Here is a 64,409-nt window from a genome sequence, read left to right as displayed (position 1 = left end):
GATTCATCTTAAGCCCGAACCTTCTAGTTCATTCTAGAACTTGCCGTACGTCTCCTAAGTGTCCCTTGACTGATGCAGATTTAACCATGATGTCGTCAATGTATATTTCAACCAACTTGCCGATCAGATCGTGAAAGATGTAGTTCATGGCACGTTGATACGTGGCGCCGCCATTCTTCAACCCGAAGGTCATGACCACATACTCGAACAATCCTACCGCCCCAGGTACTCTAAACGCGATCTTGTGTATATCCTCTGAGCCATGAAAATCTGGTTATAGCCGGTGTTGCCATCCATGAAACTCAAAATCTTGTGACCAGCAGCCACGTTGATCAATGTCTTCGCGACAGGCATCGGGTATTCGTCCTTCGGTGTAGCTCAGTTAAGGTCTCTGAAGTCCCGCGGACTCGCCATCAGCTATCCTTCTTTTGCACGGGTACAACACTTGAAATCCACTCGGCATACCTGCACGGCCTGATGAATCCTTCTTCTAGCATTTTCTCCACCTCTTTCTTGACTTCTTCTAGAACTTCAACCTTCATTTGTCGCGCTCGCTGCTGAAACAGCCGAAATCCCTTCTCGAGAGGGAGCCGATGCTCGACAATGCTCCTGTCTAACCCAGGCATCTCCATGTAATCCTAGGCGAAACAATCTGCGTATTCTTTCAGCAAAGCTATCATCAGCTCTCGTAGACACGGGCTTAACTTGTTGCTGATAAATGTTGGTCGTGGCTTATACCCAGGACCAATGTCGACCTCTTCGAGCTCGTCAGCCGATGTAAACCCGTATCCTAGCTTTTCATCATCTGTCGAGTCGACGCTGCAAATGGACAAAGAATGTGATGAAAAAAGTTCCGGCCAATCATTAAGATCGGCCGCCTTATAATTTTCATTAATCCTTGAATTTTTATAATTGATGTATGGCCGGCTGCTTCATGCTTCCAAGATCTGCACTCCGGGCAATCCTTGACAGTAGGCAATTGGCTCATACTAGAGTCCCAGCAATACTTGAAGAACGGGCAATGCCAATGATCACGTGTGCCAGAATGTGTCTTCAAGTTCTTCCTAGTACGGCGCTCATATTCTTCATCCTCCGATTCATGTTGGAGACATTGCTGGTACTGGTATTCGTACTTCTTGAGGAGATGGAAGGAAGCCGGCCGCTGATACCTAACATGCCTTACTTGCTCTTCCGTGATGTATTCCTTTTCTCCTTTTTGGGGCCGATCGCAGGGATCGGCCTCCTCCTTCCTTGCATAGCGACATGGCGCAGGCCCTGCCATATTGATGCCAAATGCGAAATCCAATAATCGTCGAGCAGATCGGTCACAACCCTCTACTATGTTCACGCTTGGGAAAGGCTGGGTGTCAACCTTCATGGCATACTATCCTAAGATCAATCGGCCCTACTCAATAGCCGATTGGATCTGTCGACGGAGTTCTTTGCAGTCGCTGGTGCTGTGGGTGAAAGAATGATGCCATTTGCAGTATGACCTTGTGCTGTAGGAAACTTACATTTTTCCGATAACTTCAACTGTTTTTCCTTTAGTAACAGATCAAATATGTGCTCAACCTTGCTTACGTCGAAGTTAAAACCCTTTGCAGGTCCTTGCTACTTCACCCACTTACAGGACACGGGATTTGCCCCCCGAGTCCACTCTGCAACCGTGTGACGCCCTAAAAATCCACCAAATTAAATTACGCGCTAAGATGTTTTGTTCAAAACGTGGAACCCTAACCCTTGACCCAGCCCCTTTCCCGATGGCCGTACCCTCTTTTTCCTCGCCGCCGTCCCATCCCGCGCCGCTCGGTGGCCTGCCGCCCACGCGCGATCACCCGCCGCGATTAGTGCCGGCGCGATTCCTATCTCCTCGCGCAGCGCGCAAATGCCGCGCGCGCGTGGCCGACCGGCCGCGGTCGCCGCCGCGATCGGCGCCGACGCGCCCCCCCCTCGCTTTCTCTCCTTCTCCCTTTTTCTCTCTCTCATTTCTTTTTTTTCCAATCTCTCTTTTTCTCTCTTCCTTTCTTTTCCTCTCTTCCCTTTTTCCTTTTTCTTTCCTTCTTTCTTCCCCTCCTCCCTTCTCTCTTTCCTTCCTTTCCCTGCCGCGTGCCCGAGCGCTGCCTTGGCCGTGTGTTGGCCCTGCCTCGGCCGTGCCGCGACGTGCGCGCACGCGCACCGCGTGGCCGCGCGCCGCGCCGTGCCGGCCGCCGCTCGCGCTCTGCCCCTGGGCCGCGCCACTCCGCGCCGCGCGCGCACGCGCGCGCTCTGTCCCCGCGCGTGCCGCACCGCCCGCCGCTGCCGCCCCCGCCCCGCCGCGCGCGCGCCGTCGCCCTGTGCCGCACAGCACCGGCCCCGTGTCCGCCAGCGCACCGGCCCGCGTGCGCGCCCCGTTTCCACCGCCGGCCGCCCCTGTGCGCGCCCACGCGCGGCTGGCCGCCCCCTCCGCCGTTCGGCCACACCAAGCCGCCGCGCCGCTCGCCCCAATTACCACTTGGTGATTACTAATGATGACATGATCGAGTACCATCGCTACAGCAGCTTGTAACAGTTAATCGGTTATTAGTCAGGCAGTACGTAGGTGCGTGTGCATGTAGCGTTCTAGTGCTAGCTTGCTTTGCCGCCGCACACCGGCCTCTGGTCTTATTTTTTCCTAGCCTAGATTTCCTTTGGTCCATATCGAGAATAGAAGTTGCTTCTATTGCCATATTGGTCATGGTACGTAGAGTTGTAGTCTAATACTTCTGTAGGGTAGGCTCACCATGTAATTTCTTTTTAAATTTCAAATCCTAATAATTAAATTCTAATACTTATTTTTATATTGCCATATTGGTCATGGTTTAAATTAATATTGCTTTGTGTTATATCATCATAAATTCTAATACTTATTTTCCTTTTCTGATTAACATGACAATTTCTTACTTTTTCTGTCGAATGTGGACTCTCTAGGTTAGCCTAGACTGTTAGATCTTCATAAAATCTAACGGTGCAAAAATCTAACGGTGCAAATGCTTGTCTTTTTTTAGATTGATGTGGAAATTTCTAGACTCTCTCGGTGAATGCCCCCTTATTAACGTTTCCTTATTAATATTATAGATTGAGGAAATGGTGCTTCTTGACGCTAGATTTCTCACCTGCACGCGAAGCCGTGATTGCAAATAAACCCAGCAAAATCTGTGATGCTGTAAAAAGTTACATTGAATTTTGTTTGCTATCTGGTACCTATTCTCTTCAACTTGGCCTTGAGCTGCTGGAGGTGGTCGCTCTTGGTGACACGGCAGTACCAATCGGGGTACTCATCGTGTGGCACGAGATGTTCGCCGGGTTTGCTGTGCCTATGGCTAGCATGGCCGCCGTCTGGATCTCAAGGACAGTTGACACCATGGTTGCTGGTCGGCGAGAAGCAGTTGCCTCGTGAGGAATTGATGTGGTTATGTGCATAAGATCGGGAATTTCTTGCATACATAAAGGCACTCCAAATTCAGTGTGATTGATTTCTATATCGTGAGTTGGTAGTTGAGCAGCAAACTGCCAACAAACACGAAACCTAGACGCTGCGAGATTATGCTAATTTTATTAATCATACTTCAACAAACATGAAGTATACGTGAACTGAGCAGAGCCAATTAGTTCACATAATGTGAGGCTGAGACATCACGTTAAATTATATTGCTTGCATATGTCTGTGTCTTGGCATGAAATGTATGGATTCGGAAGCCGCTTTACAATGTTATGGATGGTTCATATTGTAAGATTGAAGGAAACGTGGTTGCCTATCCTGGCTAGCCATGAGTGCATGTTTATATATGGCAATTGCCAAGAGTTTTACAATGATACGGTAGCAGTTACAGAGTCGGTTTGGCTCGTACAAAATCAATCTATATCTATATCTAAGAGCTTAACAAACCGAGTATGATACAATCTACCACATCTAGTTTCGAACATATATGTTACAAAGACCAGATTATTCTAACATCCTCCCTCAATCTAAACTTCGCTTCCTCTTGAGATTTAGATTGTTCTTGAACTCCTCGAGTTTGCTGACCGGTAATGCTTTGGTGAAGCCGTCAGCAACCTGATCCTTGGAAGGAATTAATCTTACTTGCAGCTGCTTCTTGACCACACGTTCTCTGACAAAATGAAAATTGATTTCTATGTGCTTTGCTCGCGCATGAAAGACTGGATTAGCTGAAAGATACGTAGCTCCCAAGTTATCACACCATAGAATTGGCGGTTGCACTAACTGAACTCCAAGCTCAACTAACAAAGACTCAAGCCAAATCAACTCAGCTGTCGCATTTGCCATTGCCTTATACTCTACTTCTGTACTTGATCTTGAGACAGTAGCTTGCTTCCTAGCACTCCAAGAAATAAGATTTGACCCAAAGAATATCGCAAAACCACCTGTTGACTTTCTATCATCAACACTTCCAGCCCAATCAGCATCAGAGAAAGCACTTAGTAACATTGAGCTGGACTTTTCAATTTTCAAACCAACATTCAAAGTATTTTGCAAATAGCAAAGAATTCTCTTCACAGCGGACCAATGTTCAGTGGTGGGTGCATGTAAAAACTGACACACCTTAATAACTGAATAAGCCAAGTCTGGTCTGGTGAGAGTAAGATATTGCAATGCACCCACTATACTCCTATATCTTGTACTATCTTCTGGTCCCAACAATTCTCCCTCATGACTAGAGAGTTTTTCCGAAGTTGACAAGGGTGTTGGAGCAGTTTTGCATTTGATCATGCCAACACGAGACAATATTTCTTGAGCATAGTCTTCTTGAGACAGCAGCAGCTCTTGTTTGTCTCTTTGAACTTTGATGCCCAAGAAATAATGTAGATTGCCAAGATCCTTTAGTGCAAAATCCTTGCTTAGATCATGCAATAGAGCTGTCACGGCTTCACTAGATGAACTTGTGACAATAATATCATCAACATATATGAGCATATAAATGACAATTCCTGATCTTTGATATATAAACAGAGAAGTATCTGACTTAGAAGCCTTAAAACCAAGATCAATAAGTTTAGAACTTAATCTTGCATACGAAGCCCTTGAAGCCTGCTTTAGCCCGTAGATAGCTTTATCAAGTCTGCAAACAAGATGTCAAGAACTGTCATCTTCAAAACCAGGTGGTTGTTTCATATAAACCTCCTTTTCCAGAACACCATGTAAGAACGCGTTCTGAACTTCCAACTGTCTAAGGCACCATCCTCTAAAAATAGCAAGAGACAGAACTAGTCTAACTGTAGCAATTTTGACAACTGGACTAAAAGTATCCTCATAATCAATGCCATAATGTTGTCTGAATCCCTTAGCTACTAGACAAGCTTTGTACCTGTCAACCGAGCCATCTGCCTTCTTCTTAATCTTATAGACCCATTTGCAGTCAATCAAATTGTTACCCTGTTTTGCTTCCACATAGGAAAAGCTGGATGACCAAGTCTACTATGCCATCTAGAGCTGGACGGCTCGTTGACTCCAAAAGCTTGTTTGCTGGGTACTCCTTTAGAAGGGTGTGGTCCTAGAGGATATAGGCCACCTCGAGATCTACCTTGATACAGGATTTTCTTCGTTCCCTGATCCTTAATAAGAAAGAAGTTGGGATGAAATTCTAGAAAGGCATCATTATCGCGTGCTAGCTTATGAACAGAAACAAGATTTTTGCTAGCACTAGGAACATGAAGAACATTATTTAGAAGCAGATCTTTGCTAGGGGTATGTAAAGTTGTAGAGCCAATGTTATTAATTTTCATACGTGATCCATTGGTGGCATGGACTTGATCTCGTCCGGTATACTTGTCGCGGATGGTTAATTTCTCCAACTCCGAAGTGACATGATCTGAAGCTCCACTATCAACGTACCAATTTGAGTCATAGCCGTATCCAGTTGTAGCTGCCCCTGCTGTCTTCTGGTTTTGTTGATCATCATCATCATCATCATACCTATACCAGCATCTTGGGGCTTCATGTCCTTCCTTCTTGCATATCTGACACACCGGCTTGGTGTTGCGCCCTCCCTGTCTGGGAGCATTGTTGGAGCTGGAGGTGTTGTTTCCACGGTTCTGGTTGTTGCAACCAGAATTGCCACGGCCACGACCACGATTGTTACCATGGCCGCGACCTCTGTTACCACGCCCTCGACCAGCCATGTTAGCCGAGGATTGGTACTGACCACTCTCTTGGTACATCTCCAACCTCTGATCGTAGGAAAGTAGCTCGGAGTACAAATCACTCAAGGAGATTGATCCAACACGACCAAGAACTGAAGATACAAAGGGGTTATAATCAAAATCTAACCCGGTAAGAATGAAGTGTACCATCTCATCATCATCGATGGGCTTGCCGATGGTAGCAAGCTCGTCCTTGAAGGCACACATCTTGGTGAAGTATGTTGTAGTTGACATGCCACCCTTCTTGAGCGTGGCAAGCTGCACGCGCAGGTTCGTGACCCGAGCCTTGGAGTGTGCTGAAAACATTGTTGACAGCGCCTTCCATGCTTCTGCAGATGTAGTCACCGTAGCCACCGGTGCTAGTGCATCTTTGGTGAGAGAATTCAGCAGGTAGCTTAGTAGCTGCCGATCCTTGGCAATCCATGAGTCGTACTCAGGATTGCGGATGACTACCTGCTTGCCGTCCTTGTCGACCTGCTCGATGGTCTTTGGCGGCTCATGGTCCTGAACCATCTAGGATTCCCATGAGCTGAGCACCCCGTACTGCAGGAAGAAATTGCGCCTTCCATAGTAGATAGTTGTCCCGATTTAACTTCTCTGAGATAGAGCCGAGTTGCACCGGTGTTGGCAAAGCTGAAGATGACGACGCCATGGAGCACTTCGACAAGGTTATGGATGTTTTGTGGAAGAGGTTGCTCTGATTACCATGTAAGATTGAAGGAAACGTGGTTGCCTATCCTGGCTAGCCACGAGTGCATGTTTATATATGGCAATTGCCAAGAGTTTTACAATGATACGGTAGCAGTTACAGACTCGGTTTGGCTCGTACAAATCAATCTATGTCTATATCTAAGAGCTTAACAAACCGAGTATGATACAATCTACCACATCTAGTTCCGAATATATCTGTTACAAAGATCAGATTATTCTAACACATATTGCGTGCACAGATGTCGCCATGGACGATGTTGGCAACGGTTTACAATGCGATAGTACACCTATGGACCCTGTGGGTGCCAACTATATCATCTATCCCGTATATCCTAAAATATATATAGCTAGTTTTAGCCTTCAAAACTTGCTTCAGAATAAGAATATAGCTATTTTTGAGTTCACAAATATGTTTTGTCAAAACTCAAAACAAACCATCACGTCATACTTTGTGAAAACTCAAGTAACGGGCGTTAATGTTTTGTAGTATGAGACGTTTTAAACAGACACACACATTGGAAGGATATAATAACCCAATTCTATGGTTTTACGCTGCTAGACGATACTGGAAGCTCATCAAGTTACATCTATGATGCAAAAAAATGACATAAAATTCTCTTGTTGGTTTGCAATATATTTCAGAGGCTCTTGTGTTTTGGAATCAGAAGTGTACGTGGTGTTGAATGTCAGCTCCTTCAATGAAACGCTTGTACGGATCTGGGTAAACAACATCAGCGAGGGCGAGCTCTAGCCCAAATAGGATGAAACCATCCCATCTCGTATCATCCCCAAACCAAACACATGCATACACAACTGTCTGATACCAGGTGCCTAGATTGAAAAATGTTATTGCGTGTAGGATAACAATTTTTAGAAGCTATATAAGTTTATAATAGCTCCATTTGATTTGATCCAAATCCAATATAAGGCACAAAAACTGCAAACTGAACCTGAATGACAATGTGTACAGAACGCAAAAAAAAGAGGGACAATTAAATGGGTAAAACTTGGTGATGGCAATGCTCAGTTCTTTCATGCAAATGCTACAAAAAAATTCAGCTAAAATACTATTACAAGCAACAACAGATGCACATGGCAACCAACATTTTGATCAGCATCGGGAGATAGATTCATCATGTACATGGCTATGGAATAGTACATGTCAACACAAGCATAGTTTTTTTTTCTGGCTGCTGTCAAAAGATAGACTTAACATATATAAGGGGAATGCTCAGAAGATAAAACATGACCCTAGATGATTACAGCTGCATCTTTTGTACTTCCACTGAAGATGAGACAACTGAACATCTCTTCTCCACTGTACCTAGCGTCGCAATGTTGGCAGAAAATCTCTCTGCAAGTGCACCGCCCTAATTTATCTCTAATACAAATACATGAGAGCTTCAAATCACAAGTTGGCAAGTCCTTCTTCATAGAGATCACGGTTCTCATGTCCTGAGCTATCTGGAACACAAGAAATGATTTTATCTTTCAGCAAAAAGTCCCTTCATTGTCTTGAGCTGCTGCCTCTTTCAAGTATGAATTTGCTATGGTTATCCACAGAGCAAAGAACAAATACCTACCTTCTATTGTAGAATGGCTAAACAGTATGTTGCAATTTTTTCCTTTTATTGTTGTTGGTCTTTTTGTAAACTCTTTTTTTACCTATTTTTAATATATAATCAGTAGGGGATAAAACCCCTCCTGTTTCCCTAAAAAAATATTATTTAACTTTCAGTAAAAAGTCTGTGATAAACTTACATACACACTCCTTCAAGCCTATAGTAACATTATTAGTATGTTTTTCCACTTTCCAAGTTATCGACTATCAAACCCTAGCTGTTCTGTCTCGCATTCTTCTTGCTTCAGGAAGCTGCGAAACCTAGTACTTTTCATCCTTCTGGCTGCCGGTGGCATGCAACACTACAGTCTCCGTTGTGAGTCCCGGCCCGAGCCCCGACATGATTCCCCACGCGCAGTCCTTCCCTTCCTTGTCAAAGTCATCTTGCCGGCGGCGGCGTATCTCGTCGAGAACAAAGATGACCGTCGCACCGCTCATGTTGCCGTACTCGCTCAGCACGTGCCGGCTTGCCGCAAGCTTCTCAGGCTCCAGACCGAGGGCGCCCTCGTAGCGGTCCAAGATGGCGCGGCCGCCGGGGTGCACCGCCCAGAAGAGCCCGTTCCAGCCGCCATCGCCAACGTTAGGAAGGCCCAGCGGCGCCAGCGTGTCCACCAGGCACCGCTCTATACTGCCCTGGACAAGCATCGGGACCTCGACGGACAAGTAGCTGTTGGTGAGGCCGCTCTCGGTGAGATTCATCACCACGGCTTGGTCTGTGCCCGGTAACGTCGTCTGCGAGGCCGACAACATGTGGAAGACGGGGCGTTCGACGGGGCCGGTCGCGTCGGCGCCGACGATGACCGCGCCGGCACCGTCACCGAACAGGGTCATGGCGACGATTTGGTCGATGTGAGTGTCGTCCGGGGGGCTGAACAACAGGATGTTGGCTTGCGTACAGGCCACAAGCACGCGGGAGCCGCTGTTGTTCTCGGCGATGTCCTTGGCGACGCGGAGCGCGCCGACACCGGCAGAGCAGCCGTGAAGGTACAGCAGCGTGCGGTGCACGGTCGTCAGGAGTCCAAGGAGCCCGGCCAGGCGAAGATCTGCGCCTGGCTCGTGGACGCCGGCGTTGGTGCAGACCACGAGATGCGTAATGGCGGCCGCCGGGCGGCCCCAGGCCACGATCGCCCTCGACGCTGCCTCCGCGGCGAGGTTGTGCGCGGCGTCCGCGGTGATGCCCTGCCGCGCGCCAAGCGACGACGGAGCTGCGCGGTCGATTATTTCCGGGTGGCCGTCGATCATCTCCTCGGTGTGGTAGAAATGGCGCTTCTTGATGCCGGATTTGTCGCCTGTGTAGGAAACAGCAAGAATCTAATGATGTGGTAAAACAATATGATCTATTGACACTTTTTGATTAACTGAGCTGAACCAAATCCGTACATATTTTCTTCATCTTGGCTTTGAGCTTGGTGAGGTGGTCGCTCTTGGTGACACGGAAGTACCAGTCGGGGAACTCGTCTTGTTCGATGCAGTTCGCCGGGTTTGCTGTGCCGATGGCTAGTATTGCCGCGGGGCCATCGGCACGCTGTTTCTGATGGATGTCAGAGAGGACGGTGCCCGGATGGGCAGTTGCAGCCATGGCTGTTGGATTGCTAGAAGCAGATGTGTTCCTCGGACGAAGTCCTACGCAGTTGAGGAGATGCTCTTGTACACTATTTATATAAACATAGTTGAAACTGAACTGCGCAAAAATTCCATCTCATGCTGCGTATGGTGGTGGCCAGCTAACTGCCAAGTGCCAAACAAACCGGGCATCGCAGTCGAAACCAGCTTGGAGATTGAATGTTATTGTCAAAGAACTGACGTGAAACTAATTGTAAGTTTTGAGTCTTCACATGCAAAGAAACTGTTCTTCACATGCATGTCGTCAACAGTCAACGAAGATGGTTTAAATGGCCCTCCACATGATTTAAATGATAGCGTTGGGTGATTTGGAGGACTAGTAGAAATAAACAAGATTCCATTTAGACACCCATGTGAATGGGCTTTCTCGATTGTTCATTGAAAAATAATCTGTCTCATTGTTGATGCAAAATCCAATAATTCCACTGAGGGTGTGTTTGGTTCAGCTGTGGATTCCTGAAAATCTGATTTCTGGAATCAGCTGTGGGAAAACTGCTATGAGCTGGCAGCTGTGGGAAAGCTGAAAGCTGTTAGGCTGAAACAACTGTCAGCTGTGGATTTCTGTAAGAAATGTCTGTTATGCCCCTGAGATCCCATAAGGCTGTTTATATGCTAATTAATTGCATGGACATGTAGATGACCGTTTTGGAAAGAAAATATCCATGTTTGTTAATATTTGACATATATAATATTTTATACAAAATATATATCCACGTTATAAAAATAATTGAACAATTTCTTTTTTTCTTTCATTTTTTTTCTCGGTATTTCTTTCCTCTTTTTTTCTTTCTATTTTTCCTTTCTTCTTTCTTTTTTTCCCTTTTCCCTTCTCCCTTTTCCTGTTCCTTTCTCCTTCCTCCGCATACCAGCATGGGGGGCGGGCGGCGGCGGGGGCGCGGCGGGGCCGGCCCGGGGGGCGGCGGGCGGCGGCAGGGGACGCGTCGGGGGGGGGGGGGGGCGGCGGGGGCACGTCGGGGGGAGGCGGCGCGCGCAGGCGCTGTCGCCGTCTGCGAGGAGGAGGCGCACAGGAGATGGATGGGGAAAGGATCGCTCGGGAAAGAAAAGAAGCGAACCGGTACATCGTAAGCAGTGGCAATGCGGGTAATTTTACCTGCAGGAATCGGTAGAATCTGGGCTGCTGCCCGCTGCGCCGTTCCACTGTGGGAATCGATCGATTTCGAGAAATCGCTTCGCGTAGCTGAGCCCTTTGGTTGCGATTACAAATTCTCCGAAACGAATCGGTGGTCCGAATCGGAACCAAAGGGAGCCTGAATGTGCCAGAATGCATAGATTGTGACGAATCATCTTGCGGTGCTCATGGTGCAAACCGTGTACAGGAAGACTCACCGATCGCGGTTGGGAAACGTCCGTTGTCCCGGTTTCCCAACCGGGACCGCCAATCTGGGACTAAAGGCCCACGCCTTTAGTCCCGGTTCTGGCAACCCCTTTAGTCGCAGTTGGTAACACCAACCGGGAATAAGGAGACTCCTAGCCGCGGCGAGGCAGGGATTCCTAATTCCGGTTGGTGTTATCAACCGGGACTAAAGGTTTTTTTTAATTTTTTCTATGTTCCCTTCCATTTATTTTTTATTTCATTTATATTTTCTACGTAGTATTTTATAGTATTTCTACATGTTTCTAAACGCGCGCTTGTTTGAGCTAAAAAATATATATCAAGTGGGATTTACCACTAAAGTGCAACAAAACGAAACATGCATAGATATATACATACAAATACAAAGTGCAACAGAGTTTTATATGATATCTAAGGTATATTTACTACTTCTATCAAGAATGTGTCCATCATAGTGGAATTCACCATCTTATTTGATGACTTGCTTATAAATAAATCCTGCCATGGCTCCTTGAATCGCCAAAACTCTTTCTTATGGAAGGAGCTGATCCCACATCCTATGGATTCATAAAAAAGTGAAAAATACTAATTATGATAATTTTCAAAATTAGTTGAAACATTGCAAAATATTGTTTATTACTTACTTCTGCTTCCCAAGAAGTATATGTCTTGTAAGGACCTATAAGAGTGTGAATGTTCTCGTAAGTATAGTATGCGCATAAATTATTACCTTATGCTTGCCTCAAACTCTTTAAGAGAAAAGAAGTCATTAGGTAGCCATATGAATATACAATAAAACAAATGAAATGTGCAAAGCAGCATCCAGTACGTACTAGAAAGTATGTCTTCAATCTAACTTCGCCTGTTAAATTACGTGGTTCTTTTTCACTTAACTTTTACCAAACGCTACGCCTGACCGAGAACGAATAAATATATTTATCGCTAAGCGCATGTAAAGAATTCTCACAATTAGTAATTATCTTTTCAACAAGTCGGTCATATCTTGGTAAGGTTCTGGCTTTTTCTTCAATGAATCCATAACAATCGCTAAGCGCATGTTAGGAATTATGTTAATTAGTATCCAGTGATTTCTGCAAGATTATACAGAGCCACTTTTTATTGGGTTAGAAAAATTCAATTATACAAAAGTAAAAGGGTTACACGGCAGAAAACACTCACTGAAAGTTGTTAGGAAATACTATATTCTGCTTGTAATGCTGAATGGATAAGAACTTGTATAATTTACCAAATGTTTATTGAGGCTTGTCCTTTAGAGTAACGCAATTCACAACCATTAGGTCGATGAAATTCAAGTGAAAGCAGTCATTCTTCCTGCAAGTTTGAATCTCCATTCTACATGATACAAAAGAAACAAGAAATCTATAGATTGAGGGTATGTAATAAGATTCGCTAATTATGTAAATGAAAATTAAAGAACACCACTTATAGAAGCTAGGTGCCGATGAAACTGATGTCGAGGATGTCTTAATGGTATAATTGGTATAATTCTTTGAAATACAACCATATCACATCATCGCCATGAAATATTATATCACACCCGGTTTTAAGGATAAAACCGAATGTATAACTATATGTATGCCAGGATCAAGTTCCATACATATAGTGACTTTATCAGTGAATAATCAGCAACGATATCACAAAAATAGAATTAAAATACTATAAAGATTATTAGAGTTATACAGCTTATCCTGGAAATAAAGACTCCAAACTTCATAGGCAATCGACTAGGGGTTGCGTAGGCCTAGAACTCAACATCATCTTCAAAAGACTTCACATTACTTTCTCCTTTGAGCAGCAATTATAATAAGCTTAAATACACTTATGGTTGGTACTCAGCAAGTGTTGGGAATTATATGACATGAAGGCCAAAATTAAGGAAAGGCTGACTGGCTTAAAACGATAAGCAATTTTAGTTGGCCAAATTTTATTAGCACCTGATTACTAAGGTATAAGTTCATACCAAAACCCACATTAAAAGAAACAGAACAGGTACAACAGAAACATAACCATAACCATAAACATGGTCCACAATTTAATTCATCGTCAAGTTCAATTATCATGTGAGGGTCCAAACCGCTCTTAACCGTGAGCACGACTGATATATCATTTTTCACTCTACAGATGTTGTACACTTTCTCCACAATTTGTGTCTCCCAATTTGCCCAAGGTAGCTAGCCTCTTAAACACTTCCGAGGTGAGTTGCAAGGGATTCACTGAGAAGCCTTTACAAAGATTCCCTAACTTATGACAATCCGCTAAGATTTCAAGTCAAAGCGGCCATAACTCTCCCTAGTGAGGTAGTGCCTTAGCCAAGGACCACATATCAAAGCGTCAAGAGGACCGAGCTATACCCCGTTGATGCAACTCCTCTTGCCCTTTCGGTAAGATCGTCATAAGCTGGTGTTTCTAATTAATCAGACAAGACCAGAGCTATATAGTATTGTGGTTGCACTATTTTCCTGAATGGTTCTCCATATTCCGATTAAACATATGATGTTGTATTAACAACGCATAGCGCATGAACATGGATAGAACAGGTGTAGTATCATCATTATTGTCATCATGGTTATATATTATTCCTAAACCGGAACTAGTTATAGCAACTAAGTAGAAGCTACCCAACAAGAAAGATAAAACCTAGATTGACAAGGAAAGATCATAAAGACTAGGCATATCCTTAATTAGGATCCATCAAGTTAAGACACATGCATGCATAAAGAAAGTTATATTTATTGCAATTATTAGGATAAAAGTATGGTCACAGAAACACTTGCCTTTCTTTTAGAGAATAGCTGCTCAGAGTCTTCAACTCTTGTTCTTGAAACTCTTAATCTTCAAAAGTCTTCGATCGCGCGCCTTCTAACGTCAAATGAGCATCGCGCCCAAGCAAAACAACAAACAAACAAAAAGAGCAGCTAAGAACACATACACCAAATAAAAAGAAAGCTTTAAAAGAGAGAACTAAAGGATAGGGCTCGTTGCTACGATCACGAGAGCGTAAGAAACGTGGAAAACGGAACTACGATTGAAAAGAAACAGCTATCGGAACGTTTATGTTATAAAAGAGAACAAATAAACTATAAGCTTCATTTATTTTAATTTGGAAAACTAATATAAAAGATATTCAAAAGAGAATATCCCTAATTATAATTAACTCATATTATATTTGCATTTATAAAGATGAAGTAGAACTTAGTCCAATTTTATTTATAATTATCTAGGTATAAATTACACTAGTTAATGAATTAATTAGCAAAGAAGTTGTGAGAACATCTAAACGCATAATTTAATATGATTCGTGTTGAAATAACAAATTATAACTAAAATACATTTATGCTGGTATTAATCAAGCTACATTAATTGAGAAAACTGGAGTATAGATCTAATTGGATTTTAATTGGAAAAACTAGATGAGATGTCATTAATTAAATTAAATCTATATTTAATTTTAAAATTAGAAACTATGGTACAACAGCACTATTAAACGATAGCTTAGGGTTTTAGAAGACTAACACAAAAAGAATGGATCAAAACGGATCTAAAACGCGGAAACTACGCATGAAACAAGGTTGCAAGGACCTATACGTGATTTCAAGGGCTAGTAGGGAAGATTTGCAAGACACAAAAACAGTGCTCGCAAATTAGGAAAAGTTTAGGGTTAGATCTGAAAAATACCACGGGTGGGGCTAGGTTGAAAATATGCAATAGATCCAGGGGGTTTCTGCAAAGTTTGCAAGACACACGAAAAACTGCAGGAATTACAAGATTTCCAGGGGCTAAATTGAAAATGCTCGAGAACAGCTTACATGGCGGCCGGTGCCCACTGTTTTGCAAATTTCCATCGTTCTAGGGCACGGGAGATCGCGAGGACCGGGGCAAAAGAAAGAGGACGACGAGTGGATTCGATTCCATACCTTACTTACTACGGGGATGGGTCATGGTGGCCAAATTTCGTCGGAGAAGAGGGCGGCGGCGCTTCTGTTGATAGCGAGGAGGCCTGGGCGGTCCAGGAGGGAGGGCGGTGCGGCTGCAGGGGTGTGCAGGGCCAAGGTGCGCACACCCAGAACAGCGGCAGTCCGCTAGAGGCGCTGTGCAGGGCGGCGCACAGAGAGCAGGGGCGCAGGCAGCAGGGGCGGCGGCGCTCGTGGTGACACGCACTGCTGCAGGGAGTGGCACGGGGGAGGGCGACGGCGGCGCTAGCTACAAGAGTCGAGCTGGAGGGGACGCACGCGACAGGGGCAACAAGGGCGCAGGGGCTAGGGCACAGGGAGAAACAGGCACATGACAAGTAGCTAGTTCAGGCTGCAGGTGGCATACAGGGGTATGATGAGGTTGGGCATGCGTGGCCAAACTGGACTCGATCGACGAGTTCTAGCACGTACATATAGGAAAGTGGGGATTGGCACGGTATGGCTGCCATGTGCAAGAAGGGAGAGAAGAAGGAGGATGATGGTGGCCGAACTAGGTCGGATCAGATTTGGGTTGAGGTAGATTCGACTCATTAGTGAAGATGGTTCGTTTGGGAGCACGGGAGAGAGAGAGAGAGAGAGAGAGATCTGCAGCTACGATGCTAGGTGCGGGAGCTGATGTTGACGGCAACGGAGTATTATCGGAAAATGCCGAAGTCAAGGCACGATTTCGTTTCGAAGGAGATTTGATCAGGAGAAAGATTAGAGAACGGGAAACTCGAATGGACATAATAGGGTGTTAGATATGACAGAGTAAAAAGGGAGAATGGTGATATAATGCAACAGTCCGACTACGATGAGAATTTGAACTTCGGGAAGGAAGTCTACTTTTTGATGGCGGAACTCGAAAGACGACAAGATCAAGGCGGTGGTCGAGCTCAATAGCACGGTTCTAGGATCTAAGGCGACTAGACGCAAAATGAGTTGAATCCAGGTCGAGAGGAAAGAAAATGAATTTCATTTTTCATAATATATTTTTAAGCTTAAAATCAATATAGAAAGGTCTGGATAAATCTTTTAAACCACAAAAAATATATCCTGAAGAATTCCAAAAATTTTGGGGAAAATCTAGGATACGACGAGTCCAAATAAAATACTCGGAGCCCAAGAAAAAGATTTTAGAGCTTTCCAATAAATGGATTTAGCTATTCGAAAAAAGAGAATATTTGCTAGAAAAATCTAGAAAATTCTCGAAAAACCCTAAAGATACATAAACACATTGTAAAATACATTCACATCCTAAAATTGAATATTTTAGGGTGTGACATGTTAGATATATATATACATTCTCGATTTGTTGATCAAAACCATCATCGGATTGCTCAATCCTGTCGCCAGACATATTGGGATATATGTTGGTATTGCTGGCATCATCATCACCTACTTCTTCTTGTTCGACATGATGATGAGCATCAACACCGGCTTCTTCTTTTTCGACATTACCATCGACAATCATTTGAGGTATATGTTGGTATTCCTGGCATCATCATCACTTGGTTCTTCTTCTTCGACATGATGACGAGCATCAGCACCGGCTTCTTCTTCTTCGATATTACCATCGACAATCATGTCGATTAGGAACTGGTTAGCAACTTCATTCTCTCTCTGGTCCATCTTAACTAGTAATAGAATACAAATAAAAAATTAAGAAGTTACGTAAAATAATTAACACTAAGTAATTAACAATAGACTTCAGGGTTACTTATGTAAAATAACACTACATCAGCCCTATACAATTTTTAAGGACTTATACATGAAGTTTATAGAAATATACTAAAGTAAATATACATAAAATTTTCAAGAGTTTAATCTAGTCACTGATAGCCACTATATAAATTTTCTAGAAATTTTCTACAAATTAATCTAGTCACCATAGCCACTATATAAATTTTCTAGAAATTTTTCTAGTCATTAAAGTAAATATACAAATTTCTAGAATTTTTCTAGTCATTAAAGTCACTATGCAATATACATGAAGTTTTCAAGAACTATGTCTAGTCACTAAAGTCACCAAATTTTTAATATACAAATATCTAGAAATTTTCTAGAAATGTACATTTCCATGGAGAAGTCGGCGTGCGAGGCCGACCAGGCAACGAAGGCGGGCCGGTGTGGATCGGACGTCGGCGCGCAAGGCCGAGCACGGGGGCAAGGCAACGGTGGTGGCGAGGATCGGACGTCAACGTCGGCGCGTGAGGAGCTACATAAATAAAAATTTTCTAGTTAGTTCAATTTTTATACACATACACTGCACACATCATACACACACATGCATACCCACACACCATGCATATATACACACTATACACGCACCTCAATTTTAAAAAAAAACACATACAAAACTCACACACATGGCCCACACAGGCCCACTCACACACCCATGCACACACCACACATACAGACACAACGCACACACACTGCACATCTCGGCGGCCGGCGACGACGGCGGCCGACGCACTTGCCAGGGTGGCACGGCATGTACGGAGACGATGGAGGCCGGGCTGGGGGGTGGTGTGCACGTGGACGCGTCGTGGTGGATCGGATTGGACGACGACTGCTGGTGGCTCTAAGGACGACAGGGTGAGAGGGGCATGACACCGCGCGGGGTACGGAGGGACGACGAGTCGGCCACGCGGGCTCTCAAGCACAGTGTGGATCGAGGACGCCAATGGCGGCGCAGGTGCTTGGGCACGGGGGACGCTGGCGGAGGAGGTCGAGGCGCCGCCGGTGCGGCGAAGGCATGGCCCAAATCTTGCGCTGATGCTGATGTGGCTCGGCGCCACAAACGGAGGCGCGCGGTGCGGAGGAGGAGGCGGAGGCACCAACGTGGACGTGTGCAGGGACTGAGGAGGAGGCGGAGGCACCGGCGCGGTGTACGTTGAGATGGCGGCGGCTAAGATCGAGAATGGAGAAGGAAGAAGGAGAGGCCGGGATATATAAGGGGGAGACCTTTAGTTCCGGGTGTTAGATAGACCCGGGACTAAAGATCCTTTAGTCCCACGTGGAGATAAGACCCGGGATTAAAGGTTCTTTACTCCCGGGTCGTGGCTCCACCCAGGACTAAAGGGAAATTTTGGCGGGCCACAGGAAAATTTCGGCCCACCTTTAGTCCCGGGTGGATCTACCACCTAGGACAAATCGTGCACGTTCCAGTTTTTGTATACTATTTTCATTTTGAATTATTTTTTTATAAATGGGCTGGCAGTTGTTAATTGCGTAAAAAATAATTTATGTGTCCAAAAAATTCCAGACAAAGTATTTCGTTTTGTTTAGATTTCATATCCACAAGAAAAATCCTCGGGACTGCCCACATGGCATACATATTCTAGGATAAGGGATGAGATACGGCCCACGCCCTGCATCAGTTGCAACTACTCGTACCGTAGTTGGACTAGTCGGAACAAAAGTAAACTACCCAAGTATTACTCGGGTAGGACTCCTAAGCTCGTATTTGGCTAGGAGTTCCATGTAACCGTGTGCCACAGACTATATAAGGGCGGGCAGGGGCCCCTTCGAAATACATCAACACCTAAGGCAAAACAAACCACCACACAGGACGTAGGGTATTATGCTCTCGGCGGGCAGAACCTGTCTAAATCTTGTGTTCCTTACACCTTCGAGTTCCTGATCTTGGCGACACCCCACCTACAATCTACCACCTCGGGGGTATCCCTCAGTGGGCTAGGAGGTTAAACACCGATAGCTGGCGCGCCAGGTAGAGGTGTTCATCGAGCATCCACAAAAGAATTCGATGGCATCTTTCAACTTCACCAGCGCCATGCTCGACGAGGGCACAACGTTCGTCTTCGGCTCCTGGATCTTCATGGCCAACGGCTCAGGTGGCTTCAACAGCCACCTAGCCGAGACCAGCAAGCCGGAGGCCCCTATAGCAAACCGACGCAACAATCTCGACGAGTTCATTGACAACCTCAACGAAATGTTGCTCCCCGATCTCATCAGGGAGATCGGGAAGATGTCTGTTCTCGACGCGACTTCAACTCATGCTACACCAGGACTTCCCGGATGGGACTCTACCTGATCTGAGGAGGCCCATACCCGATTCCTATCCAGGTTGTGCAAATGCCACCTCGGTCTACCAATAGGCTATGTGGTTTGAGTCCCCCTCCAAGAAGGACTTAGATCATCTACTCAAGATCGGGGAGGAGGGAGCCACCGCTTGCCGGGGGCTCCCTATTTTCGACAATTACTCGGATTAAGATGATGACCCTGAATCCTTTTTGGCTAGTCACCTGGGTCTGACCATAACTACTATGCCACAAGGTCGATTCGTGTACTGGAAGGGCATGCAGCTCTCTAAGCTACTCGAATACGACTCCGCCTTGTGGCCTTCACGTAGGAACTATCTTTCCAGGAAGGCAAGCCCCTTTCTCGCATAACTGAAGAGGAAGAGGGAAGCACAGAGCTAGTTGAGTACAGTCATACAGCTGAGACCTCACCGGATCGCCAAGTCTACATGGCTTCCCTCTGCAACGTGGAGGATAACAAGCTAGGCACAGAGTACGATGCCGAACTACTCGCGGACGTATCCACCGATGAGCGCACAACAGAAGCTCCCCACGACGAGAACGAAGAGCACAGGAGGATCCGGCGGTTGAAGAACGCCAAGCGCGCCAAGCACATGTGGAACACAGAAAATCGCGCACGCAACCCACTGTACCGCAAGAACCTCAACAACGCCTTCGCAGCGGCCGAAGATCAGGAATACCACACCCCGATCGACACCATTAAAGAGGCAGTGCTCCTAGTTCAACAACTGCCGCCAAACCCCCAGGTGCAAAGGCTGCAGTACCTGACTCAACGCACGCTTGTGCAACTCAATAAACAAAATCCATTGTCTTCAGCATGGAATACCCTCTCGAGATCCGAGCATCATGGTGACTCTGCACAGGTCAGTTGCACCCCTGGAGGTGGACTCAGACCCGGAGGGGGGGTGCGACAACCGCCAATGCAACCAGGACAATCAGGGTGATCACGGCAATCAGCAAGGCCAACAGTCCGCGCGTGGCAACATCGACCAAGAGGTGCAACAACCTCCGTGACCACCACGCAGCCAGCGCAACGTAAGGCCTCAGGGCAAAGCCCAGCCTGAGACCAGCCCCGCGCTCCTACAGTCGATCCAAGGCAGAAGATCAATGATGGTCACTACGCACGGCACGTCATTGAGGCAAGGAGAAGGGACTGACCTGACAGACATGACGATGCCGACGATAGTGACCGCTTCCCTACGTTCACCTCCAACATCACCAATCGCTCCTACCCCAAGGACTTCAAACCAGTCGGAATCCCCAAGTATGACGATAAGCAAGACCCACGCTAGTGGATCCGCTGCTACTCTATTGCCATCGAGGTGTCAGGGGGATCCAACTCTACCAAGGCGCTCTACTTCCAGGTTGCTTTGGAATCCGCGTTTCTCACTTGGCTCGAGAGCCTCAAAGCCAAACTCCATCGACTCCTGGGAGGATCTCAAGAGGGCCTTCATCGACAACTTTCAGGGATCCATGATCCGAGCAGGTACTCGTCATGACTTGTCCTAGGTTAAGCAGGAGATGAACGAGACCCTAAGGTCCTACACTCGGCGGTTCTTCGAGATGCGATCCACCATCGCCAACATCACTGGTGAGGACGTCATCCGCTGCTTCCAGAATGGTTTTTTCTTGAAGCACACCTACCACAACTTCGGACGCAACCGCCCGACTACTGCCATGGAACTCCGCGACATGATGGCATGGTGGGCCGACCAAGAGGATGAGGAGAACGAGTGCTTTCCCAAGGGCAACAACGATAAGCAGGGCAACCACTACAACCACTCTGACAAAGGCCAGCGGAACAACTCGGGAAACCCCCGAAAACGCAAGCCAGACAATGAAGTCGCGGCTGTTGAGCGCAATCCGCGGGGCAAGAAGTCGGGGAACAATCAAACCCAATTTGAGAAAGTCCTGCACAAGCAATGCCTGATGCACCCAAAGTCCAAGCATTCGCTCTTCGAGTGTGTCAGCCTCCGCAAGTCACTCAATGCCCCATTTCCTGATCAAGACGGCAAGCGCAAGGATCAGGAGGATGATGATGAGGGCAACAAGTCAGGGGCTAAAGATTTCCAAGATGCAACAAGTCAGGGGCTAAATATTTCGAAGATTCAAAGAACGTCGTTATCTTCTCTGTTGAGCCAGCCATACAGAAACCTCTGAGATACAGCTAGATCCCAATCTCCTTCTGCTAGGAGAATCAGTGGGCCAGCTTCTTCGAGCCAGGAAAATTTCCGCTCTTCCTAGATTCTATCATGGCAGGCTCACAGTTGACTCAAGTACTCATCGACGGTGGGAGCGGCCTCAACCTGCTCTTCGCGAGTACACTGAAGAAGATGGAGCTGGACATCACCAAGATGCTCACCCGAGGAAGGCTTCTTTCTACAGTATCGTCCCAGGGAACGCGGCTACACCACTCGGTTCGGTGGTCCTGCCAGTTACCTTTGGGACCAAGGACAACTATCGTACGGAGTACATCAAGTTTGAGGTGGCCGACTTTGAGTCATCATAGCACATCATACACCGACAACTTGATACACATTATATTTTTCATTTTGACCATGCAAATATGTATTAGCTAAATGAAATGTTTGAAATTATTACTTTTTGACAGTATTTGAGGAGAAAAATCACGCACGCTAGGGGATTTCTCTGCAGGGAATAAAAGAGTGCAGGCGTGCCAGTGTACAAAGTAAGTACACAAAAATAGATAAACAACAAAGATTAAGGGAACACAAGCTTTATTCGTATTTTGAAAATACAAATACCAGTTCCTTTGTATGTACGGGCGCTCCATAGTCTACCGTAGGGCAGATCCGACTTGGACGATGTGATCTTCTGGTTCCCGGAGCCTCGGAAAGCTACCAGTTAATTACCTCCACCAGATTGGCTTGCCGGAGTTACCTCCGATTCTGCTGCTGTGGAGGTGGTGGTGTAGATGTAGGCGTCGGCGTCGATCCATGGCCACGTCGATGTCCATGAGCACATGTCACTACCGGAATCAGAGGCTTTGCCGAGTGTCTGGGACACTCGGCAAAACCACTATTACACTCGGCAAAGCCTTTGCCGAGCGTAACACTCGGCAAAGGGCACTCGGCAGCGATTTCGTCAGCAAAGACGTCTTTGCCGAGTGCCTTTTGTCGGGCACTCGGCAAAGGCTTTGCTGAGTGCAAAAAAACACTCGGCAAAGAGAAGCACTCGGCAAAATGTAAATAAAAAAAATCCAAAAAATGAAATAGGAAAAAAAGAATTTATTGGGGGAGGCATGCACATCCAGCTAGGGACCCATCTAATGGGTTGCACATTTTTTTCCAGCAATTTTTCATAATTTGTCGATGATAGATTTCGAACTCACAACCTCCTGCATACAAACAACTCACTCTACCACTGCACCATTAGACCACATGTGTCAACATTACGTTTTTATTCTCCACATATTATAATTAACCGAGTGTAAATTGTTTGTTTGAGATAGTAAATAAATTCAAATAAAAAAGTTGTAAACTACAAAGGGGCATAACTTTTCGAGATCTACAACTTTTATTTTGGTAGTTTCTTCATCCGAGATCGTTTACAAAATTTGAATTTCAAATTTGAAAACTTCAAACGTATTTTAATATGACACAATGATTTCAAATCAAAAAGTTGTCAACTACAAACTTTCATAACTTTTTGAGATCTACAAATTTTATTTTGGAAGTTTCTTCATCCGAGATCGTTTACAAAATTTGAATTTCAAATTTGAAAACTTCAAACGTATTTTAATATAACACAATGATTTCAAATCAAAAAGTTGTCAACTACAAACTTTCATAACTTTTTGAGATCTACAAAGTTTATTTTGGTTGTTTTATCATTTCTTCATCTGACATGATAATTCTAATATTGTTCACAAATCTTATATATCTCTCTTCTAGTTTCATAAACTACGAGAGAGATATATGTTTTGTGAACAAATGTATATTTATTTTGTCAAATAAAGAAATGTCCAAAATAAGAATTGTGCATCTTGATGAGTTATACAACTTTGTAGTTGAAAATATTTTTATTTGAATTAATTTACTACTTCAAAATATGATTTGAAAATTATCTTTGCCGAGTGTCTAGGAAAAGCACTCGGCAAAGAGCTTCTTTGCCGAGTGTCTAAATAGGGCACTCGGCAAAGAGCTTCTTTGCCGAGTGTCTTGGAAAAGGCACTCGGCAAAGAGATTCTTTGCCGAGTGTCTATAAAAGGCACTCGGCAAAGACCGGCACTCGGCAAAGAAGCTCTTTGCCGAGTGCCCGAAAAAAAACACTCGGCAAAATATTTGACACTCGGCAAAGATCTTTTTTCCGGTAGTGCGATCATGTAGTGCAGTTGGAACATCAGCGGCGTCCGCCCGTGTCGTTCGGCCTCGTCGGTCTTGAACGGCGGAGTAGACGTAGTAGGGGTATGTCGACGATGCATGGTCACGTGAGCTGGACCGGGTTGACGTCGCGGCAGCTTGGTCGTGGTAGAGATGATCCTGGACGGTTCCACTGATTGGATAGGACCGTGAGAGCCTGAGCTATCTGGGCACTTGGACGGCGTGCTCCATTCGCGAATGCCTTCAAGTGCTGGTACTACTCCTTGCTTGCTTGCCTGACATGCATGTCCATACATGAGCATGAACACATCAGCCACGCCTAGCGCCTGTACACGTCCAGGGGCCGTCCTCGCCAGTTCCGAGCGGATGGCAGCGTGGCACCCTCCGCAGACCTCGGCCACGTCACCGTCGTCTTGCCGATGCAGTTCTGCAGCCTGCCGTAGATGCTTGCGTGCCGTCGGAGGCGTAGCTCGCCGTTACACCGCCGCCACGAAGAAAGCCGTGCAACCGTGCTTGTCGTCGGAGTTGTTGTTGTTCACGGCTCCATAGCCTTCCGGCGTCCTTGTAGTGGCGCCGTCTTGTTCGCGGCTCCATGTCTCTCCGGCAGCCTTGCAACGGCGCCGTTGTTGTTGGCGTCTTCTGGCAGCCTGCAGCAGTGCCGTTGTCGTTGGCGCCTCCGTGACTTTCCGGCAGCCTCGTCGCGGCGCTGTCGGTGACGGCGGCTGCTCATAGCTGAGCGTGCGAGAGCTCCAGGGCAGTGCGGATGCGTCGGCCTCGGCGATGCCATCTCGACTTGGGCATGGCTTGCTCGACGGCCATGGCTTGGGCCTTGGGCATGGAGCTGAGGCCCTCTCGGATGGCATGATGTTGATCCGCATCGGCCGGCGGCGGCATGGTCTTGTGACAGACCGGCACCATGGCGCCGTTCTGTCCGTCATCTTGATGTTGTCTCCCGTCCTGGTGGCCTCGCGGCGTCATCGTCGCTGCGCGACTGCGGTGGTAGCATCGCTGCAGCTTGACCTGTACAGAAGGGATCCTGATGCGTTTACGAGCTCCAACTCAGGATGCGTCGTCGTCCAGGCGACGCAGCTTTGGCCTCCGTTCTCTAGCGTGCGGCACCACAGCAGCACAGCTCTTGCCTATCTGTTCTCGAGCACCACGGCAACATGAACAGCCATGCATGTATGCCATCTGCAAAAAGCATGGAGGGGAAGTAGAGGATCAACCTGCGGCTCTAATAACGAAGAGAGGGGCCATGGCGTCCTCCTACCTTGCTCGTCGTGCTCCCTGGCTTCGACTTGGCTTCGGTACGATCGCCGGCTCCTGGCTTCTCGCGGTGACGACGGACGGCGAGCTTGGTGATGATGGTCGTGGAGAGCGTAGCTGGCTCGGTGCAGACTTGGCGGCGATGCAGGTGAAGGGCGCCAGCAGCCTGGGCGACGACTCCTCTTCCGTGTGTGAACTCTGATGAAAAAGCCCGCCTCAGCCGCCGGCAGCCTGCGCGATGATGGATGCGACGTGCGCCGGCCTCTCCTTGGAAAAAGGAAGAGCCAAACGTGAGGGAGGCATCAGGGCCTTATATAGGCACCTGCCAGGGCACCAGAGGGCTGCGCCGAGTCTCCCGGGCGCCGCCGTAGTTAGTTTGAACAGAATATCCCTATTTGCTTGCTAGTCAAGATGATCGATCTCTATCTTCTAGAACTTGATAGCCATTCTAGTCAGGCATCGGTGACCAGATAAACATACACGATACTCTCTGAGATATGGGCCTAGGCTTGAGATAGATATACGTAGAAAGCTTCTAGTCTGTTTAGCTCAGGGACCCCTTGAAACAATTTCTCCTGTTCCGTTCGCCGGGGTGGTTGTGCTATGGCTGACTTCAGCTCATGACAAGGGCCTCTAGAATCTTCCCGTTCTTCTAGGACCTTCTCGGATATGCCGCCTGTCTTGCAGGCTGGCCTTATATTGATATGTCTCGTATTGCTCCTGGATACGTATACATTCGCAGCTCCAGAGAAACGTGCATGCATGTACTAGTTGCTATGCTGGTCACCACGTACCAAGCGGCAAGCCCATGCAACTAGATTAACTTGTTTTCTTCTCTTCATGCTTCTCTTCTCTCATTGGTTTAGAGATAGCACGCATAATATGACCTATATTAATATCTATAGTTCATATGACCATATTTGAAGATTTGCATAAAATCTAGTCAAACAGACAGGAAATGAGTTTTGACACCATATTAATGTTAAAAATGAGTTTTGCCAAAACATTATTGCCAATAATAAGCCTTTTTTATGGAATCCATGAGTTTTTTTCCTTGTTTTAATCACTATAATAAATAATAAGTGTTTGTGTGAGTGTGAGTGTGTGTGAGAGAGAAAGAGAGATAGGGAGAGAGTGTGTGTGTTAGTATAAGTTTGATGAAATAAATCTAGATAATTGAGCACTAATCCAAAAGATATCTAAAAATTATATTTGAAAATAAAAATTAAGTAAAAAATATGAAATTTATAGAACACAACGAACAATGATGAAGTACATATAATCGAAATATACAAATTTTTTTCATCAGATATTTATAAAATGATACGTAATGATTCTAATACATTAAAGATTAGCATCTACTGGCACGGTAATTGTCTTTCTCTTCACATATATCCCTTGATTATGATCGCGGTGCAAGTATAGAGTATCCTCATTGGCTAACAGGATGCATGGATCAACATTCACCATGAAAGGAGGAACCTCAGCAAATTTATTATAATCCTCCGATAGGTTTGTCTTGTCCTTAACTCCAACAATGTTTCTTTTTCCTGAAAGAACTATGTACCGCTTTGGCTTGTCTGTTTTCTTATTTATCCCCTTCTTTGGCTTGCTGGACATGTTCTTCACGTAGAAAACCTAAGCGACATCCTAGGCTAGGACAAATGGCTCATCTCTTTACCCAAGATTGTTGAGGTCCACTATTATCATCCCGTACCGATCTTTTGTTACCCCTCCATCAGTCAGCTTCACCCAATGTACCGAAACAGAGGTATCTTCAAAATGGGTCCATAATCCAGTTTCCATATCTCCTCTATGTAACCATAATATGTCTTCTTTTTCCCGTTGTTGTCTGTGGCATCCACACGGACACCGTTATTTTGGTTGGTGTTCTTTTTATCTTGGGCTCTGGTGTAAAATGCGTTCCCATTTGTCTCGTACCCTTGAAATGTTAGGATACTCAAAGATGGTCCCCTAGCCAACCACGCCAGCTGTTCTGGTATATTCATGTTATGCATTAGATGCTTCCGCAACCAACTGGCAAAAGAATCCATGTGTCGACGTGTAATCCAGGCTTGAGACATTTCTGGAAATCGGAGCATAGAATCTTCTTATGTTCCTCGATGTACGGATCCACCAAGGAGGATTGTTGAAGAACCGTGTAATGTACTTTTTGAACAAGAAATCATCCGTACAGATATATATATATATATATGGTTTGTTTCCTAGTGTGCCCTTTTCATGTATTCTCCCCCTCATACCGCGATTCAGGAACTCCAATCAGTTTAAGGTCATCAATAAAGTCAACACAAAACTCAATGACCTCCTCTATTCCATTGCCACTGGCGATGCTTCCTTCACGACGAGCACGATTACGAACATATTTCTTTAGTACGGCCATGAACCTTTCGAAAGGGAACATATTGTGTAGAAATACACATCCGAGAATATCAATCTCTTTGACAAGGTGGACTAGGATATGTGTCATAATATTGAAGAATGATGGTGGAAATATCAACTCAAAGCCAACTAGACATTGTACCACATCGTTCTGCAGCTTTATAAGATTGTTTGGATCAATTACCTTCTGAGAAATTGTGTCGAGGAAAGCACACAGCTTTACGATGGTTAATCGAACATTTTCAGGCAGAATGCCACGTAACGCAACCGGAAGAAGTTAAGTCATAAACATGTGACAGTCACGAGACTTTAGGTTTATGAATTTCTTCTCTGGCATATTTAGGATTCCTTTTATGTTCGAGGAGTATCCAAATAGGACCTTGATACTGCTCAAGTCTTCAAATATGCTTTCCTTCTCTTCTTTGCTAAGAGTATAGCTGGTAGGACTTAAGTAGTGCTGTCCATTTTCTCTCATTTCACGATGTAGTCCATCTCATTCTTCTATATGTTGCAATTACACTCCTAGGAATCCTATCAGGTTGACGCAAACATTCTTCGTGACGTGCATCACATCAATTGAATTGTGTACATGTAAGACTTCCCAATATGGTAGCTCCCATAAAATAGACTTCTTCTTCCACATGGGCGCCATTCCGTTTTCGCTCGGAACAGGTTGGCTACCAGTTCCCTTGCCAAATGCTACTTCTATATCCTTTACCATATCAAAGACCTGCGTACCACTTCGGTGCATCAGCTTTGTACGGTCTGCTTGCCCTTTGAAATGCTTGCCTCTCCTTCGTACCTGATGTTTGATGAGGAGATACCGACAATGACCCCTGTATACAACCTTTTTGCAGCGAGTCAAGTATACACTATCAGTTTCATCCAGTGTGTGCAGGCTCTATATCCCTTATTTGTTTGTCCTAAGATGTTACTAAGAGCAGGCCAGTCATTGATGGTTACGAATAACAAGGCTCGTAGGTTAAAGTTCTCCTATCGGTATTCATCCCACATCCGTACACCTTCTTCGTGCCACAGCAATAACAGTTCTTTGACAAATGGTCTTAGGTACACATCAATATCGTTACCAAGTTGTTTTGGGCCCGGGATAAGCACCGGCATCATGATGAATTTTTGCTTCATGCAGAGCCATGGTGGGAGATTGTATATACATAGATTCATAGGCCAAGTGCCGTGGCTACTGCTCATTTCACCGAAAGGATTCATACCATCCGTGCTCAAAGCGAACCTTATGTTCCTCGCATCCAGTGCAAAGTCTGGGTAAGTTCTTTCTATTTTTCTCCACTAGGATCCATCAGCCGGGTGTCTTAACATTGTGTCTTGCTTTTGTTCTTCTTTGTGCCATAGCATCAACTTAGCATGATCTTTATTCCTAAACAGACACTTCAAACGTGGTATTATAGTAGAGTACCACATGACCTTGGTAAGAACTCTCTTCCTGGGACGCTCCCCCTCGACATCTCCAGGGCCGTCTCTCCAGATCTTATACCTCAATGCACCGTATATGGGGCATGCATCCAAATTCTTGTACTCATCACCGCGGTTCAGGATATAGTCATTGGGGCATGCATGTATCTTCTGTACCTCCAAACCTAGAGGGAAAACAAGTTGTTTTGCTTTATATGTTGTGGTAGGCAACTCATTATCCTTAGGAAGCATTTTTTAAAAAGTTCCAGTAATTCACCAAATCCCTTGTCGGATACACTATGCGTTGCCTTCCATTGTAGCTAATCCAGAGTGATGCCAAGTTTCTTCAAGCCATCTACGCATCCTGGGTACAACAACTTGCGGTGGTCCACTAACATCTACTGGAACTTCATCCTCCCATTCTCACTTTCACAATCTTCACATGCATCGCGCAACGCCTACCCAAGATCGTCTATGGGATCATCATCTGCCACCTCTCCTTCATGTTCTTCCATTGTAGCATCATCATCAAAGGCACCGAATCCAGCTTGGCCAGGAAAGTTTCCATAAAAAACTTCTTCATTATCCTGCATTATAACCCCTTTTTGTCCATGACTGGTTCAACAAATGTAATTGGACATAAAACCATTAGCAAAAATATGGGTGTGAAAGGTTCTTGAAGAGGAGTAATCCTTCTTGTTCTAGCAATGGATGCACGGGTAGCATATGAAACCATTCCGCTTGTTTGCCTCGACCACATCCAAAAAATAATGGAGGCCATCAATGAACTCCTCGGAACGTCGACCAACATTGTACATCCATTGTCGGTCCATCTGCAATGCACGATATGGTAGTTTACATAACATGAACAATTACAGAATATGATTAACTAAAACATCTAAAATATATATTTTGTTACATGTATCAAATAAATGTAAAAATGAATAAATTCTCACAATTACAATAACATGAATAATTAAAAGGTCCAAAATATCCATCACACAATATGAATAATAATTAAAAGATCTACATGATCCATTACACAACATGATTAATTAAAAAATCTAAAATACCGAATAAGCTACATGCTAATACAAACTACTCATGAGACCTATTGACTGATGCCTCTTGAACCGCCGTGCCAACTCTCGACACCGAACGGTCAATTTCTGCCATCCTCGACGCTTTGCACCTTAATTTACGTCGAGCCATCAACTCGCGATCATCATCCGTACAATGCAACTCGACATAAAATTCACGCTCAAATTTGCGGCTTGCATTTCCAAGAGCGAGGCAATGAAATGCTTTCTTAATATAACGATGAATACGACCGCTAACAAGTCCAAGGCGCTCTTCAGGGCGGAACTCAAGGGTATGTTCGGTGCGCTTCAAATAATTGCGTACCGACGCCTGAGCGGACGCACGGTGCTCCAATGCATCATGTTGGAAAGCCATTTCTATGGATTAAACATTAATTACTCATCATGTTGGGTGAAGCACTCAACTATAGTATTTTCAAAAATAGAACTAATCTCACTACACTTATCAAATAAATGTAAAAAAAATGAATAAATTTTTAGAGACGAACACTAATTATTTTGACACTCTTCAGTTTGAGGCGAACACTTATCGTCCCACACCATATGGGATGCAATCAAGGTTCACAACTTTGTTTCAGGCTCTATATGCAAAAACCATTGAGAAAAAAATCTTTGTTTAGGAATGTATCTATCGTTAACCTTAACCATGCGGTGATGACACTACCATTCGAAGCCAACGTTGATATCCATGACACAGTGCGGGATAGGGATGTGATAAAGAAGTAAGGCCTTGGTCTGAATGGTGGCATGCTCACCTCGCTCAAAGGTGAGGATTTCTTCATTGGGACCAAGGCCGTACTCATTCATCACGTCCTTGTACCGCACCGTGTCGCGAATATCATGTTAGCCCCGAATGGTAATATCATCACCGTATAGTCAAGGTTAACGACAGATACATATTCCAAAATAAAGATTTTTCTTTACTTCTCGACGATTTCAATGTGAGCCTGAATAAATACATCATTAGAGTGTCAAAGTAATTAATTCATAGTACAAAATAAATACCAAGTATACATCTTTTTTCACTTTCAATAATTATTCAATTTGATATTTCACATTGCACATAAACATTCAATTTGAAATTTCATATTCACACATTTCAATAAGTATGCTTGCTTTGATTGTGTTGTCATCAATCACCAAAAAGGGGAAGATCGCAAGAAACATGTCCCCATTAGGCCATAGTTGTGATTTTTGGTGATTGCGTGACAACATAGTCAATGGACTAACGAGTTTGTGAGCTTAAGTTTGTATGAAAAATAACGGGTCGGAGCATTGGAAGTTCAAATGATGATCAAGTGCAGAAATGACAGAAGGACTAGTTCAACCAATCACATGACCGCATAAACCGACGCTCATAGAGAGATCGTCGGTGCAATTGTCGTTAGATTCCCTGAGAGATTTGGGAGTTAACTGCCTCAAGAAGCTATCCACGACCGGTGAAACCAACACTCGTTGGTGCATGGAGTTGGTGCAATGACGTCAGTAGAAGGAGAATATTGGAGTTCAACGGCTAGCATGCAGGCTGAGTGTGACCAATTAAACCGACAGTGGTGCCGATTTAACCGACGCTTTAGGTTTTTTGGCAGAAAAGCTAGCAACGGCTAGGAGTGGTTCTCTATCTTATATAAAGCCTCAACCCGGATCATTTGAGGCTGCTAAACTTCGTGAGAAACTACAAAAACTCTGCTGAAGTTCTCCAAGCCAGCCAAAGAGCTCATTGATCAAATCCTTAGGTTTAGCACAAGCTTTGTGAATTGTAGTGTTAGGCTAGTTCTAGAGAGAGTGTGAGAGCAAGGTGTTGTGACCTTATGCTGGTTCTTGAGTGAACCTCAAGCTTGTATCTCGGTGTGCCGGCCCCTTGGAGTCTTCGTGGCTCGTCGGCAAGTCTTCGACCCTCCGATTTGGTGTGGAGCGGCGACGACGGTTCTATGCGGGGACGAGGAGTCCCCTCCTTTGTGGGAAGCTCTGTAGTGAAGGCGGCATCAAGGTGGCCAGGAGACATGGCATGAGTCTTAGTGGCCGAGCCTTTGTGGCAAGTCAAGAGGGGCCCCGGAAGAGACTTGGTGACCGAAAAGCAATACTTTTAGTGAGTGCTTCAACAATATGAACTAGGGGTTGCTTAGTGCCTACCGATACCACGGGATAAATTCTCGCGTCAAGAGTTTGCTTCCTCTCATCCCCTCCTTTACGTTTCCGCATTTCATGCTTGCAACTTATGTGTATTTATCTTGCTAGGATTTGCTATTGGTTGCAAAATATTATTTTGGAATAAGGGTTTCACGCTAGATGAACCATAGTTGCAGATCTAGATAGCATGTTCTAGATTATGTTTTGTGCAAACTAGTCTGAGTCATAGGTTAAGGTTTTAGAATTGCCTAATTCGCCCCTCCTCCTCTTAGGTTATAAGCGTGGATGCCTTTCATAGTTACCTTTCAGAGTTAACTACAGACGTTTGTAGTACTAACAAAAATCGTCTATAAGATGATGCACATAATCATCTGTAGGGCTCTTATGAACAGACGATTTGTCTATACAAAGAACAAAACCGCTCTTTCAGAGCATGCCTTTCCACCTAAAGCATTGTTATTCTCCGAAAGGCAAATAAGTGCAGCCAGGAATGAATCAAGTAAAAAGCGGGGGTGGGGGTCGGGGGCGAAAATATACCTGATGAGCCACCAACACGTCAAGGGGTAGATTATATTCCGGTGGTCCGAATCTGTACACTTCCGGCGTCTTGTGTTACTATTATTGAGTTCCAGTTCCAGGTCTGGTGCTCGCCTCAGGGGCAGTCTACATCGGGGAAGCACCAGGATAAAACACTAGAGAGCTCTATGGCGAATGGCGATCATATACCATGTTTGCATTGTCAACCCGGCTGCTAGCCAGACCCGCTTTTGGATCTGCTTTTGGATCTTGTTTAATTCCTCGTTCTCAAAATGGGATCTTGTTTCGTTCTTCTAGTTTTCCAAACTATCCAACTTTCTCATTTAAATCATGTGGAGGGTGATTTGGTCTTTCTGTAATTTAGAAACCACAGGCCTCTAGACCGTTGCACGTTGACGACATGCACACTTTGCATGTGAAGACTCAAAACTGCTTGCTCGTTTCGACTGTGACGCCGGTTGCTGGCGGTTGGCCGCCGGACACATACACAGCGTTATTAGATTTAGATGGTACTTTTGCCTAGGGCAGTTAATTCTTTAAACCTTCCAACCTTACATGTGGGATCTCTATGAGGTGCACAGTACGTGGGTCTTATCTTGGTAGAAAGTGTTTTCAAATATTTCAACTTCTATAGTATTGATAAAGAGGCCACGTGGAAAGTGTTATTGCTTTGAGGACAACGTATATGATGATTAATTGGGCCTAGGCCTATTAAGCCAATTAATCGGATAATTTCAAGATCCATAGAAAATGGTGATAGTTATATTTATGGTACAACCATCTCAAAAATTGAGAGGGTCCCTAACAAACTTATAGGATGGAGTCTGTTAACACCTGGTAAGAAGGTGAAGAAGGGATAAAAGGGTGTCACACACGCGCGCTCGTCGAGCTGTGGTGTAACACTCCAAAACCAAATATAACCAACATGTCACCCAAAGGACAAAAATATATATAACTAATAGAAATTTTGGCAGCATCTCCCCTGCAAAAAGGTGCAACGCGGAAGCTACAACATATAGAGATAAATATAAGCACACTAGCATGATATAACATATTAAGCAATAGATGAAACCACAAGAGAAAATTCTAAACCAGTCAACATGAACCACATTGCAAATTTAAGGAAAACGACAAGGAGAAGCACCAAATTCTACAAAGATTATGATTTCAACATAAATTTTTAATATTGATGATGACATAGAAGTTTGAGGTGTGCTGCTACTTTCCCACCCTTCAAGCAAAGCCACTAAAGTACCTAGAAAGAAAAAAGCGGGTGTGAGATGTGACATCTCAGCAAGTAAATTGCTTTAACAAGCAATTAAGCATCGCTTAATCTCCTAATTAAAGGTAAAACAATGATAATCCATGAGATACAATAAACCAAATAAATACTTAATATGCAAGATAAATACCGATCACCACCAAGCCTTGAAGAAGCATCGCTTCTCAATGTTTCTTCCAAAGCCTGAATCCAAGACAAATATGCCATAATCCAAAATCATAATGCATATGCAATGCAAATGCCATGTCTCCTGCCCTCATGCCCAACAAGGTATGAAGCCGCATCGATAAATGATGTTGTACCGGTACGGTCGCGGCTAGAAGCGGCGACTTAACTCCATATGCCAATGCAATGAATGAGATGCAGTGCAAATACCATAGAGTATGATAAACCATATACACCATCACGCAAAAACTCCATATGAACAATAAGCCTCATTCCATTAAGCCATCGTGAACATCTCCAAGCCATAAGTAGAGTAACATATATATATTCATCAGAACAACTAGTAACCATAGAACATATATCAAATTGACTAAAGCATCATTAAATAGCTTACATAGTATTAGTTGTAGTTCTGAATTTTTAAGGTGGATGTAGTATGAATAACAAGTTAAAGCTTGTAGCAAACCACCGCTACGTTTACTTACCTCCAATAAAGAGATGACCACTTTAGGCGCCATACGAATCATTATCACCTGCTTGGGCATCACATGATCAGAATAAGAACCTATTTCTAACAGATATGTACTATAGGTAAAAGCTCTCCTACTCCCATCTTGACATCCGAGCAACAACCGCAAACAAAACACCCAGCCAACTGCAGCAATGCTGCTACAACTTTTTATATCTTTTAATCCACAATGCTATAGTAGCAAAGAAATACATTTATGGAATCTACAGAGCAATCCCTATAACTTTTGTAGAGAAAATTTATTTTTATCATGACTTTAAGAAGACATAAACTATAAGCGAATGCAGAATTTAGAATCTGCCCGAAAATCAGGACAGCAAGCTTAACATTTTTATATCTCAGAATCCTTATGTCCAAACATCCTGAAACTTCACCGGATTATAGATCAAGCCATTATCTACAATTCTGGTACTATTCCAATTCACATCAGATGTCATCAGGATGCCTAAAATCATGACGAAACCTTAACTGAAACCTTTACTAACGATACAGGACACTTGAGCTTAAAAATCTATATCTGGAGTTTCACTTATCCACAAAATATAGCATTTACCAATATAGAAACATTATGAAAATCTCTACAACATACTCAAAGTTCAAGAGTCCCATTCTGACCCTGAGGTTTCCGAAATCCTTATAGATCCAGTTCTGTCCAGAATCTCATCAGAACTTGACAGCTCACTTCAAAAAATCATCTCTCTCCAACCACCAGGCCTAAAATCATGAAATTTAACTAGCTACTAGGTAATGGAGTCCTATACAACTTTGTAGTTCACTAAAAGTTTTGATTCAGCCCCTGGGTTGACCAAATCACGCCCGAAGGAAAGCTGCAAAAATTGAAGGTCTGAAACACGAAGGCAAACAAGCAAACGATTTCCCTTCCCACTAATCCACTTAATCCCACGGCCAAACATCATCATGAGCTCCTAATTAGTGCAGGGAAGGTGCAAATCCAACTCACCTTGGTCTTCCCCAAACCCTAGAGCAGCGGGAAGAGAGGGTAAAGGACCAATCCACCTCGAAGATGCCCCTCTTCTTGCTCCTCTTGTCGTCCTCTTTCCATTTTGCTGGTTTCTCCCATGGATTTGCCGCCAACAGAGGGGGATTAGAGCAAGGAAGCCATGGGAGCAAGTAGAACGAGATGGAGATGGGGTTGTCCGTCTGGAGAGTAGAAGCGTGGAGGTAGGATTTTGCCTAAGAGATATGGGCTTGAGCCTGCCCTGTCCAACCCAATAAGCCTTTTTTTTTCCTTGGTGTTACACGTGGTGTGTCGTGCCTTGCCGGGTGTGATATGAAGTGTGGGCTGGGTTTGGGCATATTTTGCATCTTTTAATCTCTATTGATGACTAGTAGTGATGCTGGTTGATAGCGACAAGTGACTAGTAATTGATGATGATTGTCATTGCTGCAAATGAACTGGATGTCCGAAGTAACTATATATATATGTATATATATATGGCCCTCCTCTCCTCTTCTACGCGCACGAACAACACACACTCTCCATGGCCATTGCTGCTCCTCTGCGTCTCCGTTCCAGTAGATTGGGCACGCAGACTCACTGAAAGAGAAGGCCTCCGCATATTCAAGACTCTGCACCAAGCAGAGGGCGATCAAGATATTGGGGAGCGCATCTGCGTGACTGCCCGCTGCGCCTGTTACTTCCCAACGACCTGCTATGAGCAACTGCTTTCGGACGGCGCATCTGCACTGCGAACATCTACACAGCATCGCCTTCCGATTGACTACATCGAACAATCCCGATCAGAATGTTGACTGATCTAGGTAACGGTGCATCCGGTACCTTCGGCATTGGCTCCGCTTCTAGGTACTTTCTAAACATTCTATTTAAACTTTTTGTCGTTTCAAGCATAATAAACCATGCTCTTATTTCTATTATAATATCTATCATGATTTATCTTATACTAGAGGACAGGTACGTGCCGCAAGCACGTATTTTTAAAATATAATAAACAAAAAAGCTTATATTTACATCAAATTAAGAAGTATTGAATGTCTTAAGTTAATATGGAAAAAACTTACAAGTCTTCATATATGTCAACGATTAAGCAGGAATTTTGTATTCAATTGGAAAGCAATATTCGAATCAATCATTTTTGGACCTTAATAATTGTAAGCAAATTATTAATTCTTAAATTTGAATTAAGAAAAAATAATAAAAAATATTTGATGATACGATACATACTAATATGACAAAAAATTACAAAAAACACTTGAATATAGGTCATCATAAATCGAACAAGAAATGGAAAAAGTACCATTGAAAGGATATTGTGCAAATCAATTGACCAGTGAATACTCAGATCATTCGCATGATCAATTTTACAATTAATAAATAGTTGAGCACCATCGATAGTGTAAATCTAACGAATGGAGAAAACCACTGAAATGAAAGGACATTGAAATTAATTAATAAGTCGGTAGACTAGCTGCTTGTATGTTTAATTTTCATAAGTAGGTTCTTGATGGTCAGCACTCAACTTTATTTAGCAAATAAACCGCGTAGATGATCACTGAAAATATAAGTAAAATAATTTAATTGAAACAGATTTTATAGATGCATGCATACATAGCACGTACATGTGTCTGGGTTTCGGAGGCATGCTCTCCCATCACTTGGAGATGCAAGTCAGGTTGGCGATGCCGCAATATGTACAACAGAGAAAGAGATTAGTTATGTATATGTTTGGAGTAGAGCTGTGACCTGGGAGAGAGGAGGAGTCAATAGTATTAAAGGCAACTAATCTTAGAAGAAAACAATCCGGGTAGGTGTCAACCCTGATTTTAAAATTTTTGGGTGCATATGGTATACATGTTTAAAATAAAGAAAGTAATGTGGGCAGGTATCAATCCTTGATTTCACAAATCACTAACCCAATCCTTGATTTCGGTCCACTAATTTTGGAGACATTTGATGTATATGGCATACTTCTGCAATACAAGGAAAATAATCCAGACATGTATCAATCCTTAATTGCATAAATCACTAATCCAACCCTTGATTTCAGCATACTGATTTTGGAAATCTTTGGTGCATATGAAATACATCTATAAAACAAGGAAAATAATTTGGACTGGTATCAATCAATGTTGATTGCAAATGTGATTGATAATTCGTAATGAAAAGTGTACCATGAGTTCATGATTAATAAAGAAGTAAAATAAATGGAAAGTAGAAGATTGTAGGCGCGGTTGGAGCCACCGTAGGACAAAATAGAAGGACTATCCAATATGATCACTGATTGTTATTATTTCCCTATTGACGCGATGTACATGAAAACGAACAATTCAGAGTTATACGGAAAGATATCAGTACACGGTTGATTTCCTTAGAAAATAAAATCGATGATTGATTGGTGATAGAGGATGCTTGATTGGCGTCAACACAAGGAAAGTTGAAATTTTGATTGGCGGGCGCTTAAGGAAAGGAGAAGGCGGGTATACTGGGTAGGCTAGTGAACAAAGTTTTAAGTTTTTTGCAGAAATATTTTAGATTCATAAAAATTATAGGTCTCCATCCCTTTTATCAAACCTCTCGACCTAGCGAGTGGGATAGGGGTACGGTGGGTGTAATCTTAGTGGAAATTATTTTCAATTGTTTCAATTTTTATAGTATAAATATAGATTTTGGATTAAAATGAACCATAATTTGCCTCTAATTCCAACAATCCAAAAACTTGATAGGGCTTTTTTGGTTTTTGGTTTTGTTGTGCAATTGAAACCGAACAGTTTTGATGGAACAAATTACAAGAGATGGGTTTGCAGGCTTGAGCTTTGGCTCCTTAGGAAACTGGAACAGTAACTGACCTGGATGCTAAGGCTTCAATGAAGGGGAACATAACGTATCCTTGAAACACCGGTATAATCTTCATAGCATGGAATTTTATAGGACCTATTAACATACTTAGTTTTCTTTTGGATTTTCTAAAATAATAACATGGTTTGCAAAATATTTGGGTTTTTCTAAATGCATTTTGGAGATTTGTTGGATGAAGGAGAAGTCTTGGAATAAACTTCTGTGTGCAAAAGTCAGGTGCACATAGTATTTTTCTTGAGGAAAGAGCGTGGGCATGTGAGACGTGTGTACTGTTTTGTGTAATCTCATCATTAAAAGGATGTTGATTTGGATGAGGATGAAAGCTGGGATGATTGAGGTCCTATTATGACCAAGGATATGTTTGCAGCTGTTGAAACACCGGTAATCTTCATAGCATGGAATTTTATAGGTCCTATTCAGATACTTAGTTTTCTTTTGGATTTCTAAAATAATAACATGGTTTGCAAAATATTTGGGTTTTCTTAATCAATTTTGGAGATTTGTTGGATGAAAGAGAAGCCTTAGAATGAACTTTTGTGTGCACAAGTCGGGTGTACATAGTATTTTTCTAGAGGATAGAGCTTGGGGATGTGAGATGTATGTACTGTTTTGTGTAATCTCATCGTTAAAAGGATGTTGATTTGGATGAGGATGAAGGCTGGGATGATTGAGATCCTATTATGACCAAGGATATGTTTGTAGCTGATGAGCTTATTGGTGGAAGGAAAATATTTGTTAGTTTGATAAAAACATTTATTTGAAGCAAATTGTGATTCCTAGATCGATCTAGTCACATTTAATTTCAGTTTGTTGTGAAAGTTACTTAACATTAAGTCACCTCCAAGGGTATCTCGCCACCCCCAAGGGCGACTCAGGCGGAACCGCCGCTGCTGCAACACAGCTCGCCCCATCACTCCTTGCCCCGCGCCGCCGCTGGAGAGCTTTGCCAGAAGCCCATGTGGGCTCAAAGAAGGCGGCGACTGGGCAAGTTTCTTCCATTTCTAGTGATGCGACCCCTTGTTTGTAGCCTATCCCGCCTCGCCACTGCCGAAGCTACCGCTAGAAGCCCATGCCGCAGCAGCTCCGACAGCTGGGAGGGTAGCGGAGGGGCAATTTTGCCCAAATTTGGGGGGGGGGGGGGGGAAGGGTGGCTTTTCCCTTAGATCTAGGGTGGCGCCCGCTACTACCGCGCGACATCCTGGTAGCGGCATCACCATCGCTTCTTGCTATGGAGGTGGTGCTACCGTGCAGGTGTACCAAGTGAAAGCCATTCGTGTCCTTGTATCAGCGTTAACAACAACAACGCAACAGATAAGGAGAGAGAGGAGAAGGGCGGTGGCCGGTTGGAGGGGGAGGGATGGGGATAAACTTAGGGTTTAGTGGAGAGGATGGAGAGTATTTACATGAGAAGTTTATGGGCCTAATGGATGAATTAGGCTATAGTTTATTAGTCGAGCCGTGTCCAGGCCGGCACTGCGTGCCGAGATTCCTGCCCAGATATGGCACGATGATCGAGCCAGACCAGCACAGGCACTATGACTATCAGCCCGTGGTTGTTTAGGGCTGGGTTTTTTTTACTGTCGAGCATAATGCAGACCATCCGCCCCGGTCCATCTAGCCATCTACATCTACACTATACAGTGCTGTAACCACTAACCAGACACCAGTTGCCGACGTCCATGATTTTCATGCCAACACATTTTCCACAACATAAGAATTTAATGTCCTAACCTCGCAACTATGTAAACTAAAACTTGCTAAATTAACATATAACTTACTTTCTAAGCCTGATTAAAGATGCCAAAATTTAGCAGCTCGTACGAGTGTAACGAGTCATAATTGTTGTTGGCAGTTCGCCGCTCAACTACCAACACAGGGTGGAAATTACTGAATTTCTAGTACAATTATATATCTCCAAGGACTCGTCGATCTTATGCACCCTCTCGTATCAACATCGCTCGACCGATCGAGCCCAGTTACTTCTCACCGGCCGGCGACCATGGGCGCCGCAGCCTTCCTCGAGCCGAACCAGCGCGCCGCCGTGCTGGCCATAGGCACGGCGAACCCGGCGAACTGCGTTCTCCAAGACGAGTTCCCCGAATGGTACTTCCGGGTCACCAGGAGCGAGCACCACCCCACGCTCAAGGCCAAGATGAAGAGAATATGTAACAATAATTAATCGAAACTTTTATATATATATATATATATATTCAGCCATTTGATTTGACCACATCACAATTTTTTTTCTAGATCAGCAATCCCTTATATCTTCGCTTGTCCAGGTGAGAAATCAGGCATCAGGAAGCGCCATTTCCACCACACGGAGGAGATGATCGGCAGCCATCCCGAGCTCCTGGACCGTGCCCTGCCATCCCTCAGCGCACGGCTGCGCATCACCGCGGACGCCCTGCCCGAGCTAGCCGCCGCCGCGGCGGAGAAGGCGATCGCGGAGTGGGGCCGTCCGGCCACCGATATCACGCACCTCATCTTGAGCACCAACTCCAGTGGCGGCGTGCCGGGCCCGGACGTCCGCCTGGCGGCGCTCCTCGGCCTCCGCCCCACCGTGCAGCGCACCACGCTCTACCTCCACGGCTGCTCCGCCGGCGCCGCCGTGTTCCCCATCGCCAAGGACCTCGCCGAGAACGACGACCGGGCGCGGGTGCTGGTGGTCTGCGCCGAAACCATCGTCATCGGCTTCGGCGCCCCCGACGAGGCTAACCCCAACGGCCTGGTCGCCAACTCCCTGTTCGGCGACGGCGCCGGCGCTGCGATCATCGGCGCCGGCCCAGTGGCCGCCGTCGAGCGCCCCATCTTCCACATGGTGTCCTCCTCGCAGTCGACGTTGCCGAGGACGGAGCCTGCCGTCTTGGTCCGTCTCGGCGAGAGCGGCCTTGGCTACAACCTGTCCGCTGAGCTTCCAGCTCTGGTCCGCAGCAGCATCGAGAAGTGCCTGGTGGACGCGTTGGCGCCGCTGGGTCTCGCCGCCGGCGCGGGCGGCTGGAACAGCCTCTTCTGGGCGATGCACCCCGGCGGCCGTGCGATCTTGGACAGCTACGAGGCCGCTCTTGGGTTGGAGCCGGGGAAGCTGGCGGCCAGCCGGCATGTGCTGGGTGAGTACGGCAACATGCTCGGCGCGACGATCATCTTTGTTCTCGACGAGGTGCGGCGCCGCCGCCAAGGTGGTGACGCTGGCGGCGACGTTGCCTGCGAATGGGGCGTCATGCTCGCGCTCGGACCTGGACTCACTGTCGAGACGATGGTGCTGCATGCTGCTGGCAGCCGGGACGAGAAATAGCTCGCCATCTCAGCTAAATGAACATTCTTGTGTAACCCGGGGAAATGTTACTGCCAAAGGGCATCACCCTGCGCACCCAGACCTCAAAACTGTTAGAGCCTTACATGTATGTGGATGATAATATTGGTATGGTGTATGTGTGAGTTATGGATGGAAGTCTAGAGTTGCTAAAATCACAAGAAGTATGCTTCCTTTCTTAGTTTATATTTTCCCATCGATAACAGTGTTCAACCTGAAAAAAAAGTGACCGCATGGTGCCGGTCACCGAAGATCTGTAACTGGTGACACATAAAAGGTGAAGGGCACTTGCGAGCCCAGAGGGCAAGCCGGGTGTGCCGGTGCCCAACCACTGAATCCGCCTAAAGACCCTCTACCCCTATCCCTCGGGGCGCTGCTACAGGTAACTCGCGCGACTGTGTGTAAAATTATCGCGGAAGCCTGCCGCTCCAACTTTTTCGGTTTTTGGGCCCGCGGGTTGAAGGTGGCCCATATTTCTCCGCTGTAGGACCGTACCAGAGAGATGGCAGGGCACTCGTATCGAGAGAAAAAAAAAAGGTTGGCACCAAAAAAGTTTATATCTTCTAAACTGAAGATTCAAGTCAAAAATCCCATTACAGCGGTGGATTTTTAATTAAAATTTTAATTAAAATCAAACTAAAACACATTTGAACAATTTCCATGCTAGAACATCTTTTTTAAAAAAGGAACAGTTTTATCATAAATTTGGAACAATTGTTCTTGATTTACAATAAAATTGTTCCAACTATTTAAAAGAAATGTTCTGAATTCTTTTTATCCAAACATAGTCGAGTATAGTCTGGTTTTGAAGATCTCATTGCAAGAAATACAACGGTGCAATCCAAATTTAATTTGAATACTTAATTTGAAAACTACAGATTATTTTCTGTTCAACCTTTGTTTTGCAAGGAAGTCGATGCACATGTCAGCTTTTCTCCATGAACAGTGCAGCTACAGTGCTGTCCGTGGACCATTCAACTAATCATGGGCCAGGAGTTAATTAAAAAGCTACTCCTTCCTTCCCGAATACAAGTTATTCTAGAAATTTTAGGACAGATTATCTAGAAGGCAAAATGACCATATTTACCACTAGTTATTACCCATAATTGACAATAATCGATTCTTACATGCACACACACTTTCTAAATATGGTAAAATAACTTGGTTTTTGGACAAATTTTAGGATAAATTTTAAATTCTAGAATAACTTATTTTTGGGACGGAGGGTATAGAAACGGGAGAGCGGAGAGGTGCTATGCCTTTCTGCGACCCTTTGGACCCTAGTCGCGCGGGACTCCTAGTATTGGCCATCCCTCCTACATGTGATTTTCCAACACTAGTAGCCGACCCGACTGGAAACAAGAAGACGTGTTGTGATATCACCGCAAAAGTGGAAGTGATTCCATTCGGATCGATGGAGACCAGGAACAAGAGAGAGCAACGTCCACACCGGAGAAATTGACTTTGGTAACCGAGTTGAGATGAAGCCTTATTCTTATTCATCTTGGTCTTCTTATAATTCGTGGATATCTTCTCTCCTAGATGTTTCTATCCAAATTCTATGAAGTGTAAAGGGTTTCGGCAACTAAAGTACCATCATCTACAAATAATGACCATTTTGACCAAAGAAATCGGCCTATACAGAAAAGAAAGCAAAGATTCTCAAACAAGTCTATCATGTCAAAAAATATGGTAGAATGAGGAAAATTTAGATTGGACGCTAGATGAGAAAAACCCGACAACTGAAGAAATATTGGTGGTTAGTTATGTTGATCAAGTTGTCCCCAATGGTGCGCATGTTTCCAACAATATAGCTAAACATCAATCGAGTTCAGCTTAGGGGGCAAGATGACATCAAAGTCATTGGTTCTGAGAAAAGTGACCCAATCACTGTTGGAACCGGTCTGACCTATTTTGCTAGAAATATTGTTAAACTGTTAATTTGATATCAAAGAGCGAAAGATACTAAGTAAGAAATTGAGCTTTCAAGACCTTCTACATAAATATCAGAAGATAGCTGAACAAAAGCTAAACAATCGGCTGGAAGAAGGCAACCAAAGAAAAATTGTTCACTACCAAGAGCAAAGAAACATCAATATCCATCTCATTGGTCAACATCATTTTTTCCCTTCATGCATTTCCCACCATGGAGTGCATATTTAGATATATTTGATCCTAACCCATGGTTCTTGTATAATCCATGGTTGCCATATTGTAACTATCAATATCCTACTTATGCTTCAACAAGGAGCCAAGATTCATATGATCATCAACCATGGCTTCATCAAGCTTTCTATTAATGGAAATTATTTACTAATCATTTTTTTTGAAATTTAAATTTATATATATTCATGAACATCCAAATCATTGAGCTTCTCAAAACTTGCAAAATTTTTCATATGTGTCATCAAGAAACTAGTTTTTGTTATTTGGTTTTAATTTACAAACACCAACACCAGGTTTATTGTAGGATATTCCCCGTCCGTGTTGTTCCTTTTCATTTGAACTAGCGAAGTAATGGGTGATGACTTAATGAGGTAGTGTAAGCACATGTTTTTCTATAACTCCACATTTCTTCAACATGCACTCACATGGGATCTAAGCATCTTATCCTTATTGAAAGAAGTCAACAAGCAAAGAATACAACTAGTTGTGGCTGCCCTATTTTAGGCGATACGCCAATGCTGTAATGAGATATACTTGCTGTTACTTTTTTATACATGCATGCACATTTCAAGGTGTTTATAATTTAAAATTTGGATATTACTTCAAAATAAATAATAGATGGAGTATATAAATTAAACATGGATTGCCAATACATAAAGGGTGTGTGGCTGTGTAACTCTTCTCAATCAACATGTGGGAGTTTACTAATTGGTTTGTCATGGATAAAGACCTTCTTTACTTTTTTCTCCATTTTTTTTGAAACATCAATCAGTAGCTGTGACCATGTAAAAATGAGCAAAGACAAGGTATATTGTATGGCGTAGAAGACAGAACCATTTTCAATATTAAAAAAAATCTAAGTGGTTGGAGATCTAAGATGAATTGGACTTCTACTGGTTTCAAATGTTACTTCTACCTGCATCAGAACCACAAGTCACATTGCAAGTAGTAGTTACCTAGATCTATTCATTCACTTGTACCGAAAGCATTTGCCTTATCGTTTTTGTCGCACATGGCTTAGCAATCCTACAAGTTCTAGTACAGAAGGCAACAAATATCCAACAGATCATCGATCTCGAAAGCACTCAGCTAAGGTGGGGCAATTTAGAGGACCCTAACATCTCAGACATCCATTTCAACCTGTGCTCCTCGCCTTATAGTTGCAGCAGTTCACAAAACTTAGCAGTATTTTCCGGAACCTTCCGCAGCTTGCAGCAATTCTTTTCACATGATTACATATCCACAGCCGATTCATACATGTCTCGTGTCTTGTGGAGTTGAAATCAATGCTAGCTCGTATCCACCTTAAATTTGCTCAACTGTCCATATTTTTAGCGTGTCAATCTGGAAACTATGTAATTTGCCCGTACCCACATGTTTTTAGTACGTTCGAGTGGTTAGAACAATAATGGACTCATATGGTTTGCGTGTATCGAACTGTGTTTTGAAAAAGAATAACACAACACAAACACAAACTTGAGCACACTATTTAATCTCCAAGGAGGTTCTTCTTCATGCTCGTGTCAGGTCAGGTCAGGTCTCACGCCGGTGAACGTAGGAAGAAGAGCTCGCCTGCTCAGGGAAGCCGCCGGCAATCGACGATGGCTGCAACAGCGGGTGTTGACAGCGTCCTGCAGGAGTGCCAGCAGAGGCAGCGCCCCGACGGCACTGCGGCCGTGCTGGCCATCGGCACGGCCAACCCTGCGAACTGCCTGCACCAGGACGAATACCCCGACTGGTACTTCCGCGTCACCAAGAGCGACCACCTCACCACGCTCAAGAACAAAATGAAGAGAATATGTACTGATGATGATTACTAAATTCATCGATCAAAACTACTTTTCTGGATTTTTCCAATCGCTTCGTGTCCGTGCAGGTGAGAAATCCGGCGTCAGGAAGCGTTACTTCCACTGTACCGAGGAGATGCTCGCCGGCCACCCGGAGTTCCTGGACCCCGCTCTGCCGTCGCTCGACGCACGTCTGGCCATCACGGCGGACGCCGTTCCCGAGCTCGCCGCGGCGGCCGCGGCGAGGGCGATCGCGGAGTGGGGACGTCCGGCCGCCGACATCACGCACCTCGTGCTGAGCACCAGTTCCAGCGCCCAGTCGCCGGGCCCCGACCTCCGGCTGGCCGATCTCCTGGGTCTCCGCCCAACCGTGCGGCGCACGCTGCTCTTCTTCCACGCCTGCTTCGGCGGCTCCAGCGCGCTCCGGGTCGCCAAGGACATCGCCGAGAGCCACCGCGGCGCGCGCGTGCTGGTCGCCGTCTGCGAGGTCAACTCGCTGCTATCCTTCGGGCCCCCGCAGGAGGCCCGCCTGGACGGCCTCGTCGCCGCGGCTCTATTCGGCGACGGTGCTGGCGCCGTCATTGTAGGCGCCGCCGACGACGACCAGGCGGAACCCGTTGAGTGCCCCATCTTCTACATGATGTCCGCCTCGCAGGCAACGTTACCAGGGACGGAGGACGCCTTGTCTATGCAGCTCGGCGATGCTGGCTACGACATCGGCTTGTCCGCCAAGGCGCCAGCGCTCGTCCGTGACCACATCGAGGCGTGCTTGGCGAACATGGTGGCGCCGCTGGGCCTCACCAGCGGCGGCTGCGGCGGCTGGAACAGCCTCTTCTGGGCTGTACATCCCGGCGGCCGGGCAATCTTGGACAGCTGCGAGGCGGCGCTCGCCCTGGAGCCCGGGAAGCTGGCGGCCTCCCGGCACGTTCTGAGCGAGTACGGGAACGTGTATGGCGCGTCGATCGTCTTCGTTCTGGACGAGATACAGCGGCGCCGCCGCCGAAATGGTGACCAGACGGAACGCGACGACATGCTTGACTGCGAGTGGGGCGTCATGCTGGGGGTCGGCCCGGGGGTCACCGTCGAGACGATGGTGTTGCTGCATGCTGCCGGCAAGCAAGATGAATACTAGGCTCATCAGTCATCAGAGAGGTTGCAGGGGAAACATAAAAACGAATAAGGATATCAAAAAATCGTATGCACGGTTCGTCAAACAACTGTTGCAGCAAATATCTAAAACGAAAAAAAATAGGCATAGACGAAGGTTTAGTCTCTGCCATATGTGCATCCTGTCAGGCAACGGCAATGTCCATTATTCAGTTTCGTTAGTAAGGTTCCGTGCTTCACTGCTTCTGGGACCGGTAAGGGAAATCTTCAGGAGACTGAATGAGTGATCGACTTCAGCTATATATCAGCGTTCATTTTGCATCTGACGGTCGTCATTGAATAAAGGCGTTGCTTCGCGCCTAGTTCAGTTGCCGAACGTTTAAAAAAAAGTTCAGTTGCCGAACAGTTAACAGTGTCATTTACTTTAAAGCTGCTTGCTTAATGTATCTTACCCAGCCATTGCTATAGGCTTCGGGTCTATGCTGTAATATTCATTCCGACATGAACTCTTAAACCCTAGGTAGGAATAGAACTAGCTGTAGGTCCTCGCCCTTACCCTGGCAGCGGTGAATCGGGCTTCTATATCGTCCACGCTACCTTGATTCAGTACTATAGCTATCTGTTCCTCATATACTCATTCTTGTTCCTTTTTTGAGGAGAAAATAGCGCTTTTTATTACTCAGAACCAAAGATACACTCCTGAGCAATAATTTGCTCTACGCAAACTGGCGCCGTGAACCTCCAAACCGCGGAGTATGCCGTTCGCTTCGCCAACTGTGCAAGCTCATGTGCCGCACGATTTCGCTCTCTTCTCCCGAATGACGACACCGATACCTCCCTCTGCACGTTTGACTCAAAGGCTCCGTCAACATTGAGGGTCCCTTTGGTTCAGCTGTGAACCACAAATTCACGTTCCAAAAATCAGATTCCCAACCAAAGGGTTCCCTCGAACGAATCAATTCTCGTAAATCGACCAATTCCGGCTAGTGTAAAGTGAAATCGGGGCGCACCCCAGATTTCACCACTTCTCAGCGGTATTTACCGGCACTGCCATCCGTTATGCGATCGAATCGTTTTCTTTCTTTTCCCCTGTGACCTTCTCTTTCCTTATCCACAAGCTCCACCCGCCGCTGCAGGTCCTCCCGCAGCCCCCCCCCCGGACGCGCCCCCTGACGCGCCCCGCCGCGCCCCCCGCCGACCCCCGCTGCCCCCGCCCCCAACGCGCCGCCCAGCCGCGCCCCCCCAACGCGCCGCCCGCCCCCCGACGCGCCCCGCCGCCCCCAACGCGCCGCCCGCCGCTGCAGGTCCTCCCGCCGCCCCCGCCGCGCCGCCCGCCGCCCCCAACGCGGTTCTCCGTCCAAAATACTCAACAGTACGGTTCTTCAAATCTCATGGCTTTCTTATTTTTGCTGCTAGGAACTATTCCTTTTACCATCAGCGGGTTTTAGTGGACCATGGCTGGTTCTTTGCAACAAATTTCGAATCTATTGAGATTTGTGCTGCTTAGAGTGGTTTAGTGACCCTAGCTTCACATCCCCGACATGACATGATCAATTGCCATTTAGCTGTTTCCCCTTCCCAAATGAATACACCAAACACCTATAACCATATTTTGCTGATATTTGAATGTAACATCTGAATTTATTCTTTTCTAATAAATAATATACCCCAGTTACTAATTGCATGAATTTGAGATCTGCCATCAAACTAGATAGGGCATGCATCTGAGATTACAGCAGTGACAACACATCGGACACTGCTGAGAATTACAGTGGTTGAAATGGATACGATGTCTAGATTTAGTCATAGTTAATGACCTACTAAAAAACTATGGACATCATTTGGTTTTTTGAACAATAAGAACAACATACTTAAAGAACGTTTGAAAAGGGGATAACATGAACTATGTTAAAGCGTACATATATATGAACTGGTGCATCTACTTGAAGAATTTGAGTACAATTGCCTCTGTGATGTACATTAAAATCACATGATCTATCTGCTACTGTTTAGCTTACATTAGTGCCAACGCGTATATCAGTAGATCTTTTATTCCTTCACTATTACTGCTAACAAGTCGGTAATCTTTGTCTTACCATGATATTGCTCCCTAGATTATTCGTTAGTGCTTATTGTTTTGGCAGTGTGATTGTTATGTGTTTGACTTATCTATGCACGTAGTAAATAACATATATAATGTTTGCATATTAGAATGGGTGACAAAGCAGAATGGTCTGCAGTAAAAGTGAAGCTTTTTTGTGAACTATGTGCATCCGAGGTGCTTGCTGGACATAGGCCATTAGGTTATCTTAATAAGGTTGGTTGGAAGAATGTTGAAGCTAAGTTCGCAGAAGAAACGGGATAGAAACTTGAACATTTGCAAATGAAGAATAAATGGGACAATCTCAAGAGAAGTTACACTATTTTTATGGAGTTAAAAAATAGTGCTACCGGACTTGGATGGAATGAGATACGACAAAAAGTGGATTGTGATGATAAATGGTGGGAAGAACATCTTGCGGTAAGTGTTACATCATGTTCTACTAGTATTTCTTGTTGGGCAGTACCTTATTTCTTGTGCATTTGATTGTAGAGATGTGATGATCCAACTAATAAAAGGAAATGCAAGCATCAGCAGTTCAGAAAATGTGGCCCGGCCAACTTGGAGTCACTGCACATCATGTTTGGGAGGTGCCCATGTTACCAGGGCATCGGCCTCCATCCCGAAGGATTTTTATGGTAATTCAACTGATGATGATGTGCAAGAGTTGGAGAAAAGTCCCTTGAATGCAAATATGGCCATGTTGCAAAACCAAAACAATAAGAAGCGCAAGACATCTTCCTCTACTGGTATGGAAGACAAGGAAGAGAAGAGCAGCCCATTTCTTCAGTTGTACAAGAAAACTAGTAGTGGACAAGATTAGCAGCAAGATAGAAGAAGTAGTGGACAAGATTAGCAGCAGTCTTGAAGCTTCATCGGCTCCTAGGACTAGCCAGATGCCTACCATTGCAGAGGCTATGAAATTGTTGAAAGATTGTGGGGTGCAGGAGGGAACTACTCTTATGCACATATCCACTTTGCTCATCATAAAACCTGAAATTAGAGAGCTTCTTGCAACATTTGAAACACTTGAAGGGAGACTTGATTGGTTGAAGAGGGAGCATGAGATGAAGCAGCTGAAATGAACTGTTTGTACCAATATTTGCTTTTTCACTATTATTCGTGTATGTTTGGAACAATATTTGTTTGTTTTTAACCTTTATTAATGTATGTTTGGAATAATATTTGCTCCATTTTGAACCATTAGTCATGTATGTTTGGAACAATATTTGATTTTTTCACTATTATGCACGTATGTTTGTAATATTTTTTATTTTTTCACTATAATTCATGTATGTTTGTAATAATATTTGCTTGTTTTTGAATCATTATTGTAAACTGCCATGAACTGTTTGGTTTTGTGTGTAGATGGATACAGAACTTGAAGAGTTGATAAAGAAAGGTTATAAGGGACTGTAACTTCTAGCTGAGTTGTCGAAACAAGCTGCCTCCATTGGTTATCTAGCTGAGCAATACTCAACAAGGTACTTGAACAAAAGTGAGTACAGAATCCTCAACAAACTGGAATGGAATGGATTGCAGAGTGTTTAGCTTATCCTAATCAGTTCTATAATATGTTTAGAATGACAGTTGAGGTATTTTGGTCACTTCATGATTTGCTTGTTTCTAACTATGAATTGAAGTCGACAAGTGATGTTTCATCTATCGAATCACTAGCTATATTTTTATGGATTGTTGGAGGTCCTCAATCATTCTCTCAAGCTGAAAATCGGTTTGTAAAGTCTTTATGGACAGTTCATATGAAGTTCAAAGAAGTCTTATCATGTCTGTCAAAATTGGCTAAAGAATATATCAAACCGAGAGATCCTACTTTCAGTAGTGACCACCCAAAAGTGAGAGAAGATCGTTTTTGGCCTCACTTTTCAAAGATGCTATTGGTGCTATAGATGGCTCACATATTGAAGTTACGGTGCCTAATGATGAAGTTGTTAATCATACATGCCGACATGGGTACACGTCTCAAAATGTTATGGCAGTTTGTGACTTTGATATGAGGTTCACCTTTGTGGTGGCTGGTTGGCCAGGCTCTGCGCATGATACTAGGATCTTGAATCATGCATTGACAAAATTTGCTGACCGGTTTCCAAAACCACATGCAGGTATTGATGCTAACTTTGTATGTACATTAATTTTTTTTGCACTACAAATATATAAATATATAGTAATTTGTGTTTTGAATAATTTATAGGGAAGTACTACCTAGTGGACTCCGGTTATCCGAACCGTACTGGCTACCTTGCTCCTTACAAAGGAAGTACATATCATCTTCCGGAGTTCCGTCTTCGTAGACATCGTACACCACAAGGAAAATATGAGATGTTCAATTATTTACATTCATCACTTCGTAATGTCATTGAACGTGCATTTGGGATCCTCAAACAAAAGTGGCGCATACTGAAAAAAATACCAAGTTTCCCCGTTACAAGACAAACTGAAATCATTATAGTTTGCATGGCATTGCATAATTTCATTCGTGATAGTGCATTAAGGGATGATGACTTCAAGAGATGTGATGAAAATGAGAACTACATGCCTCAAGATGACAGTGACAGCGATGGTCAACAAGGAGTTGAACTACAAGGTGATGACGCCTTGAGGAGGAGAACGAGGTTTCCATGAACACCATTCGCGATAACATAGCAAATGCTTTGATTAGCTAGTCCATGTTGTAATTATTATATGAACTAAATGATTATTAAGCTGTATTTTGTATTAATATTTATTAATATATATGCAGAATATTTTGAAAATAATTATCTGCGTGTCAAAATCCAACCAACGGCAGCTATAGACACTACTTAAACACTTCAAGGGCAAAACAGATATTTCTATTAGGAATCCACAGTTCGCAGCTGTTTCAGCCAAATAGATTTCAGCTTTCCCACAGCTGGCACCTCACAACTGATTCCCACAACTGAACAAAGGGACCATGATTTTGCTCCAGCCCTCGTCTGGCCTTTCCCACCGAACCTCTTCCGTGACCTTCTGTGTCGTACGGTCGGTGGTCTTGCCGGGTCGAGCATAGCTCCATCCAATACTTGGTCAGGAACCCTTCTTACTTTGCGAAGGAGAGCTTTTCTGCCTCGTGCGTAATGTTATTAAGCACCTGCCAGGTTCTCCAAAGTAACAACAGTATCCTCGCCCCTGTATCAACAGCCTGATTAACTATATTGACGATCAGATTATCCGGTGTCATAGATCGACAAAAAAAAGGGCTCAGCCGGCAGCGCCCAAACCTCCCTCATTGCTTCCGATCCCTTAAAGTCCTGGCGTGGTTACACCTGACCAAGGCATGCATGCTCGATTCCTCCTCGACACCGCATATTTTGCATATGTTGGTCACCTCTATTCCTCTCTTCTTTTTATTGTCCTGCGTAGCTAACCCTTTGTTGGCTACCTTCCAACCAAAGATGAGCACTTTGTGAGGCAGGGGAACTTTCCAGAAAGATTTCCACACCGGACTCCCTTTCTGGTTGTTCGATGCCATTTGCCGAGTTCCAGCTTCTTCACTCTGAAGGTCTCTTGCTAGCTTGTACGCACTTTTTACTGAGTAAGAGCCTGACTTCTCATGCATCCACGCAATGAAATCTTCAGTTTTTGTCAGCGGTAGCTTCAGCTGGAGTATCTGTTCTGCATCATGCGCCATGAAGAACTTGTGCACAAGATCTGTCCGCCATGTCATTCTCTCCTGGTCAATTAGTTGTGAAACCCATTTGAGACGGCAGGCCTGCCTTCTCCTTCCTGGGCCTCTCGACCAGTCTCGCAGCAGCCACGGGTCCCTCCAAATACGAACCTGCCCCCCCGATCCAATCCTCCAGCATATTCCCTTCTTTACCAGCTCCAGTCCATGTACTAACGCTCGTCAAGTGGGTGACTGGTTAGTTGGCAAGGCCGTGTCCAGCAAATTGCCATTCGGGTAGTACTTGGCTCGTAAGACTCTTGCCCATAAGCTCTGAGGACGTTCAATCAATCTCCATGCCTGGCGGCCGAGCAGTGCCTGATTGAACAGCCTAATATCTCGAAATCCCAGTCCACCTTCTCCTCTTGATCTGGTGAATGTGTTCCATGGAATCCAATGCGTTTTCCTTTTTCCGGCAAGCTCGCCCCACCAGAATTGCCTAATACGGCGCTCCAGGGCCTCATGCGGCGACGCCGGCAATAGAAAGACGCTCACCACGTACACCGGGATAGCTTGTGGCAACCGACTTAGTTAAAACTTCTTTTCCGGCTGCTGACAAACATTTTTCATCCCATGCACTGCAACGTTTTGTTGTCGATCCATTCTTTTTGCCTAATATTGTTTTGCAACCCCATATCTTTAAATTCTTATCGTGTTCAAAACTTTTAATTTATATATGTTTTTAAAATATAATTTTAGGGATGGGTTATGTTACCCATCACTAGGAATCAATTTCCAGGGTGAATAGTGGCATGGCGCGTTCTTAAAAATTAATTTTCAAAATTTAGACAAAACAGAAAAACAAGGAAAAAAACATAGAGAAACAAGAAAATTTTTATCTACAACCCAAGCAACCACCTTGTCAATAGATCCGCCTATGCGCAAACCCTCCAACATCAAGCCTTGCATGGATCCTCCTCTCCTATGCCAGTCACTTGTGGCTAGGTAAGGCATGCTATTCTCTTTCATATTAACTATAACAAGTAGGGTCAGCTCGCAATTCAGAGTACCACTATAATTGATTTCTAGAGAGAGGTATGTATTGCAGCCCACCCATATAAATCCCTAGTTTCCATGAGCGGTTTGAAACATGAACACGCCTGGAAATGTTGGTTTGAAACATGAACATGCTTGGAAATGTTGATTTCCAAGAGCAGGTCGTGTTGGACCCACCCTAAAAATGAAGGGGATTTCTAGGGCTGGGTCAAGACACAAACTTCACTCAAAAGTAGGTATCTAGGACCAAACGACTAGATACAATGCACGGTCGTGTTAGCTAGAGTGAACAACCTTTTCACTCGCTTTTGAAAAAATGAGATGCTCCTACGAATCATTTTTGTAGTAGTGCAAATTATTGGGTTTGGTAGGGGTGCATATTGGTGACCCTTAGGTGCATCTCCAACCCTCTTTAGTTCAAAATTTTGTGCTACTTCTCCAAAATGGGATCTCAATTTGAAATATTAGCACAAATATTTGAACCAAAGAGCGTTGGAGGTGCATCAAAGAGTCACCAATTTATACCCCTAGAGTTTGGCATCCTAAAGATGAAGTTTAGTTTCTTGGGATTTTTCGTTGAAGGCCGAGTTGTATTCTCTCTTAAGTGCCGCTAGTTCGGAGAGAACTTTTGTTGACAACCAAAATTGGTAAAATTCAGGTTTGCTTGATGATCTGGGCAACCCAGCCTAACCGGTCATGTAACTTTCAAATTTGACTACACCATTACGTTTCTCTTGTTGAGATGATCAAAATTCATATATAGAACGTCCGATTTGGAATTTGGATGAGAGAGTTATGACTTTGGGAAAACTTGACCTAGATCGTACCGGTCAGACCGGTCCGCTGGACCAGTCAGAATTGTCCAAGCTGTATAGTCCGAGTTATGAGTTATATTTTGATACGGAACTTGTATGAGTTTCGATTTTTAATAGGGTAAGACCTCCCCTCTCTTGAAGCGTCCCCCCCATCAGGGAAGACTTAAAAGTGTTGCTTTATCAGTCCCAGGAGGCTGATAACACTTTTATTACATCAGATGGTACATCACCGTACAACTCTACGCGGTAATGGGCAGTGAAGCGCCACTATCGCGAGGATTACAACCAGAACCCACACAACTACACTAGCTACGAACAAAGGATCATCAGAGTCTTGCGCCATGCGGAATCCAACGGTGGCCTCAACCACAGGCAAGACTGGGTGCAGGACGAAACCCTACTCGTTGTCTTCGGGGACGTAGTCTGGGTCTTCCACTGTAAAAATAGGAATGGGGTGAGTACAAACGTACTCAGCAAGTCCAATCACACCCACGGAGGGGGGTATAACAGAAATTAATGCAAAGGACAATCCAAGGGTACGGTTAGGGTTTATTTGCGGAAAACTCGGTTATATGCAAGGGTTCATTTTGAAAACATTTTCAAAACAAGTTTTCCAATACCAAGGAGCACACGATGTTATTCCACACAGGATCCAAGTTTTAAACTGCTACCGGACTCCCCGTCCGCCGTAGCACACGGCACAACTGCCGGACACTTTCCAAACAACTCACACCAGCCCATCCATTCCCAGAGAGAAACACTAGTTATGTGACCACACCATAACTTGCCCAATACCGTGGGCACGGCTATTCGAATAGATTTTAACTCTGCAGAGGTGTGCAACTTTACCCACAGGTGGGGTACCACAGCATGAACACCTTAGTGCCGGTGCAGATCCCAACAAAGCCATTACCCACCTTAGCTAGACCTGACTAGCCACCACGGGATCCATCAAGGGGTCATTCAACCTACCTCCGAGGTTTAACCGGGGCATAAGTCACACAGAGCTTATCCCTTCTCCTTGATCACCCGTTGCTCTCAGCTCTCCTGATGGCTATCAGGCTAACTAGTGGGGTTTATGCTAAGCCGTTGCCCATACAACGGTCAAGTGGTTCGCACTACAAGAAGCTAGGTGAGATGTCACATCAACTCGGTCCTTAGGGGTGACAAGATGGATATCTCCCCTCCACGCTCAACCACACAGGTACGAGCACACCAACGGCAATTCACACAGAAATGCCATCCATCCCGTCCGACTCGTTTCTCAAATCAACATTTTTCCCTTCCCACACACACGCATTTTCTTTATAAAATCAGGTGGTCAAGGTATGGTTGTCACAACAAGGGTGGCTATCCTACCATGGTTACGGCACGCAAAACTATGCAATTTTATAAAACAGGCTATCGGGTTGTGTTTATAAAAACTAGGACAAAAACATGCATCAAAGGGCGGAATTGAACTTGCCATCGTCAAACCCTTGCGGAAAGTCCTGATCGAAGCACTGTCCTTCGGGTTCGGGGTCGCAGAACTGGTCCTCAGTTGCTTGGTCGCGGTCGGGAACCTCGTCGTTCACTCCGTGTCCTACGACGCAAACAAACAGACACACAATCAAGCGAAAGAACTAAAAGCTTTTATCGTTGGGCTTGAATCGGAAATAATTTAGTTACGGAGTTAGGGGCAATATTTTTGGGTAATTTCTGTATAGCGTGCTTAGAACTATGCTAGAAAGGGCGTGGTAAAGTTTCGGGTCAATCGGAGGTCGTTTCGCACATAAAATGACGCGCTAAAGGTGGTCTCAGGGTTTAAACGGGGGTCCAGGGACTTGTTCGTAATTATCTAAAGAGGTGTTATCACCGTATTTTGACCAGGTCAGAAGTGGGCTACGGAGCAAGATGGGCTGGGAAGGCGGTCGCGACAAAGCTTGCGAATCGGGCCCGCGTGGAAGATGGAGGCCATAAGGCCGTGTAAATTAGGAATAAACAGTTAAGATTCGTGTTGTGTTAGGTTAGGGTTAGTTAAAGAGAACAAGTCTACGGACTATAAATATGTACCGTGAATAAACGAGAAAAAAAGATCAATCATCATCAACTCTCGGCGTATCGCCTCCCCTGTTTAGGGTTCTTCATCGGGTAAGCGCCACGCGACCCCGATCACGTCTTGCGTGATCGGGGTAGCGTTACCCTTGCTCATTCGCTCATGCGTTGCTCGTGCTGAAGCCTTGTAGATGGCGAGTAGCGTTATTTATCTTAGCATGCGTTGAGTAATCTTTTCTCTTGGTGCTTTCATTGTGCTTCATGCATTGTTCTCGCATGTTGATCATCGTACCCATTCGTCGGTATGATGGTTTTATCTTGTTTCGTAATTGTCAGTAGATCCAATCTGTTGTGGCTGGTTTCTATGTATTTAGAAGCTTGGTTCAATATGTGCACGATTAGGCCTTACAAACGAATTGAATGATCCGATAGTATGCTCTGTATCGGCTTGTGCTTGAACAGAGGTTGTTTGGGAATCGGCTTTCCGTTATTCTCTTGCTTTCTGTTTGGATCGTTTTGTCGATGCTCTTGTGTATCTGTTAGGCTCAATTACGTGTAGGATGTTCCGATCGTGTAGTGAGGGCTTAGTTGTTGTGGATTGGATTAGGTTGCATTTATGAAGCAAGTTTTATTTAAATATATACATACGTACCAGTTTCCATATTGCCTGTTCTAAAGATCCGATCCGGTATTGACGCAATCGGCTCTTCATAGCCGATGCCGGGGAGGAGGTAATGAGCCGATCACGGCTCGGATTGACCTATACACATGTCTGTGTATGCAGGAGTTTGACACGTCACACCTTCCTGATCGGGTGTAGGATCAGGTGGCACGCCTAGCGACTCTCAGCCAGGGCGCGCGCCAGATCACTGGGCCGTTGACCGAGGGACCGGGGCCCACCAGCCGTCCCGGAAGCCTCCCGGCTCCTCGTGTTGCCTGTCGCTGCCCGCCGGCGGGTTTTGACCGACAACACATTCTGGCACGCCCAGTGGGACCTTCTTCATCGACTTCGTCATCATCATCGGCATCTTCTTCATCGACTTCGTCATCTTCATTGACTCCGTCAGTGGTAGTCAACAAGATGGCAAGGGAGGATCCGATCTCTTATGAGGAGCTTTCTGCTGAGCACAAGCAAAGGTACGACGAAATCAAGGCTCAGTTTGAAGCCGATCTCATCAGCTCTTTCGAGAGAACTCGCAACCATGGTATCAGGTGGAGAGGTTTTTCACCTGAGGGTGCTCTTGATGGAGTGGATCTGTCTATCCCGTCCGAGGATCGTACCAGAGCTTTGCGGCAGGAGGTGAATTATGCAGTGGCTCATTCGTTGCACCGGCATTCCGAAAGTCTGGTTAATGCTTTTGAGCGTGTGGCTTTACGGGTGGTCCAAGAAATAATGAAGCATCAACATTCTCCGACTGGACCCGCTCTGGGAAGCCATAAGGGAGAGTTGCCGTTCCAGACTAGGCCTCCTTTGCCTTATGCGCTTGCAGCAGCGGAATCACATGGTACTCCAGCTTACGTGGTTTACAAAGTGGGAGGTGATCCTACAGACCACCAGTTCTTCAGCGAACCGCCCAAAGAAATCCCACATGGTTACATGTGCGCATACATCCCGGATAGCAATAACCCAATGCATCTCTCACAGAAAGTAGCTGGAGGGGTTCCTGGAGCTGACGCGGATAAGCAAGCTTGGTTAGCAACCTATGCTACAGGGCCGAGTCATGATAGTGTGCACTCGGCCCCCGGATTACAAACAGCGGAGCAGATTGGTGCTATCCTGAGGGATCAGTTTGGTATTTTGCCGAAAAGGAGAGCGATCGGCTATACAAAGCCGTATCCGAGTGATTATGACCTAATTCCATTGCCACCCAAATATCGGCTCCCCGAGTTTACCAAATTCAGTGGGGCAGAAGGTGCTAGTTCTATCGAACACGTGAGCCGATATTTGGCACAGTTAGGAATGATTTCTGTGTCGGACCCGCTACGAGTGAGGTTCTTCTCACAATCGCTTACGGGATCGGCCTTCGGGTGGTATACGTCATTGGGTCCTGACTCCATCCGTACGTGGAAACAATTGGAAGAACAATTTCATATTCTGTATCACTCAGAAGCCGCAGACGCAGGAATTGCCGATCTGGCCCAAATGCGACAGAAGCGTGGAGAAACTGTGGCGGAATTCGTTCGACGCTTCAGGGAGATGAAAAATAGGTGTTATTCAACACGGATCCCAGAAAAGGAAGCTGTGGAACTGGCATCTCTAGGGTTGTTGAAGCCGATTCGAGATCTGGCTTTTCAATTGGAATTTACTTCGCTGGCACATCTGGTCCAGAAGTTGACGATGTACGAGCAGCGTCACCCTGAGCTGTACCAGGAAAAGTTCAAGCGTCAAGTAGCGCTAGCTGACACTGAAGAAGCCGATGACTCCGAGGAAGAAGCGGAAGTATCGGTTGCGGAATGGGCTCGTGGTGCGAATCCCGTATCGTGCAAGTGGGTAAAACAAACAGGACCGGCAAAGGGGTTTGATTTCGATGTAAGTAAAGTGGAACAAATTTTTGATTTATTGCTGAAAGAAAAACAGTTGAAATTCCCAGAAGGTTACAAACCCCCTACGGCGCAAGATTTGAAAGGAAGATCATATTGCAAATGGCATGATTCCTTCACCCACAGCACAAGCGATTGTAAGGAGCTTCGTCGGCAGATCCAATCGGCTATTGAGCAGGGCCGATTGATCTTGGGACAAACCGCTATGAAAGTCGACACCCAGCCGTTCCCTGGTGTCAATATGGTGGAAAGCAACGATCGGACGGCAAGGCGACAACTCAATTTCGCACTGGGCATCAACATGGCGGGGGTGGCATCACGCCACCAGATCGAAGATGGAGAGGCTGATTCGAGCAATCGGCCCCAAAATGAAAAGGGTGAATATATTACAGAAAGGCAAGTAAGGTACGTAAGGAACCAACGGCCAACTTCCTCTGATCTTCTCGGGAAGTACGAGTACCAGTACCAGCAGCGCCTCCATCGGGAATCTGAGGAAGAGGAGTATGAGCGCCGGACCGGGAAGCGTTTGAGGAAGCACGAAGAAGCCCGCAATCATTGGCACTGCCCGTTCTTCAGGTACTGTTGGGATTCAGGTATGAGCCGATTGCCTACAATCAAGGATTGCCCAGAGTGTGGACCAAGGAGACCAGAAGCAAGGGATTCGGTTTTTCAGCGGATAGGACCTGCCCCACTCCGGCAAGCGCGGGTTTGGTCATCACAAAAGGAAGATGAAGAAGAGGACAGGTATCATCGTCCTCGTTGGTGTCCCGATGGACTTAGTCGTTCCCAGAAGCGCAGGGTTCAACGGCTGCGTAGCTTGGAGGAGGCCGAAGCTAAGTACATCGAGACTTTAAGGAAGGCACGACCAGATTTGGCAGAACAAGTTCACTATGTGCAGGAAAAGGAGTCGCGCCCGCCCCGGAAGGAGTGGCGACCCAAGTCAACGAAAGCCGATAAGAAGGTATCGGCTGATGCACACATGGTTTTTGTGCTTCCTGCAGAGTTCCATGCGAGGCCCCAGGAGGAGCTGTCGGTGGCCCAACTTGATTTGGGACCCCGGCCAGTGATATTTGAGAAGCCGCAAGCTAAGAATTACAAACACCTGAAAGCTTTGTATCTTAAGGGGTTTATTAACGGTCAGCCCGTGAATAAGATGTTGGTGGATACGGGAGCAGCAGTCAACATTATGCCATACTCAGTCCTGCGCCGTTTGGGGCGGTCCACCGCAGATTTGATCAAGACCAATGTCACCCTAAGTGATTTTAACGGCCAGACTTCAGAAGCCCAAGGTGTCCTCAGTGTGGATCTCACCGTCGGAAACAAAACTGTCCCGACTTCGTTTTTCGTCGTCAATAGCAAGAGCACCTACAATGTTTTACTTGGCAGGGATTGGATCCACACCAACTGTTGCATCCCTTCCACGATGCATCAATGCTTGATCCAATGGGACGGAGACGAGGTGGAAGTGGTACAGGCAGACGACTCGATCGAAATTTCACATGCGGCCATGAGCATTTGGGATGCGGAAGATCAAGAGCCGATTTCAGGAATGAGCCTGGAAGGGTGTGATCGCATCGAAGCTACAAAAAACGGAGTAAGGCTGGTCTTATCCACCGGCCTCACAGAGTAAAGGAACAGGAGGCAATATGTGATAGCGGAGTCATAAAGGCCGGTTCTTGCAATCGGCCCCAAAGGAACGAAGTTGTAAATATAAATGTGTTTCGTAGACATTATAAAATGGCTAGCATTAACAGCCGGCCCTGTTCTTCGTACAAAAACTTGGAAAATAAAGGGATGTATGGAACGGCCGATCTTAACGATCGGCCGAATTTTTTTATGCTGTGTCCTTTTTCCATTTGCAATGTCGATCTAATGGAAGAAGAAGGGAAGTTAGGGTATGGTTTCACATCGGCTGATGAACTTGAGGAGATAGATATCGGTCCTGGGGATAAGCCACGACCAACCTTCATAAGTAAGAAGTTACACCCAGCACTACGAGAGCCGATGATAGCATTGCTAAAGGGATACGCCGATTGCTTCGCCTGGGATTACACAGAGATGCCTGGACTAGATAGGAAAATAGTAGAGCATCGGCTTCCCCTCAAGAGCGGGTTTCGGCCGTTCCAGCAACGAGCACGACAGATGAAAGCCGAAGTTCTGGTCGAGGTGAAGAAAGAAATAGAAAAAATGCTGGAAGCCGGATTTATTAGGACTTGCAGGTACGCCGAATGGATTTCGAGCGTCGTGCCCGTACAGAAGAAAGATGGCCGATGGAGGGTGTGCGTGGACTTCAGGGATCTTAATAGGGCCACTCCAAAAGACGAATACCCGATGCCCATTGCAGAGACACTGATCAACGCTGCCGCCGGCCACAAGATTTTGAGTTTTATGGATGGTAATGCAGGATATAATCAAATCTTCATGGCTCCTGAAGATATACACAAGACTGCGTTCAGAGTGCCTGGAGCCGTGGGTTTGTTCGAGTACGTGGTTATGACTTTCGGCTTGAAGAATGCTGGTGCTACATATCAGCGGGCTATGAACCATATCTTCCATGATCTGATCGGTAATCTAGTAGAAATTTATATCGACGACGTTGTGGTAAAGTCAGCATCGGTCGAGGGACATTTAGACGACCTGCGGCGGGTTCTGGAACGAACTAGAAAGTTCGGGCTCCGGATGAACCCAAAGAAGTGTGCTTTTGGTGTGTCGGCTGGGCAGTTCCTGGGATTTCTGGTTCATGAAAGAGGGATAGAGATTGGCCTAAAAAGTCAGGAAGCCGTACGCACCATGGTGCCACCCACCACCAAGAAAGAGCTCCAGCAGCTCATTGGTAAGATTAACTTTGTCAGGAGATTTATTTCTAATTTGTCTGGACGGATCGAGCCTTTTATGGAGTTAGTCAAGACTAGAACGACTGACGAGTTCCGCTGGGGGGCAGACCAACAGCGGGCATTTGAGGACATCAAAGAATATTTGTCGAAGCCGCCTGTGCTGGTGCCACCACAACAGGATAGACCGTTTCATATATATCTATCAGTGGGCAACACTTCTATTGCTTCAGTGGTGGTACAATTGTATGATGGCAAAGAAAAGGTGGTCTTTTATCTCAGCAGAAAATTGTTGGATGCGGAAACAAGGTACCCCGACATGGAAAAACTTTGTTTATGTTTATTCTTTACGTGCACCAAGCTTCGCCATATCCTGCTATTGGCTGAAGTGGTCGTCATCTGCAAATCGGATGTCATAAAACATATGTTATCGGCTCCTGTTTTGAAAGGCCGATTGGGGAAGTGGATGTTCGCGTTATCAGAATTCGATATCCGATATCAACCTGCGAAAGCAGTTAAAGGGCAGGCGTTAGCGGATCTTATTGCTGAGAGGGTTAACACCAATATCGCAGCACTTTCTATACGAGCCTGGGCCATGTACTTCGATGGATCAGTTTGTGGGGATGGATGCGGCATCGGCATCTTACTGGTATCGCCTCGGGGGGCAACGTATTCTTTTTCGATCAGATTACCTGTCGTCTGTACCAACAATCTTGCAGAATATGAGGCGGTACGGAAAGGTTTGGAATTGCTTTTGGAGGCTGGAGCTGAAGCAGTGGAAGTTTTTGGGGATTCAAAATTGGTAGTTTCCCAGCTTACAGAAGAATACAGGTGCGAAAGCGAGCTGCTGTTCCCAATGTGGGTCCAATGTCAGGAGCTAATAGCCCAGTTCAGATACATTAATTTTTACTGGATACCCAGGGCTCGGAATGCCGAAGCCAATGATCTAGCACAGTTGGCTTCAGGGTACAAAGCCGATGGGTCAGTTCATCAGGTATACTTCCTGGACCAGGGAGATTGGAGAGCCGATATCTTCAATTACTTGAAGGATTCGGCTCGGGGGGCACCCAAGAGGATACGATACAAAGCTATGAAGTATGTTCTCATAGGGGATGATATGTTCTACAGGACCTTAGAGGGGTTACTGCTTAAGTGTTTGGGGCCAGTGGAGTCCAATCGGCTCCTGCATGAAGTTCATGAAGGAACGTGTGGGACCCATCAATCGGCACACAAAATGAAATGGCTGATTAGGCGATCAGGATATTACTGGCCCACCATGCTTGAAGATTGTTTTAAATACTATAAAGGGTGTCAGGCATGTCAGAAGTTTGGAAAAATCCAGATGGTACCAGCGTCCGTTATGAACCCCATCATTAAACCATGGCCGTTCAGAGGCTGGGGTATGGACATGATCGGCAAAATTAGTCCCCCATCTAGCAAGGGTCATCAGTTCATCCTAGCTATCACAGATTATTTTACCAAATGGGTGGAAGCGGTTCCGATGAAGTCAGTGACGTCCAGGGACGTCATTCAGTTTGTCAAAGAGCACGTCATTCACAGATTCGGAATTCCACAGACTATTACAACGGATGGTGGCTCGGTTTTCATTTCAGAAGAATTCAAGAAGTTTGCTGCTGATATGGGAATCAAGCTGATTAGATCGTCTCCATATTATGCTCAGGCAAATGGACAGGCCGAAGCGTCCAACCAGAGTCTTATCAAGTTGATCAAAAGGAAGATTGATGAATACCCTAGACGTTGGCACGAGGTCCTATCAGAAGCGCTTTGGGCGTACCGCATATCATGTCACGGAGCGATAAAAACTTCTCCTTATCACTTGGTCTACGGGCAGGAGGCCGTGTTGCCGTGGGAGGTTACGGCCGGATCAAGGCGTGTAGAATTCCAGAATGATTTGTCCGCTGAAGAGTATGCTACCCTGATGAGCGACAATGTGGAAGATCTCACGGAACTCAGGCTATGGTCACTAGAGAAGATCAAGGAAAATAAGGCTAAGGTGGCCCGCGCATATAATAAAAAGGTTAAGCCGAAGGAGTTTTAGGTGGGAGATTTGGTTTGGGAAGCAGTATTGCCATTGGGAACTAAAGACGCGGCTTATGGCAAATGGTCTCCAAATTGGCATGGGCCGTACAGGGTCGATCAGGTCCTACCAGGGAATGCGTACATGCTTGAAGAATTGGACGGCGTTAAATTCCCAGTAGCAGTCAATGGCCAACACCTTAAGAGGTACTTCCCAAGTATGTGGGCTGATGAACAATGAAGCCGATGCGACCAGCAAGCTAAGTAGGGGGGCAAAGGCCGAGTCGACGAGGATCGGTGTCGGCATTATAGGAGACGAAGAAAGAACAACAAGTATCGATCGACCCGATCAGATTAGAACAGCCGATGCGGTGCCACCGGCTATAGAATTGTGCTTATGGTAATCAGAAGTCACAGGTTACCAAACAGCCGATGTGCCACCATC

The 64,409-nt window shown here is 45.2% G+C and overlaps 3 protein-coding genes, 1 long non-coding RNA gene and 1 other non-coding gene across 5 annotated transcripts; 2 read left to right on the top strand and 3 right to left on the bottom strand.

Annotated features, from left to right (window-relative positions):
• Positions 1 to 6,206: 6,206 nt before the first annotated feature.
• Positions 6,207 to 6,345, bottom strand: LOC112872483. The gene has a single exon (XR_003224678.1). It is a non-coding gene; the product is annotated as a small nucleolar RNA Z247 (small nucleolar RNA).
• Positions 6,346 to 8,595: 2,250 nt separating this feature from the next.
• On the bottom strand, positions 8,596 to 10,128 carry LOC112903025 (bisdemethoxycurcumin synthase-like). Its single transcript, XM_025972231.1, has 2 exons — positions 9,890 to 10,128; positions 8,596 to 9,798 (listed from the first exon to the last, which is right to left on the bottom strand). Exons 1-2 carry the CDS (start codon positions 10,086 to 10,088, stop codon positions 8,771 to 8,773), a joined length of 1,227 nt encoding a protein of 408 aa, XP_025828016.1. The 5' UTR covers positions 10,089 to 10,128; the 3' UTR covers positions 8,596 to 8,770.
• Positions 10,129 to 33,812: 23,684 nt separating this feature from the next.
• LOC112903143 lies at positions 33,813 to 35,894 on the bottom strand. Its single transcript, XR_003230736.1, has 4 exons — positions 35,663 to 35,894; positions 34,658 to 34,705; positions 34,138 to 34,190; positions 33,813 to 33,980 (listed from the first exon to the last, which is right to left on the bottom strand). It is a non-coding gene; the product is annotated as an uncharacterized LOC112903143 (long non-coding RNA).
• A 4,597-nt stretch (positions 35,895 to 40,491) lies between these two features.
• On the top strand, positions 40,492 to 42,054 carry LOC112903125 (bisdemethoxycurcumin synthase-like). The gene is made up of 2 exons (XM_025972339.1): positions 40,492 to 40,701; positions 40,819 to 42,054. The coding sequence occupies exons 1-2, from the start codon at positions 40,536 to 40,538 to the stop codon at positions 41,829 to 41,831; spliced, it is 1,179 nt and encodes a 392-aa protein (XP_025828124.1). The 5' UTR covers positions 40,492 to 40,535; the 3' UTR covers positions 41,832 to 42,054.
• A 3,499-nt stretch (positions 42,055 to 45,553) lies between these two features.
• On the top strand, positions 45,554 to 47,440 carry LOC112903116 (bisdemethoxycurcumin synthase-like). Its single transcript, XM_025972332.1, has 2 exons — positions 45,554 to 45,815; positions 45,892 to 47,440. The coding sequence occupies exons 1-2, from the start codon at positions 45,617 to 45,619 to the stop codon at positions 46,932 to 46,934; spliced, it is 1,242 nt and encodes a 413-aa protein (XP_025828117.1). The 5' UTR covers positions 45,554 to 45,616; the 3' UTR covers positions 46,935 to 47,440.
• Positions 47,441 to 64,409: the final 16,969 nt, after the last annotated feature.

Source organism: Panicum hallii, chromosome 8 (assembly GCF_002211085.1).
Source record: "Panicum hallii strain FIL2 chromosome 8, PHallii_v3.1, whole genome shotgun sequence".
Classification (NCBI taxonomy): Eukaryota; Viridiplantae; Streptophyta; class Magnoliopsida; order Poales; family Poaceae; genus Panicum; species Panicum hallii.
Note: the sequence above shows the minus strand (reverse complement) of the source record. Positions and strands in the feature narration are given on the sequence as shown.

Bases quoted from the DNA above. Each gene is read 5' to 3' on its own strand.
- LOC112903125 (XM_025972339.1), top strand. From the start codon at position 40,536: ATGGGCGCCGCAGCCTTCCTCGAGCCGAACCAGCGCGCCGCCGTGCTG. The intron at 40,702-40,818 runs GTAACAATAATT...TCGCTTGTCCAG, and splicing joins GGCCAAGATGAAGAGAATAT to GTGAGAAATCAGGCATCAGG.
- LOC112903025 (XM_025972231.1), bottom strand. From the start codon at position 10,088: ATGGCTGCAACTGCCCATCCGGGCACCGTCCTCTCTGACATCCATCAG. The intron at 9,799-9,889 runs GTACGGATTTGG...TTTCCTACACAG, and splicing joins AGCCAAGATGAAGAAAATAT to GCGACAAATCCGGCATCAAG.
- LOC112903116 (XM_025972332.1), top strand. From the start codon at position 45,617: ATGGCTGCAACAGCGGGTGTTGACAGCGTCCTGCAGGAGTGCCAGCAG. The intron at 45,816-45,891 runs GTACTGATGATG...GTGTCCGTGCAG, and splicing joins GAACAAAATGAAGAGAATAT to GTGAGAAATCCGGCGTCAGG.